This window comes from Hetaerina americana, unplaced genomic scaffold, assembly GCF_022747635.1.
Source record: "Hetaerina americana unplaced genomic scaffold, ioHetAmer1.1.p SCAF_7, whole genome shotgun sequence".
NCBI classification, from domain to species: domain Eukaryota; kingdom Metazoa; phylum Arthropoda; class Insecta; order Odonata; family Calopterygidae; genus Hetaerina; species Hetaerina americana.
Window position 1 is genome coordinate 51,240,911 of NW_027287316.1, and position 72,089 is coordinate 51,312,999.

Here is a 72,089-nt window from a genome sequence, read left to right on the forward strand (position 1 = left end):
TAGGCTGTGCTCAATTTACTTGAAACTATTAATACCTCCGCTGGATTCATTCAAACATCAGCTAGAGAGGGAGAAAAAAAATATTCAATAGGGATGGTAAATTTCGCTCTCATTTCCACTCGCGTTGGTTGCGAGTGACGAATAATATATGCTCGTGAAAAGTATTAAATAAGGGGAGCAAACGCCTTTATCAAAGAGGAATTCCCACTGCCTTTCATTAATTTTGTTTTATTTTTATTCATCTCAAAATATCATCCGTTTTTTCGTTATGCAAATGGATTTAAAACCGCAGAAAAACAACTTTCGTCAATCCACCATTCCCAAAGGATGGATATTTCTTTTTGATCCAGTGTGGGATAGAAAATTAATGGCTTTGGATTCGTTTAATAGTCTCGAATTCATGCATGTTTCATTCCAAAACGTTTTTACCACTCCTGAAGAGCGCGGACGTGATTTTTATGATGGCATGCGGTGCAAAACAATAACACCTCGCTCTGGAGGCGTTAAAAATTTTTTAGCTTGAGAGTTTTTTCTTGGATTCGTCGGCACGGCGTACTTAATCGCTCAACGGCATATGTTTTCAAGGGGGAAATAATCAGTATTTTCCCTAGATTTCAAGTGAGTACGGACAAATACGTGTTCCTGCGTGTGATTCCCAAGGTACGAGTAGATATTTCCCGTCTCAGGTTTGTTTTCAATCCCCAGTGAGGCTGAGCTACAGTCGTAACAATAAAACTCACACTCTTAAAAATTCGTTTAGTCCAGAGTCACTTTTAATTTTTGCCATATTCTTTTTAATCTCACGTGTATTTCATGTTAATCATTCACTTTCTCCATCCGAAAATAATTTCAGTGGTGTTTTATTTTGGAATGACGCAGCCATCATCACCTTGACTAATTAGTTAAAAATATTTTAGACATTTGATTTTTCCATTGGGTTTGCCTGTTAATTTCACTAAAATTAAATTGGGAAACTCATGATGACACACAAAAGCAGCTCTTGCCGACTTAAGTATTAATTAGTCTGTGGATCATTTGATTTCACTTACCGATACGTTTTTATCTGTAGTGTAATTTCTGAGATTGGTACTCTTATTAGGCTGAGTTTACGGTTAATTACCGGAGGACCAAGGATTCATTCTTAAAGAAAATTAACAATCCGTCCAGTTTAATCCTTACGGCTACCATATGTTTCTGTGAAACCGCAGGCAGCACATGGGAAGCAGTCCGTTACCTGAAACGTGCGGATTTCACACGCCAAAGGGCCTAGTACGAGTTGAGCTCTACTACCACTCATAACCAAATTTCGGGTTGATTACTGTGGTTTTTTTTACAGATTGTCCTGAAATCGCATTGAACGAATTGTGCCGAGTGTAAAAATTTATTTATCAAGGGACATTCGATTAAGAATCTCTCATTTAGGATGTAATCATATTGTATTATGACGGAATTACTAAGGGTACCTGGTTTTCTTGCACGGAGCTACTAGTGAGAATCAAAAAGACTAGTGAACTACACTACGTAGTTCAATAGTCTTTTTGATTCATGACCTGCCACCGCTAATAATGTATACTTTGAACTTTTACTACGCTTCGAAAAGGAAGGATTAACTTTGTAATTCCACACAAACTTTTATGACCTAGGTTTCGACGTTGGACGTAATAATTAGGTAGGTAAAGTTTGTGTGAAATTGCGAAGTTTACATCTTTCATTTCAATATGTTGAGTAAATATCATAAAGTTACACCTGAGGAAAAAAATTACTGCGAGCTCTTTTTGATTTTGTGTGAATGGAACTAGAATATTATTTATTTACGGTTTATTTATGAGTAAAAGTATGCATTTTGAATTTTCGTGAGGACAGTGTGAAATATGTGAGAGTTAATGAATGTAATTACTGATTGTGAAATTATGAATAGAAAAGTTTAATGAATGTAGTTTTTGTAGCATGCAATTTTCAATCACACCCTTCACTTAAAACAAATTATTATTATAGTGTACGGAAAATTTAGCTTTTTCTTAATAATGTGTCCATTCTAATTATTAAAGTACATGACGAGTACGTGTACTACCAAGAAACTTGACCTCAAAATTATTTGATCGTTATCCTCTGTGCTAAATTTTTAAAAAACCTCGCTACTGATAAATACCTGAAATTTAAGCGAAAAATTATTTTTATAATATGACATTTTATCAGAAAGGGGCTGGGTTTAAGGGGGAGAGGGAATAAGGGTTTTAAGATTATTTATACCTATTGACTACACCCCTATTTTAATTATGAGAACCATTTTAATAAACTCTGTAGCACTATTATTATCATTATTATTAATCTTTGACTTAACGCTTTTAAACAAAGAGTGATTTATATTCTTCACACATCATTATAATTAGCGTTCGGACCTTAATTAAAAAAGCAATGGAATAAAGATGCAGTGAAATTTAGCGCGGAATCCAATTACAGAAACATTCCATTAGCCTTCTTACATTCCCTCCCACTTATCGGGGATCTAATTTGGAAATGAAATGAGTCAGCTTTACCATGTAGGTGATGCATTTTAAATAGCTCTTTTGCGTATTCGGCAAGAAATTTTGTCGTCTTAGCACAATCCTGAGATCTTTTTAATAGGCTCCATTTTCAAATGGTATATTTATTATAAAGAGGAGGAAGTTGATGACAAAGACTTTGAGTAATGATGCATAGAAAAGATTTGCGAAAGCCTTGATGTGGAACGCAGTTTTATGTTACCGAATCTTGGTATTTTAGGCAAGGGGATAATCGTTGATTTAAATCATTTGAGATGTAGGTGTGAAGGAGAGTGGGTAAAATAAAATGGATTGAAAGTAAAACGCACGAAACACTATGAACTGTAGGGAAAAAGAGGAGGGTGTTTGGAGAAATTCGAAGAAGGCAGGAGAATTTGAGGCATATTGCGTGGCGTTGGATTTTTAAACACTGTGATAAGAGGAGAAAATGCTAAGTTATCGAGATAAATGGAAAATAGATTGGGTATTTTCGACGGAATGAAGGGAGGTGGACATTTTGTGGAGTTGAAAGAGGTATGGGAGCTTGTAATGTGGGGTATTACGACATTTATTGCCGTGCAGCTTAGGGCGTAGAAGATTATCAGTGCTTCTCTGGAAGAACCATCTGAAAACTACCTGGAAAGTAGACTACTGATAAAAAAATGGACATTTTTAGATTCATTTTGACTGTTAGCTGGTTTATATAAATGGAGGGTGAATAAATATTTTGCAACTCGAGAATTTCCCTGGCTGTAAAGTATTTGATTCTTTCAATTTTTTTAAATTTGTTAACTCAGTGTATTTGCATATTTTTCATAATTATTTCAATCGCCATCCAGACGCTTTGAAGATGCGATATATATGTACCCCGCCCCACCGTCTTTTTCATTCTCCTTAATTTCATGACGGGTAATCGTGAATTTACGAAATGGTGGGGATATGTTTTTCTATTTTACCGAAACGCTTCTTTTCCTCGCTCTCAGGAGGGCTTGTATTCGCAGACGAATTTTTGCCTTCTTGTTGCAGGCTCGAAGCAATGCCGCGGGATGAAGGTGGAGTGAGTTGGAACTTAAAATGGAAAGCGTCAATTGGTAACTTATAATCATGTGTATTTAATTAGAGATTATGAGGATGATCTTTTACAGAAGTCGTTTCTGCCCCGCCTCAAAAACGTTACCACGGCCATGCCGAAAAAGTTATTTTGGAAAAAAAATTATTAATGGTTCTCCCGATAATTGCGAAATGTGTGGAGCCTTAACGAGATACCGTCCTTAGAAAACGTTTCATGCCTCGTCGGGGAAATTCTGATATTTATCCTTAGGAGTTATAATAATCTCATTTCTATTTCAAGACCTCAGCAAGGTACCCGAACTATAAGGATTGCTATTAATGTCGTCAGGTGAATATTGAAAGAGCGGTAGGATATCGTTTTATGACTTTTTATAAAAACACCACTCTTCCCAGGGACGAAAGGTTTAAACGATTTTTTTCTATCGCAGCTCTTATCCGCGACGTTTATTTTTAATCTTCCTGTTTTCTTTTAGATGATTCTCGGGTACCACCACATCCTTGCCTTCTTTCGCCCTCTTTAATTGTCACCAGAGAGAAATAATAACGAGGAAAAATAAGGAAAATCTAAGACATAACGGTTGTGGGAGATGAGGACGCCGGAGGGGGTGGGGCTTGTGTACGCCCCGCGCACGCAGAATGCTTGTACTTCCTCCCCGTGTGCCCTCGATATCTTCTCACCAACATCCTTTCCCCCTCATTCCAACCCTCACTGCATTCACCCTCCAGTGACGAGATGGGAGGGGTCTCTTTTTTTCCCTCACCCCACGTTGCGTTTTGGTTTTCGCGGAAGTGGGAAGAGGAGGAAGAAGTGAGCGGGAGAGGACAGGAGGAGACGACGCCGGAAGCGAGGTAGGGTTCAACGAGGAGGGTTCAAGATAGGGTGTTAAAGGAAGTCGGGAGGGAAAGAGAGAGTGTGTAGCATGTGTGGGGTTTCTCTCTCTCTCACTTCGATGGAGAGAGAAACTTTAGTTGGTTTGGTTTCGTTATTACATTTTTGCCAAGGTTTGCGGTGTGTGGTATTAGAAAAATGTGGGAATTACCGGATTTATGTCTCTAAAATTTGAAGCGAGGAAACCAATTTAATGAGGGCCTAGTAGTCATTTTTGCATATTAGTGTTTGTGTATATTTCTTCGTTCCCTGCCAATGACACTTTGAGAAATACCATTCATTATCAATGGCAGGTCTCAGTTAAGGTAGGTTTTTGGCGGGACAACGTGGCTAACCGCTGCAACCATCGAACTTTAAACTGTACGCCAAAGGAACGGTATAAAATGAATGACAATATACGCACGGGTTAACAAGAGTTAGCCAAAAGAATATATTTTCATTTTAAGAATGCAATTTCTTCTTCACTTGATAAAATTCAGTATTCAGTTACGTTGGTTGTTAATATTTATGAATAAAGCTTGAAAAATGATAGAAGAATTCAAAGTGTCGCAGGTGATTCTTAAATCACGCGTAAAATATACATAAAGTAGGTATTTGATCCTCAGTAGGGAAAAGTTGGTTGAAGAAATTAGGTTTAATTGAAAAAACATTAGGCATGAGAAAATTGTTGCTAGAAGTATGCCTGGGACAGGGGAAATGTGAAGAGAGGGAAAAGGTGAACGGAGGGTATAATAAGCGGTGGTGGGATAGACGCGACAATATAGAATACGCTCGCAAAGTTTAATTGAAGGAAATGGTTTAGAAGTGCCCGGAAGAATGTTATTGGTTATCGGGGCCACACGGGATAAAAGTCTACCGAGTATAATTAACGAAATTGTTTCATTCACTTAGTTTCATTGTGTGCGGTCTTCTAAAATCATCGGCAGATGTGTCGTTTAGATTGAAAATACCTTCATTGTTTCAAGTTTTACTTAAAAAAAGGTTGCATTGTTTTTAATTTGCGGATGTTTTAAATAAAATAAGGTCTATTTCTAGTAAACTGTCTAGTTTTGTTGGTTTTATCTTGAAACGTGCAATTAGTCGCTGCCATCGCCATCGGTATTTCAATGCAATTTGCTTCCAGCAATTTTAGCATTTTTCTCCCTCGATGTTGTCGAAGCTTCTTCAAGTCCAAGGACGCCATATACAAATGACTCTTTGGCGTGGATCATTTGTTTTACCAGTATCCGTAGACGGACTATGTCGTTCCTCGTACTGTTCTCCCTGAATCCTAATTAAATCTCCAACATGCTGTCTTCTATTTTTCCCTCCATCCTTCGGCTTATTATCCGTGGTGGTGTTTGAACGCATGTGACAATAGATCCAACATTCACGTCCTCATTTTCTCCGGGATGGCAGTAATTACGCTCTTCTCAAATCCCTGAGGACATCCTTAATTTTTTGCAGCTGTCTTTGATTATCTATAGCATGGAGGCACTGCTTATATTTACTTCCTAGCGTCTTGATATTTTCTCCAAAGATATTGTCCAATCCGGGCATTATGCTTATTTAGTCCTTTCTCTGCTCTATCGCATTCATCTCTAATTATGCATGAGCAACATTTGTTTGATTCCATTTCACTTTTATCGTTCATTATCACGTCTTTCCGAAGTTCCGGTCTAGCAGTTCTTCGATGCCTTCCTTCCATCGGTTTCCTGTGCCTTCATCTTCATGTAGCATTTCCCCATTCACGTCTCTATTCTTTAAAGTAAATGTTTGTTCCTTAGTGAATTGATCGTGTATGTATTTTTAATTGGATCAACGAAGCGAGTGGCTTGAGGAAATATATCGAGTTTTTTAAGACAATCCTTGTTGGTAAGCCTCCTTTTCAATTTAAACACATAACTGGATTTGTTCTTGCAAAATGAAACGAACTATGCTTTATTTACATATGTATTCTTTTAATTAAATATAATTTTCATGTAATCTTACTGAAAACTGGTGTCTATATTTGTGTGTTTGGCTCATCACAAGTGAACTAGGGGGGACCCGCGCGTGAAAAGGTAATTCCTGTGCGTGCCTAGGGTAAAATCACAGGGTCCTGCCTACTACGCGTGATACACTCCTACCGCGCCTTCCTGTTTGCATCAAGAGCCACCACCATTATTCGCCAGGCTCGTGTCGGAGTCCCTCAGTCCTTCCGCCCTTCCCCCGATAGGTACGTCCCCCTTCCTCATACCGTACCGGTTTCATTCTCAGGGCACCACTTCTGTGTTTGTTCGGTCGGATAGGGGAGGATTATCATCGGGATGAAGTCGACCGTGGTTGAAGGGTTTGTTCGATTTTTATTTTATTTGGCAAAGAGATTGAAAGAGAGAGGGAGGGTGGGGAACGAGGGTACGTGGAAATTCGGATGGATTCTCTTCCGAGAGAGATGCGTGTGTGGCGTCTCGAAGGTTCTTCAGTTCTCTTCTCGACGTCATCCTATACGGTTCTGAAAACTTTCGTTTGGTTTCTAAGGTCCAATCGGAAATTGGTCCCTGGAACCAGAATTAAAGATCAAAGTTCACAAAGTCTTCATGTCCTCCTGAGTGGAAGACCACTTCGCACCGTTTCTTTTTTTCGAAAGATCGCTTCGAAATTGCCTCAGCCATTGTTCAATGGACGAGAATAAGATACGATAATCACATTTTAACACCTAGTTAAGCGGCTTTTTTAAAACTATTTTTGAGTGTTAACGATGGTGAAAGTAGGTGAAGGCCTTGGTTTTATTTTCCTATAGCTCTAATCCTCTCTCCTTTATTGCCTTCATTTCGCAACACTATGTTGCGGTAGATGATTCGGCGAGCCTACGCGTAGTCCATGTCGCAAACTTCGCTTTGATTTATATTCAGGCGCATTTACACGTGGTATTCATGAAAAATGTTCACAGAATGTTGTACACGATAACGCTCACTGGTTGAGTGAAACGTTCATTTATGGTGCAAATGAAGTTTGACTTTCCAGGGAACAACATCAAAGTCTCTCAATCCCAACAGATGCAGTAATTTTACGTGAATAGATGGTCGCTTTGCTCCAGGTCATTTAGGATTGACATTTTTATTCGTTTTCATATGATGATACGCAATACTTACCTCAACGAAAATTCAGAGCGTTTGTGAACGTCATTTTACGACGGGAATGCCTTTTCATTTATCATCCGATTCAAAATTATTAATGCTTTCATCTGTACTTTAACGTTTTAATGTACCTTAATCTTTTGTCTGCTTGGGTGCGTTTAACACATTTTACTCTGGCTTGTCTTTGAGATCATCAGCGCTGCTCACGCTTCCTCCTAATGGCCGCGCGGTGGCTTGTCAAGTACCCACTCCCGTCGTCTCTGCATTTAGTTCTCAACGTTTCGTTTCTGCACCTGCGGAAGCAATCCAAACGGAATGTAAATCCCTTTCTCGAGCATTTTTCGAATTAACATTTCCCGGAAGAGTCTTATTTTTCCACTCTAGTTTACCCCCGGCCATTTTCGTGTACGCGACGCTCGATCTTTGGCTCTTGCAGTCAGCCCGGGGCGAAAGTGAGAGCCGCTGATTTCGTCCCGTTTACCTCAGGTACACCGCCTATTCTTCGCACTTCGCACGAGGAAATTTTTCCTTGTTCCGCACGCTTTTCATATGATTGTGATATTTTTTAACATAGCTTCTATGCTCAAAAGTGTCCTCGTGATGCTGTGAATGGGACTTAAAAAGTGTCAATAGTACCGTGAGAAGCAGCGCTGAAAGAAACGGAATGGAGCGTGGAAATGCAATCCTGGGAGTAAAGTTGTTTCTCAAAGTAATGAAACACTCAAAGTAACCTCATTTCTGTTTTCCGTTAACGAGCTCTGGTATTCGCAATGGTTGCATGTTAGGAAACCATCATTCCTGAGAGGGAGAGAGCTGTAGTAAGAATTGATATCATTCGCCATTTCCGTTGTTCCTTACAAGGCTGTGTGCAGGTACAGGAGGTTGTAAGTATGTTTAAGTTTAGACTGTATATTTGACTATTCAGACATTTATAATTTCCTGCTCTCAGTAATAAATTTGCGCATGTCATAGAATATGGTTTTACACCACTCATGTCCAATTGCTGTTGATTTAGGAATGACGTGGAAATTAACGTAAAAGATCGTTCACGCATACAAATGCAGACCTGTGTTGTTTTGTCAGTCGGTTTGCTAAAGTTGATACCTTTTGAAGAATTGCGAGGCGCTACCTGTTCTCTATGCCAGGTTATGCTAGCCTTAAGTTAAGTGGCAAGAGTGCGTGTGGTAAATGTACCTACCCTATTCTGCGTTTCAAGGGAAGGTGCGTCGCGTGATCGTCCTTTGTGTTGCACCCATTGGATTTACTGTCGGGACGTGTGTAGAAATCGGAACGGCTTTTTGAAATCGTGAGCCAATGGCCCTCTCTCTCTCCACAAAAGTGGCGGGGGAAGGGGGGGGGTGATTTTTTTGTGATTGGATCGCCCGAATTTTTTGGAAAATTTCATTATTGGTTAATTTTTTTTTTCATTTTTAAATCTTTCGGATATCCATCCGTAATTTAACTCTCGCACAAATTCGTTGCCTCTCTTTTTGTTTTCCCTAAATTCTCCCCCGTAGTACGTTCTCCTTTCTCTTCCAGGTTTGTTTTTTTACTCTTCCTATTAATTGGTAACTGTTGGAAATGACGGGTGGGAGAGGAAGAAAGACGGAAAGGAAGAGTTGTCGAAATCGGGAGGATCCGACCTCTGCCTGCCGCGGCCAGTATTGGGTCTCGAGGAGCGAATAATTCGCGTCCTGCGTCATTACAAATAGACGTTCGATGCTGTGTGACGTTAATTGAGCGTTATGCAGTGATTCTTCTACGCTGTAATGCACCCTTCATTTCGCTAAAATTGACGAGATAGTTTTAATAAAGAAACTGTAAAGGCCTTTTCATTGTCCTCTTTAAAAGCACAATAAAATTTTCTTATTTGCATGAATTATCAAATCGAGGGTTAGTGTATAGTAAGGCGCGCCAATCTCGTAATGGAATGCAACATAACCACTTCTATCCTCCCCTATCACGTTCACTTGTCCGTACCTTTCCACTAAAATTCTTCCATTGCATGACTCCTTTATTCACTATTTTTAGCAAATGCTTACTCATCAGAATGTGCGTTATTATGATCCCCCTTCTTCTTGGCGCTGTCTTCCGTGGACCTCTTTTATTTTACCTCTCTGATAACGACTTCTTCACCTGGTCTCTACATTTGATTTCGTTTTTCTTTGTTACTACCTGGTTTCTCATTGCTGTTATCTTCTCATCTACCCTTGTGCCACTTCTTGTGAAGCCTAAGGGAACTAAACACCGTATGTGAACCCTTCAAAACTGTTTTATGATAACATTTGACAAGTTCCATTTGCACTTAGCTGTCTAGACCAATAGAAAAAGCTTTTTTCGAATGGGATATGTATTTGAGATACTTGGTAAGTGTTGATCTCTCTCGAATATGATGAAAAATACAGCATAGAAACTTCGATCATCGACTAAACTTTTATACTCTGTTGCTCACCCCTAGCGATCGCTGAGATCGAAGGGCATGGGGGGGGGGGAGAAGTTTCGATGAGAATAGAGGGGGTATGTCTGTTATGCTGGTGGAATTTCGTTCCTTTTAGGGGTACCATTGGCGCACTTTCTGTGTCCCTTGAACCGTTGAATATTTATGGTATGACGGAATTTAGAGTAGGGGGAGATACCGAGGAGAGATGGGAGAGGATAACCCCCCCCCCTGCTGTTAGAGGACTAGGTTTACTAATGGAGTTTCGATCGAATTTTAATGCTATGTCTCCTCCTGTATGAATATCTTACACTATTTTATGTCTGAAGGTGCCGGAAGGTGGCATAGGTACCATAGCAACTGCAGCAAGTACTTGGCGTTGGGATGCAACATGTATTTCCTCAGGATGATTCGACAAATTAGGAAAATATTCACGAATGGTGGTACATTAAAGTGGTTTCTAGTCTTCACTGAGGATGAATGTCCAACTGATACCGAAGAAAAGCATTTTAATAAATACTTTTTCCAATCTCATTTCAACGAGGGCCTCTCTTGATTTATATTTAATGGGGAGAAATTAAATGGATAACAAAATACATGTCTAGTGAAAATTTCCCGTGAAACAAAATAATAAACAAATATTGTTCCTGATAATGAGAGGCGAATATTTCTCCCGTCTTTCTCTATGTATTGATTTAACTCTCCAAAATGTTTTCGACGTTTATTTAAATTTATTCACTTTAATTGGGAGAGACAGAAGAGTATTCGTATAAATTAAGAATGAAAGCTATCAGCATGCTTGACGAAGCGCACGAGCCGATGTCTTTTGTTTTGTAAAGTATCCACGGCTTACTAAAATGCTATCTGCCCTTTTCATCTCCAGTTGCGATATAAAGGAAAGTATTGTTTTCGTGAAAACGAATGGACTGTGGCATTTTAATGGAAAATGACGTAAAAATCCAGGTTTTCAAATATTCTGGACACGTTTTGACCATTTTCTTGACGATGCCAGTCCAAGTGTGTATGTGTGTGTGTGTGTGTTGTGTCATTAAGTTTGTATGTATTTGGGATTTTGCAGGAACGGTAATTAAAATAATCTTTACGATTAATTTTCATCGTAACCAACCGGAAGTTTAGTTTGGTTAGTGAGGATAGACTCGCCTCTTACTAAACCCCTAGATGTGTGAAATTCGCACCCCAATGTTCAAGTCCAGCACTTTGTTGCTGCGGTTTTAAGGAAAAACCTTGGTTCGAAAGTCATGCAGTTTGGGGAAAGCTCCACAGAAAACATTACTAGGGCATTTACGAGACCTTCTGGGCGAAAGCCAAACTCTCTTTCTTCCATACGTTTCCAAGCCGTAGTTTGTGTAATAAACAATATACTTACACGATAAACATTATCTATCTTATATTTTTTGATGGTTTCAAAAGATTTTTGGCTAAATTATTTTCGATAGAATGACATGACTGAAGTTCGTTTTACGTCTTAACTGAGTGTCTTGGAAAAAGTTCAACGTTAGTGACATTATATTGTCCTAGAAATGGAACCGTTTGCGCTAGGGTAAGCTTGTTAAAAAACGATAGAACACAGAAAAAAATTAGGTGAGATCACTATCGATGACAACATAAATAGTTATTTAAGAACACGTTATTGTGGTTTCGCTTATGTAAACCATTCATTTCCTCACTTTTACTTCTGCCGGTAAAAACCTTTTTGAAAAGTATCCACGAAACTCTTCCCTGTGAAAAATGCATTTCATTTAAAGGGGTTCTTTAATCTGTTAGTTATTAATGCGTTTTAGTATTGCTTCATTCAAATGGCGGAGTGAGAGGCGTGTATTTTATGAATTTACAATGCTTTTAATTTTGATCACCCCATCGCAACAAAGTAAAATCAAATGAATCTGCGTTACGGCATGATGATATAGTCACCAGTCGATGATGTTTCCCTTAACTTAATTGATTCATACACTTTTAGGGTGATGTGATACCGCAGTACGAGGGCGTGCAGAGACGAATGAGATTTATTATTTATGCCTTTCGTATTATTTAAACCGCTAGACAGCGGTTATTTTTTCGTGTCATTGCGAAAAAGGCATTTTTCCGTGAATGTTTTTAATGACTCATTTTGCCCTTAAAATTAAGTCTGCTCCCTAATAATTTATACTTACTCTCTCATACCTTCTAGTAGCATTTTTGGAGTTTCTGTCGTTTTGAAGTATTCGTTCAGTTTTTCGTAATTCTTCATACCATGGCCACACGTCGAGATTATGACTCAGGATTGGGGCAAACGAAATGAAAACTTTCGCCTTCTCTCACCCACCCCCTCTTGGGAAGGGGAAGATTATACCATTCCCACCAATGCGGGAGGTTAGCGTTCACCTTGGCTTACGATGACTGGAGTGGGAAATATCTCCGTTTAACGGGTATTGCATTTTCATCTTTCATCTCCTTCCTCTTGCCTCTTCCCCAACCCTCCTCCGACCTATATTATCGAAAAATTAATGTGAGGCACTCCGAGAAACAACTCGTGATACCCAGAACTATCACTTTTCCTCCTCCATCCTGCTCCCGTTCTTAGTATTAAAGTATGATTAAGGATGTACCCGGAATGGCAGTATTAATATATAATCAAAGGAGGTCATACATATGGGTGTATGTATACATATATGTATGTGTGTGTGTATATATATATATATTTATATATTCATTCACATGGAAATACATATAAGGAAAAGGGATAGGAACAGGTATAGAGAACGAACACAGGAGAGGTGGGGAAGGCGGAATTGAGCAGATCATAAGGGCAAAAATCGGCCCGGTGAGTCGAAAGATCCGGTGTTCATGTCCCAGTCAAGGAAATATTTTTGCGCATGTGATCTGCTCGATTCCGCCTCCCCCATCTCTCCTGTTTTCGTTCTTTATATATGTTCCTGTACCTTTTCCTTATATCTATTTCCTTGTGAATGAACATATGAACATTTATTCGCCATATGGCGGGTTTTCGTGTTCGAATGTATGTTGTGTATATGCGCACGTACCCTATATATATATATATATATATATATATATATATATATATATATATAGGGTATATATAGGGTAACCCTATATATATATATATGTATACACACACACACACACACACACACATATATATATATATATATATATATATATATATATATATATGTGTGTGTGTGTGTGTGTGTGTGTGTATATATACATATATATATATATATATATATATATATATATATATATATATATATATATATATACATATATATATATATATATATATATATATATACTACACTCACACGTTATTTCTTGATATTTAGACGGAAACAATCCGTCTTCATCTGAAGATGTAGATGGCCAAAGATCACTCACCCGCTGTAATATTCTATCAGTCGCTTGCTCTATGTTACCTACAATATTTTTTCTACTTGTTTGTACAGTATTGAGGTAATCTCTTGCTGACTGTCATCACCTCCACTCTATATTACTCCATGACTATCACTCCAGCAATCCCCGCTATTCTACCGCCTTGTCTTGCACAACTCTAAAGCATCTATATTTCCTCTCTCCATCCCGTGCTATATATTTTATAATTTTTCTATCCTCAGCATCATCCTAACATTACATTCCCTATATCGTATTTATTGTATATCGTATCGAATGTATTTTCCAGGCGCTCTGAAATTACCATTTTTATTTTTTCTGCTTCATCACTTTCTGTCTCTTTCTTACCTTAAAGTTAATCCCTGTTTCTTTCGCACATTTCTTTCGCGTGATTATATTGCTTCTCATTTTTCACTCGGGTCTCTGTCTATCCTTTCAGCTAGCTTCGTTGTATTTTTTGTATACCTACCTTCATGGTTGTCCTTATTTTTGCATTCGTTTGTTAGCCATAACATTCTGCGGCACTTTTTCTTGCTACTGTATGATTTGATTGTGACGGTATACTATGCCTGTAATATATAGACAATGAGGGATGGCGAATCTCATAAGGAATCCTTTTTATGGACATGGATCATGGGAATATTAACCATTCGAATTTTATTATCTTAAAAGCATTCAGACGAGGCCATCTGGAGTTTATTCGGGTGCCATGTTGGTCTCCAAAAAATATTATTAAGAGCTCATTTCTGTTGAAAAGTTTATGTGTATCTCCCACAAACTTACCTCATATAAAAAAGTTGCGAGCAGTCTACTAAGAGTTACTGTGACCTCCACTTAAGATAGGTGATTTTGATGATATATGATTTAAGATAGCATTCCAGATAACTAGTGGAAGGCAGAAAAAAATGCAATTTTGCTAAAAAGTAATTTTGCGTAACACCGCTATCGCGTAAAGTTCTCTTGTTTAATGACTGTTTTCTATGGGTCATAAATCTTTCTCAGATGCAGAATATTTAGGCGAGCGACACTCCAGATTGTGTGAGCTTTAAAAAAAAGTTGATAAGCCCATGCAGATTTATAAATAAAGTTTCTTTTTGCGCATGAAATGTTATGGAAACTTGCATCCAAGTCCACGAAGCTGATGATTGCATTTTTCTATCGCTCTTGTCTTGGAATAACATCATTGTTCAAAAGTACTTGCGCATGGCCGTTAAAAATGTGAAATGGGTGTACTAGATAAGGTACGATGCGCTAGACTGTGGTTAAAATGTTGGCTGAACATTTTTCCGGCTTAACCACATATTTAAAATTTGAACCCAGAAAAAAATATTATTTTCCTGATATATGTACGAGGGTCATCCGGAAAGTAGTACCCGTTCGTGAAATAAAAAGACAAAAGTAAATATTAACAAACATAAAAAATTTTATTTGAAAGAGGATACTTTAAACTACTTCTCAACATAATCTCCAAGCAAATTAAGGCATTTGTCATAACGTGTGACAAGTTTCTGTATTCCTGCTGCATAGTCCTTCGCCGCCAGCTCATTGAGATACGCGAGGGACCCATCTTGCACAAATTTTTGCATAATGCAGATGGTGTTTAACAATTTCATGAACAATTGTTCGAGAAACATTGGGAAAATGCTCACAGATGTCATCAATTGTGACGCGCCGATCGTTCCTCACGAATTCGTCAACTGAGCTCACCAGTTGGTCTGTAATGACAGACGGTCTCTCCGAACGCTCATCGTCGTGTGTGTTCCCCCTCCCCATGTTGAAGTTGCGACACCACCGCCGAACAGACGACTCGTCCATTACATTGTCTCCATACACCTCCTTTAATTGGCGATGAATATCACATGGGCGAACGTTTCTTGCATTGAGGAATTTAATCACTGCCCTCACTTCACAACTGGCGGCGTTCTCAATTTTTTTAAACATTGTAAACAATCACAGAAACAACACAGGCAATGCTAGCGTCACGCAACTTGGCTCAGAGAAGGCAGACAAGCCACTGAAGCTATCTGACCTCGTCCAGCGGCTACTCGCGTCGTCAGCACTTCATGCGGCACGAACGGGTACTACTTTCCGGATGACCCTCGTATTAATACCACTGAAAAATTTATTTTTGACTCGAAGTTATAAAAATAAGAATTAGTTTTCCCAAAGGGATCTCGATGTGCGTCATGGTTATGAAAATTTGTTTAATTAATGCAATTGAATGTAAGTTCTACATAATATGCACTTTTTTCACTTACTTTACTTAACTTATTTACGCGACCTCTGTGAGGGGTTCAGACTGCGTTTACTCCGTTATAAATAGGCTTATTTTATTTTCAATATTCCCATAAGTGCATCGAGATGTGTTTTTACACAACATGCTCTGTCATGCTCAAAAATTAATGTTCGATGTTGAAGTTGCGTTTGACAATATTTGAATACATTTCTGAGGTCAATTTCCTAGAAGAGACTTTGAGAAGAAAAAATTAGTTAATATATTGGTAAATTTAACGAACATTCAACTATATTACTTAAATTTATTTAATTTAAAACGTTTAATTCCGGATACATTATTTAATACGATGTCTGCCATATTTTTTAGTTTTCCATTTGAAGCTAAAATTTGGTTTTATTTTGTACAATTCTTGTCATGCAAAAAATTGGGCATGGTGTGAAAGACAATGACTGAGGCTTGTAGGACAATGGGTACATGTAACCGAGTGTACGTTGTCTCGTTAATATGCATGCATATGAAGCATCTCAGCTCATATTCGAGCCATCCGCTTCTGGTCAAACGAAGAATATTTTAAGATTTTTTTTGTTGCTAGATATAAATTATTAAATCGCCGATTCATTTACAATTGAAATGCATTCCCCCGTAAGCATTTTCTATACTTCTTTCCGACAATTCCGTTGTATTGTTTCACCTACTGCTCTAACGAAAACAGCTTTCCCTTGCATTTTTAATTTCACCACCCTACCGCCATTTCTTCCGCATTTATTTCTATTTTTACTTCTAACCCCCTCTCAATCCTGACTCTTCGGGAGCAGTTTTAAGCTTTCTCGGGATGGAGTCGTTGGCCTGGAAAATTCGTTATTAATGCCTGTGGTAGCCATGATGCTAGGCGGAAGGTTGTCGGAACACTGCGATGGGGGAGATTGGGGGGAGGGGGGGCTGTGGGTCGAAAGGGAGGAATAGGGGCAGGGTGGTATGGTTGGGGAGTTGCCGGGGTTGATGGCGTCAGTGGTCGGGGTTACGACAGAGTTTGTGTGTGGGCGAGGAATCGGAGGACTAAGGAGATGGTGCTGTGAGGTTGGGGTTAGTGTGTAGTGGTTTGAGGGTGTAGGCTTGGGGGGGGAGGGGAGATTCGTTATATTTGATCTCCATCCGCCCCTCATCTCTATCACACACACATCCACTTACCCTTCCCCATCATCCGAACTTTGTCAAGGAATCCAGGCCGGTAAAATGTCCCACCTTCTTGCTGAGGGATACGTTCCTCCATTATGCATCGGAGCTTCAGGAACTTCCTCTCTGTCTGCTTCTCAGTCGACTAAGTCTGCCTTCTCCCTTGGTTTCATCCCAAAGCCATTAAAAGGTAGCTCATTATATACGGATAAACGAATAATGGAACGTCTACCCAATTCCATGAAGCGAACAAAAGGAATTGGCAGAGTCAAAATTTGAATGATATATCACTGTACATTTTGGAAAATTGTAAATATGTATGAGTAATATCTGCAGTTTTATACGCTGCTTGTCATTTATCTTCAACATTTATTTCCTGCCCTGTCACGTTCATGTTCATTATCGAAGAGCTTCACGACGAGCCTCGCAATTGATGCTTTAATTTTGAGGAGGATATATAATATTATTGCTCTTAATTTTATTCATATTGCCCTGATATCATTTGTTACGGAAATAAATTTGCATTTAAGCTTTGGCGGGGGAGACATGTGATTGGGGATTGTAATGTGGCGGCTGTAGAAAAACTGAGTGGAGAAAGTTGCACTAGTGAACTTGAACATTTGAAGGATAAGATATTCGATAGGTTATGTGTCAGGCGACATGAAGAAAGAAGGAAAAATCGGGAATCGAGATCGCTATGCTAAAAGAGAAGAAATGTAGTGCATTCATCAACCATGACTTTTTTGTTCGATTAAAATGAGTAGGGCCGTAAACCTGGCGCCCTTCTGAAGTTACACTTTGCAAGAATCCTTTCACCATCATCTCCTTAAGATCTAATTGCAGGCAAGTCTTCCTAGCGCAAAACATCCTTGGATCTTAACATTCCTTTCATCTCTTTCATTCGGGAACACTTCTTCGTATTTTCAATATTTTTATTAGAGTTTAAGTATATTATATGGATAAACTCAAGTTGTCAGTCTTCAGTAAATCACAACTTTTTAAGGAAGAGGCTTTGTGTCTTAGTTCTTTATAACGACGTAATATTATGTTTGCACTTGCTAGTCAGTTGAAATTGACGAACGGTTCTTGATTTCAGTTAATCTAGCAGTTTCAAGTAAATTGAAATAAATAAATAGATAAAAAAAGCTCTCACCTCTCGGAAGCGATTTTTTGCGAGGGGAGCCAAGATTTTTTTTTTGGCCAACGCGCTTTATTCTGAACTTGAAAGAAATTTTCCTCTCGGAACCGTTTAGAATAATGTGGGCAACGTAAACCTCCCGCGAAGTATCGGAACGCGCCTCGTTTAAATGTGGTGGTAGGTTTCGTGAGCAATCCCTTCCTCCCCTTAACCCACCTTCGGATCCCTTTGACTCCCCCCTATCACCTCTCTCCTCCCATCGTATTTTCCCTCTGCAGCTCTGTCGCGAGACAACACGCGAGACTATCGACACCCTTGCTGCATCCGCTTCGTTCGCTGGCGCCAGCTGACTTGTGGGCGTACCAGGAATAGTTTTAGTTGCTATGTACACATGCCCATCAACATTCTCGTGAACCACATAGGTGCATACGTGTCGGGAAACGCGTGGTAATTGCGCCGCGTCTTCTCCCGCATCTCCGTTACCCTGTGTGCATTCCCTTTTGTAAGACGGAATATGAGATCCCGTGATTGCTTTTCGAGGAGAGTTTCTGACGACGCCGCGTCTGTCGCAGGGGTGGGCGCATTCGTCGGCGTCGTATGCAACTCGTCTTCAGCGCATAGTTGGGCGGACGGAGAGTGATTGCAGTTTGGAGGCAAGGGAGGCAAGGGGATAGGGAGTGGAAGGGAGAGCGGTTTGGGGTGAGAGAGAATGGGACGAGTCATGAGGTTCCCTAACCATCAGGGTGACAGACGCACTTTTGACATCTCTCCTCAAGTCGTCGTGAGCCCTGCAGGAGACCACATATTGCTTGCATTGCAGCGAGAGGTTGTCACATGATCCTTGCATGATCTTGGTGAAGGGGTGAGAGAGAGAGAGAGACGTTTGCTTGAAGTTAACGAACGATTAACTCGGAATATGTTTTTCATTTTACCTAATTTCACCGCACCCCGATTAATCGTGCCAAGATACGGTCCCCCTCCGCACCATTTATTGGAGAGGAATATTTTTCTGGTGTAGAATGATATGCTTTAAATAGTAAAAAAAACTTGTTGGTCTCTGTAATTGAATTTTGAATTGAAGACAGAACAATTACATCAGAGAATATATTTTTCTTTTATCTTAATTTCGACTTTCCTTTGTTTATTGCGCTAGAACACTGTTCCCTATTAGTGCTATTATCGGAGAAAATAATTTTTATCGCGCGGGAAAAAATATTTTATTCTTAAGCATGAATATCACAGTATTATTCATTTCCTTCTATTGGAAACGGTTTCTGTAAAGAGTGATCTGGAAGTTGGTATGTCGTTTTTACCCTGGAAAGGTGATTGGCGAAAAAAAATTTTTTTTGACATGCTTGCTGAACTTTGATTCATTTGAAGGGAAATCCAAATTTGGAATATATATTGACCATTTGATAGTTTTTCTTTAAAGGTGCAATGTCGCCAAAAAGATGTGTTCCGACCAGTGTAAACCTAACCGCATGCTCGCTAGTTAAGCCAAAGAATAGATAAAATGTATTGCGTAGCGCGAAAATCTTAATATGCATGCTCTGTTTATATTACAAGTTAACGCACTATCCTCTGTTACGTTGCTTTTTTATACGTAAAATCGCATTTTTAGTCGATTTCAATCACTCATTTCCATTTTGTTAACATCTTGAAGGCATTGGTTCCTACATGAATGTGTAATAAAATTCAGAATTGTTATTATTTGCGTGAATATAAAGTGATAGGCGATCAAGTTTGATGGTCTGTTTGTTTATTTCTAACGTTTTGGTTATTTGAATATTTGAACTCATTGAACAAATGATAATTTTGCTATTAAGGCTGATTAAAAAGCACAAGTAACTCAGAGGCTCAATAGTCGTAAAAAAGGTCATTATCTGTCGTAAAGAGTCATTACCTGAAGGTCAGTGTTTTAGGTGAGGATAAGAGTTCACCTCAAACCAGTGCGTGTGAATTTCACACGCTTAGGAAAGGGAGAGGCGGTGAACTCTCTCGATGTCGTTTAGGGGCTCACAGAATGGTCATTAGCCAGAATATACTGTGAAACGGGGTGGACTTAACTTTGCGTGGCTACAGCCCATTTCCTGGATTTTAAATCGCGATCCCCTGCATAAGGATTCGAATACTCCGCCTTATGAGAAGCATGCTGCTCAAGTTGTTGGTTGCGATGATATTTTCTGAATGAATGAAAACAATCGAAGCATATAAATGAAATCCCATTTCAAGACACATCTGTTATCCATATGACAAAATCAATACAATGAATTTTGATATCATGGCTGGTTACATCATATTTTCTAGTGGAAGGAACTGCTCAGCTACTGTCTTTTCAAATTCTAATGTATAAAATGTTACGAGTGAACTTCCTTTTTAGCCGAAGTAATGGTTAAAAAAATTCTAGGTGGAAGGAATCCGAGGATAGGGTGAGAAAATCAGAGTGCAATAAGGGCGGGAAACATTCTATATTCGCTGAAAAGAGGAAGGCGAGAAGGGTTCTTCTTCTGTCACGTTTTGCACTTTTTTTGCGAGTGCGGTTTCTCGTGTTTTTCACGTTTTGCCCGAAAATGACTTCCACTGAGTTTGAATTGAGTTCCGCCATTTTTCTTTTTTTATTAAAAAAAACACGAAGCAATTACGATCCCGCAGAAAAGTCAAATCCTGTGGCCTCATTAGTGCCGTCCCACGTTTTCGTATTCTCATATTTCCATGAGCGGTCTGTGATTGGAGAGATGAGATGGAGACGATGGAAGATAGAGTGAGATGAGAGAGAAAGGGGAGTCTTTTAGACGTTAGCTCCCGTGAAAATAAAAAACGTTTCGCGAAACTGGGCTGTGGCTGGATCTCATTTAAAGTCTCATTTAGTGCGGGCTGCGGCAAACGTAAAGCCAGTGTCGTACGTACATTTTTTTAGAGTATTTCTTTATAAAGTTTAGATCCATGAAACCAGTATATTGAATTCCGCGTGTCATGCAAAAAGGAAATATTCAAGAATTTTGCGGATAGCCGACGTATCAATACGGTCACGGTCGCTTACAGTTGAACGCATCGAATTTCAGTGATAAACTCTGAAAATTTAAGTTATAAGTATTTATTAGCATCCCAATGATCAAAGCAGGTTTTAAATGGATACATACTGGACAGCGATACATTTGTTTGCAACTTCTAACAAAAAGTTATCTGACAGCCGACAGTACAATGAACACCTTTTTAATTCCGTGGACTTCCTCCCTTCATTCTGTCAAACCTGCCTATTATTTTCTTATCCCTTTCTCGCTTGCATATTTTTTTAATAGCTAATTAGGGTCTTCAATATCCCATCACCAATGAAAATGTTTTGCATCCACCTATCTGGCTTCTTTTGATTTTTCCCAACAATCCCCTTTCCTTCCCCCACCATGCCTTGCAGTTCAACGTTTTTTTTACCTTTCTGTCCATCTCTTCTTATTCATCCTTCTGCACACATTTCATTTGCCATCAATCGTCGCCTATCATCCTGCTTCAATGACCATTTTTCCACGCCCTACAAAATCAAACTCCATATCAAAACGATCCTTTTCTTGACATTCTTACTCAACGTCACTGTAGTCAGTTTCCTCCTCCTTTGCATTGCGTAATTTTTCTTCTTACGTCCCTAGTACCACTACTATGACTATTTTAGTCTAAAACACTGCCAAGATAGGTAAAATGCTCATCCCATTTTTTTTTCTATCAGTAAGGCTTTCAAATTATCCAGCTTTAGTTAGCCAACCAACCAAAGGATTACAAGAATTGCAGAGTGCGGTAGAAAATCAGTGAGATGGCATGAAAATTAATGTAAACATAACCAAGGTAATCAGGTTCCAAGGTAAATTTTAAACGTAGAAAATATGCCCTCCTTTTTGAAAGATTGGAAGATTTTTAACGCCAGGATTGTCAGAGCGTGTCTTTGCTATTGATTAGGGCGTTTAAATTCGATGGAAAGGGTTCTAAGTTATGCAGGATTTACGGCACTTTGATCATGGTGTACGTGTTTAATGCCCAAGTTTAGTCCCTTGAAATATATTCATGTGAGTTATATTAAGAGAGAGAAGTGCAATGTAAGACTCGGGAGGGATTGTTTTATAAGAAGTTCCGTTGAAAAGTAATTTTCACGGATTCTCGCGTTGTCGAGTAGGTGGGCTCTTTTTTCTGCTCATCAGGGAAACGAAGGTGTCATAGATCCTCTAAGAGATGAAGGTGGAAGTGTAGGTGTTGTTTCGAAATACAACGCTGGAATGCCTCTGGTTGTCACTGCGTGCGAAGGGCACTTAGGACACCTTAGGCCTCATGTAAGTATGTAGTATGGCCCATGTTATCACCCATAACCTGCGATATTAATTATGTCCTGGAGACAAATTTTGGCGTAAAAATTTGGATTTCATTAGCATGTACATTTAACCTTCTAGGGGATATTATGATGGCATTTTAGGTCGTTTTCGGAACGAGTACATCAGATTTTCGTCGATAAATATTTTAAAAATCCTATTAAGTATGTTTCATTATATGTAAGCCATCATTGACAATTGTTTAATGCTTGCACCATGGCTAGTAATAACGACCATGACTAGTAATGTGGACCGTGACGCATAATGAATGATTAAATATATTCAGGCTATTATGTGCTATGAAAAAGACAAGAAAATATATAAAACCAACCCAGTCATATTCAAGAGAGTGAAATTTCCTACTGAGTTATTTTATTAAGCATGATGACTAGGTACTCATAACGCATACCTACATATATTTCTCGCTTTGAAACGTATACGTTCTTGTATTGGGAAATAACATTCGTCATTAATAAAGTAAATATCTTACACGTTACTTTAGGTTCCCTATATCATGTTTTGGTATTTTATTAAGAGAGTCTTTTTTATGAAAATATAACTAATCACTGGGAGAATCCGTCAGAATATCTACTCCGGGAAATGCAGATGACGAGTTGGACAGATGAATAAATGGAGACTTTAAGCAGGGCTAGAATGGAAATTCATCTGCTATCACACGAAAAAATGGAATTTGGATGACAGTTTTTAGAGGGGCGTACAATATACAGGTGGCGGTTATTTTTCTCGTCACATATGTATGCGCGGCTTGAAACTGTTAAAATTGCTACCATCATTCTCAAGAATAAGTTGAATTAGATACCTACTCCGCCATCGAAGTTCTGTTCCATATGGAAATCGATATCGAAGCCTTCTTTTTACATCGTTCCTAACTTCGTTGCGATAGTTTGCTCCACCAATCTTCACTCGTAGATTGCGGAGTAGTTGACCTAGGGCTCCCCCCACGGTCAACGCAAAACGTGACGGTCTGCGGCCACACAGAACTCCGATTCTGAGAGAGAGAGAGAGAGGAAGGGGCTTTCTTTTGTCTCTAAAAGTATGTTCTCTTAATCTACCCCATGGCGAGAGGGTTAAAGACCAAAATTAACCTTTAAGTAAATATTTTGCCGGCCTGTCGTTAACCAACCTTTGGTCCAATACGAGTAGCTGTTAAAATGGCTCATCCTTCGTCGTAATTTATGTTGCTTCCGCTTGCTGTCGCATGAACGTCACGAAAGTGTTAACAATTGAATGAATCAACCTGCAGCTCAATTTTGTATAATTTACGTTAGCATCTGTAATGTCTTGAAATGAAATGAAATTATTGACTTTGTAATTCCACACACTTAATTTAAATACACGACCCAGGTTTCGACGTTGAACGCCATCAGGTCAGGTCTACCCGATGATGACGTTTAACGTCGAAACCTATGTCATGTTTTTCAATAAAGTGTGTGGAATTACAAAGTAAATAATTTCATTTTATTTCAATATGTTATGTCATTTCCATAAAGTTACGCCGGAGACAACAAATCTGTAATACCATTTGTTAATTTCATGCCAGTATTTCATTAAGGAAATGGGAATTATTGCTATGCTTTGAAACGTTTAGCGACTAATTTATGAACTAAAACAAATTAGTTTTCCTTTTCTTGTTCATTAGTAAAAAAAACCTTATTTCTACATATTATCCTTTAACTAGACATTAGATGAGGTAATACACTTAAAGTTCTCTTTTATCATAACAAATTAGTATTAGTGTGCATTAATCTAGTGTAGTATAATCGGTATTATAATGATTTAGGGATGTGTCAATATGGATAAATGGTGCATAGGTTCACTCAATTGATTGTATAGCATGGAGTCCTGGTCAATGATAATTTCAATTCTGATTCACAATACGACCGCCTTAGTTGTCGCGAATCGTGATAGGAAAAAATTTTAATCGACTCTCCATTCTTTAACAGAAGCGTCCCAAAAGATAAATTTGGATCAAAATGCGAGAATCCCTGCATTGCGAGTGTTCCCTCGGACGGTTCACCATTTTGTAAATCATCTCGCAGCCATTTTGATATTCTGATTCGGCGACTGTACTATGACCTAACACTTCATCAGTAGAGTTCCCATTAGATCTTCGGACTGTAATCCGATTGACACCGAGATGATTTCGTCATCGAGTTTGCTGCTCGCTTTGAAGCCGCGGACCTCAGACGTTGTCACTCATCACCTTCAGCGACTAAACAAATGAAAAAGGCGAACCTTTGGTAGTCCATTGGGGGGGGGGGGAGGCGGTGGGCGGGCGAATTATTGAATAAACTCGTGTCCTCCGTTCACCTCCATCGTCGAAAGCCCACTCAAGCCCCTTTTCCGAAGGAGGGCTGGGCTTCCTCAAATTTTCCACCCTACCGATGGACCGCCCTTGTTTCCTCCCCATCCTTATAATAAATTGACTTCCCTCCCCGCCCGTTTGAATTCACCCACTTTAGCTCCGGGGAAGGGCGGCGAATTTCGTGTCATTTATAAATGGGGGAGATTGAGTTCGAATGGATGTCCCGACGTGCAGCGAAGTGATGTTTACGTGAAGAACGAAGTCCCGAGTCTGGATGTTCGCAAAAGGAGAGAGAACGTCGTGTGAGTGTTATTTTCCTTCGGCGGATTGTGAGAGAGAGGAGCGCCGCCGTAATGGAAATGCGAAAGAAAGGGAATGAGGGAACGTCGTATCAGTCTCTGCTCGTCAATCTTGTTACTTATTATATATGAATTTAAACAACAAACTTATAAACCATTTGATACGCACATACATGGCCAGCATTTATTTATTTGTAATGGAGCAAGCTATGTTGTGTTTATTGCCTTGTTTTAACCTTATCCAAATAAACCCATTAAGGAGGGTTCTATCGTAGAGTACCCGGCTGCTCTACTCCGTCTTCTTGTTTGGCACAGTTCGCTACCAAGACAGTGTAAGTCATTAAGACATAAAAATGTAAGGGAAGCCAAAACGATAAAAATCACTAAGCACCACCACCGCAAATCATACCATATTCGAGTGAGTTAGTAGCCTAAAGTGAGAAATCCTTTAAAAAATACTAAAATCAGATATTTTTATCGCCATAGTATCCAAAAATAAAAAATGCTCTGCAATCCCAACCAAATTGTGCACAAAATAATACCATCGAAAGTCATCCAGTTCTTTCTCAGATGTGGGTGGCTATAAGATATCCGAAAATGTGACTGAGCTTGCTAGTATATCTCTGAATTCTTTCGCAATACATTTGATGATTTCAAGTTTTGAAACCGTGTTGGTATGGACCTTTTATGTGTGGGGTGGTGGCTACGAAGGCAAAAAAATTCATTAAGAGAGGAAGAGAGAGAAAGAGTAATTTTGGATAAATTTCGCCATCTCTTGAATTTGCGCTGAGAGTGGGAGAAGAATATTACGCTGTTTGATTAATTCAACCCATTTTCCGCAACGAGGGAGACAACAGAACACACATACAAAACACACGCATCCGCCGTCTTCCATTAAGTTTTGGGAATTGCATCGTCGGGGAATATTCTCACAAAGTTTCTCTCTCATCTCCCTGTCTATTCATCTCTCCCTCCTCTTCTCTCTCTTTCTCTCTATCTTCTTCTTTCTCCTCCCTCTTTCCATCCCGAGCCATCCTGAGCCGGAGTGTGCGCGAGAGTGCAGATTCGATAATGCAAATCAAAACGTGCATATTTTAGAGTGGGGCGATAGGGGAAGGGGTGGTATTCGTAGGAGGAGGAGAGGAGGGGAGGTCTTGGGGGAGAGTTGGGTGCTGGGATTTCGATTCTGTTCGTGCTTCAATTTCGAAGCGGGAGAAGGGCGACAAGCAATGCGTTGGGGTTTGGGGGGGGAGGATAAAGGGGTGAATGGGGGATACCGCCCAGTGTGTGTCAGAGAGATGAGACTGCGTGTGGTATTAGGTTAGGTGTGTAGTTATTTTCCTCCTCCTCTCTTTCTGGCATATCTCCTGCGCGGAGACGCGGGAGATATCGGGTAGTGTCGAATAATTTTATTATTCCCTGTTTGATCTATCCACGCATTCCCGTTTCTCCTTCGAGGACGTTTTCCCAAAATTTTGCATTTGAAAAAAAACAAGGAACGAGTGGAAAATTGGGAACTCATTTCCATTCCATCGATCTGTTTACTTTTTACATTTGTTTGTTGATTCTTTTTTTTATTTGGTCGACACATTTATTTCCATTCTCATCCTAGGGATACTCACTCACTCCTCCAGACACCATAGGATTTGAATAAAAGATCGCTTGGATGAGAGAAGCGTTTTGAAATTTATAAATTGGGGGTTTGAAATAGATCGTCCCAAAAAGTCCTCATGGAAATGAGGAGAAATCCAAATCTCTAAAACAAAGTTCTTCGAAACGATCCTTCGCAATATGAAAGTCGGTTAACCTTGTATTATTTTAATGTGGGATATTTTTAAATTTAGGATTGTGACGGGAGTTTTTTTCTATATAGGACCACAGAAAATTTCGAATCCAGAATTTCATATATAAGGACCAACGGGTTCCTTCGCAAATATTCGTGAACATTCTGTCTAGAGAGTGGGAATATGGGAATATCTTTCAGCATCACGAAAAAATGGAACCTAGGCAGGATTGACTTTACGGCGTAAAATTCGAAACGTTGGCGTATCCTGGTCGATTCGGTTTTTTTATTTGCATTTACAAAAATTTCTCAATATTTCCAAGCTTCGAATATCGAAAAAACTGCATTCTCGGGGAAGAAAATTGAATGGCATCCACTGCTATCTTTTCCAGTTTCTTTCTACGAATGGCGCTAGCTGAGTTAGCATGGGAGAAGCCCTGCAGGTTATTCATAAAGCGGGAGATTATTTTTTCGTCATGCAGTTGAAATGCATTTGCAATTAATTTAATGAAGTCTAGACCAATAAACTTTATTAGTATCAGGCGTGTGCTCATCGATTTTACGAATGGCTATGATTTAAATTGCGCAGTAGTTTCCACAAATTTCATTGGGGTGACAATAAGGCGTTTTGCGATAATCACGTGCTAACATGTACAATAATTATTTACAGGTGATAATGCCACTGAGTATTTTACGAATTGGGTCGTGTTTGTGACCAATTAAAGTTGTGGAGACTGCGATGTTATCATTTTAATTATAGTTTAACCTAGAACAGACCATGGTTTTGACATTATTTGTCGAATCTTACTAAACAGAAACTTAAGCTGCCTTTTTACAAACCAAATTAGTAGTTTTTTCAATTAAATCAATAGGAGGAAGATCTACTGATTTCCTGGCGTATTAGCTGTACAAACTTTTCTGGTCTTCCACCAGTTCAGACGTACGTTTCTTTCTGGTCGACGTTTCGACACTGGACTGAAGCATCGTCGACACGCATCTGGCCGGAGGAGAATGCTCGTTTCGAGTGTCGAAACGTCGGCCAGAATATAACCCCACGATTGGGTAAAGACCCAAGAAGCCTTCGTGCTCCATGAATCGAAAGAAAACTCAGAGGGACGTCTTATTTTATATTTGTAGTAGTTTGAATCATCGAACGTGGGAAGCTGAAATAGAGGGAATAATCATAGCTATTACAATTGTAGGCGTGGGGTTAGAACACCAAGCGAAATAGTGTATGAACAAAATCTGGTAAAATGGTTATTGTAATAGGTTCACTTCAGGATTTTCAGCACATTTAAGTTCCCGTGGTTTTTTCCGCAGTCCCCTTGAGTGTGAGGAAGTGAAATTGGACTAAGTGAGAGCAGAGTTGAATGCTTTATGCTTGGTCGGGGATGTTCGAATGATCTGAATGCACTTGTGAAACATATATTGTGCGAAAGTTAGTTTATTGCGAATTGTCGATAATGTTCGGTAGAATAGCCAAAGGAAAGTTATGAAAAGGCAATGAAAGAAAATTGAGTGAATGAGAGGCTTTTGGATGCTATAAAAATGTCAAGGCAAGTTTAAGAGTGATTTGGCTGTCTTAACTTGCCACTTTTCCTTGGGATTCGTAGTAGTACCTAGGTCTTTCTGAGTCCGTATGAGTAAATATAGAGATGGTTTCGATGATCAGGTAGTTGTAAAGATTGGAGATGTAAATGCACCTTCTACGTACGTCCGACGATGATGCAGTATTGCTTGATGAGGAACCACATTGTCTGTATAGTATCGTGGATAGCTCTAAGGAGGTAACATAGAGAGTAGAATTCCTTGTGTGTCTTAAACGAAAAGAGTTTTTCTTATGAGATTTGGAGAATGATTGCTTAATCATGGCTAGCTGAGAAATTATACAACTTGCGGTGAGGAGTGTTCGCAGTAAAAAGCGAAAGGATGAGGGGTGAGTACTTCTTGAAAAAGTATGGATTGGATTCATCCCAAATAGACGATGGAGGTTCATGCTAAGCGAATAACGGTATGTTGAAAAAATAGTTGGTTCACGTAGTTGAATCACCATACAGTAAAAGAGAGTTCAATGATTTGAGAGGAAGGATAGGTGAAGTAGGGTGTAATAAACTTTCAAGACCAGAAATACAGGTACCTGTAGTTTTAAGGCAAAAGAGCATAATCAAACACTGATTTGACTGAGGGGAAAAAGTGTTCAAAGAAAGGGTGAAATTATTAAACAGGATTGGAGATAAAATTATTAAACGGGAATATGTTTCCGATATTAATTAAAATCAAACTTTGATGATTTTTCCAACTATGAAAGGGAATAATTTGAAGAGTGTATATCGTACTCCTGCTTTGGCTCTTCGAGCGGGACAAATTTGAGGAAGTATACCGAGCCTCGGTGGGTAACTTTTTCTCTCTGATCATTCTGAGCTCTCTTCATGATGGAGATTCCAAAGTTGCGCTTGGAGTCACTCTCAGTTAACATGAGCGCACATAACTTTGAGCGAGCCAATGGGTCTCCTGCATTTAAGGATTTGTGATCCTTTGCTTCTGTCTTGAAGGACACGTATTGAAAAGCACGAGTCAATGAACTCGATTATTCATTCTCTTGAGAAAATATTTGAGACCGGGTCGTTCTGAATGCTTTTAATTAACCGCTGGACGAACTTTTCCCATCTTATTTGGCCAAGACGTTTATATTCTTCTTGGTGAGTTGCCAAAGGCTTGGCTCGTCAACATTGCGATCGTTTCGGTGATAATTCGGGTACGTGTTTCAGCCACCTGATAGACCCCAATCAGCAGGACAAAGGGCTAGGCTTCGGGGGGGAACTCTTCCTGTCCAAAAGAGTGTTTTCCATCCCGAGGATCGAGGAAAGAAAAGGCGGTGGGCGGAATCGGTCCGAGCTGGGAAGGGAGAGAACGGCGCATCTTTCCTTTCCGCCCTCAGTTTCCTTCACTTCGCCGAAGAAGAATCAAAACGAAAGGCGGAAGCGTGAAATGCTTCCCTTTTCGCAATTTCCCTCAGGACAGTAGAATCGGTTATCTTTCGCTCCCTTAAACACGCTCTTCCTCTCTCTTAGTCCTCCTTTGCTATTCTAGCCACGCTTTTTCCTTTACCTAAGCTTTATATTGTCGATCCCAGTCTTGTTTTTCTGTTATCTTCCCCCCTAATGTCTTCCACACCCTCTCTTTCGGGTAATGTTTAATTCCTTGGTGATTCCACTGCTCGTGCTTATTTTGCGAGACACAAACAAGAATTCACGTCATGGCTGCTTTCAGTCGGGTATGAAATTGTATTAAGCTATCGAATCCTTGCGTTTTTCTTCGCTTAAAATGCCAAACTACTACATTGCATGAAAACCTAACTTTGCCCTCCAAAACCAATAGATATAATCCAAACAATCCTCATCGTTTCTATTGGTAGACTGAGCTCTAAAATAATGTGGATTTCATAATTATGCACCGTCCATTTTTTCTTGTTATCTTTATGTTAGGGGAACAGGTTAAAAGTGCCTTCTTACGTCGCGTCGAGTTTGTTCTTAAACCGAAAATCAACTGAATGCTTCCAATCCATTTTCTTTCTGGCAGATATTTATCAGTCATGCAGTAATAAATGGAACCTTACTTCAGTTTTTTAAATTAATTTTAATTCTGTATACAATTACTCAATGCTATCTCATATGCGTTTTTCATAAATCATCATCCCAGTATAAAATTTATATCTTCATGAATTCAGTGCGCATTCCTTCAGCGAAAAACTCTCAAGAATGGTCTCATTATAAATGAAGATACTTTTCAAGAGGCGAGGTGCATTAGAACTGGTGTGCTCTTACTCTTGCTTGTGTTTTGGACAAATTCGATAATAAATGAGACTAGGAATCGTGTTTTAATTAATCGCGTCTCTAAGTCGTTACCTTTTTACTCTTAGGGGGTTATGTGGTGAAGAAGGTTTCAGATAAGCGGAATTTCAAAATTATATTTTTTTGACACACTTTCAGTAAAAATCCGCAGTTAACAATTTTTAAATATTCACAACGGCGCTGTTTGTCCTAATATGCCACATTTTCCGTAGGCTTACTTTTGTCTGGATATTTTATTTTCAGGAGGGGTTTTTTCCTCTGTAGTCACTTTAAGTTGAATGGATTCAAATGGGACCCATTTGTATGCATGACGATCGCGTACCATTATCGTTGTTGAATATGATTTGGCGTTAGTAGTAGTAATGTTTCCTCATTCTCAAAAGTTGTACTTTATCGCTATTCATCGAAATAATTTCACCAAACGAGTCTTTGCAGACTTTATCCATTCCTGGAAAAGTCCTCCTAGATTTTATCTTTAAATGCGTTTAAATTTTTACATCTGCATTCTCTCAGCATCCACAGGATACGATCTGATTCTCCTTCGTTTTTCATACCCATTTTTATGTTTTCTGTGTTCCACATAGACAGTGAGCATCAAAGTAAACAGCTCGGAGATTTTTCCATGATTAAAAGTGAAAGCTTTCCTGAACTGAAAAGTTGGGCCATATCTTCTTTAACTATTTGATTAAGCCATTGATATGCAGATCACTCACTCATCTCCCAATTTTATCCCTCTTTTTATAACAGTAATATCAGCATTAATTTTGGAGTGCGGTCGAATTTTAAGCAACGTGGGTGAATGTTTTTCTCTTCTGCTCTCTGAATGGATTTTTCATCAATCGACCTCCCAGAGAATGGCCAAAATTCGTTATTTTTCCACATAACACTCTATATTTTTTCTCATTTGGTTGGTAACCCTCCTTAAATGAGCTCCATTCGTATATCGCGCCTATCTACAATATCACAAATCTTTTTATGAATAAAAGTTTTCATGGAGATAGAATTGGCATTTTTGGTGGATTTAATGGAGACATAAAGTATGAGGAGCTAAAGAATGTGTTTTTGTAATATGCAGCATCGGGTTTAAGAATATTTTGTATAATTTTAATTTAGGGCCTAGTAGTATAGTAGCTGGTAGCACCAGGGTCCATCAGGAACCTACCCTAATGCAGCAGACTACTGCTAATGACTAAATTCAGGGAGTGGACAATGGTAGTGCATATTGTGTGCGAGGAGGTGGGTTTGAAGGATCGGAACTAGAATTTTATATCACGGTAGGAAATAGAATTAAAAATAATAAGTTTTAGAATTAAAGAGAAAGGAGTTTGGTTGAAAGGAAACCATAACGGAGGTTAAAATTACGTGTGTATAAGAACGATTGGCTTTCCTGATTACTTTTAAAACTGATGGAAGTACGATTTTGCCATTAGAGTTTCTGTGATTCATAGGAATGGATTCCTTTGCCAACCCCAGTGGCAATGGTATTAACCTGTTACCCCAGAGGTCGCTGGTTCGATTTCCGCTTAGGTTAGTTTTCCTCCACAACCACAAGCACCAGAGTTCTATAGCTCGATTGCTTGAGTTTGATCATGTTGTTATCTCATGTATATATATATATATATATATTTATATATATATATATATATATGATTCAACCGAAAAGGCCAAAACTTGACTGTTTTCGAATGAGAACTAAAAAAACAGTTGAATAATTTTCGTTAGACCGTCATCTGTAACGCTCTATCAATATTAGAAACTTTCGTTATATTTATTACAGATACTCATGATCTTTGATTTTGCGAGTAAGTGAGTTTTGCGTCGTTGAGTATTACGCAGCGCAGTGCAGTAGGTTTCATATAGTGGATATTGCTAATTTTATGATTTCCTAATAAATTTGAGTTTACTTTGCTGTAGCTATGCATATTTGCTCTGCATTTATGTATATGGAAAAAGTAACTCGGCGAATTTTTGTTATGCCCGATGAAAATATACTATTGTCCATTGTCCATTTCAAAAAGGATGGTTATGACACCACTTCATTCCAAAAAAATGAACACATAACTTGCACGATGTATTTTCCATAATGGTATGCAATACGTTTCTTAGCATAGAAAGATTGAATCATTTTTTTAGCGGACTTGCCAGGGCAATACAAAATATTGGTATCAAAACTTATGCCATCACACGTGTCTATATTTACTTTATTTAGTGGAAGTGTTTTGGTTAGTATAGCCGTATTAATATTACTAAGTTGTTTAATATGCTTGGAAAATTCCAGTCTTGCACATGTTTCCTGAGTTAAGCAGCCGATACAATATTTTATTCCCACCAGTGATTGTTGGTCGAAGTAGTAACTTTTCTCTTTGGCTTCTAACACTCTTTACCCCTATTTTCATCAGGTTCCCTATTTTTATCAATTAAATTCAATTTTGTTCCATAGTCTTTTGGAAGAAAAGGAAGAGTAACGCAATTCATCCCTTTGTGAGAGGACCTCGATGATGGTTCCGCAACTCATTGTTTCAATTGAATGGATTTAACTGATATACATTCACAGATTGTCATCAGTTCGTGATTATGGAATCAAAGGATGGAAGATCCATGCAATTATGCGATAATTTTGCGATTGCATAGTTTATTATTTCTATTTACTTAGTGATGGAAGTATTTACTTTGAAGGATATGTCGTCCTTGGTATATTGAAATTATCAAATCCCGACAACATTTTCCTGAGCCTCGCTCGTTTTCCGTTGTAATTTTTTCGTTCGCACTTGCTGCGAAAATTGATTCTTCTTCCCCCTTAAATCTGCCTTGACCCATTACTTTTTTCTTCGGCTGAACGGGGTGTGATGTGGGTCCAAATGAGCCACGAGAAAAATAAACGGCAGATTTGCGTTTCATCTGCGTTCCAGATGGATTCTCGTGCCGAAGAACGTTCTCCATCTTCCGCTGTGTGCGTGCTTTCGACGGCGATGCCAACGGTACATCCTCACCTTAGATATCTCGGCGTGACGTCTTCCTCGCCCGTCCAATCGAATTTCGATAATGCCCGCTGCATGCGCTTTTCATTTTCTCTCGCCGACCGAAAAAAGTTCCGAAAAAAAAAGAAAGTCGACGCCACAACTACATGAGCGCGCAGCTGTCACTTAGGATACTTCCCTGTTTCATTCACTCCCCTCCACACTCCCTTTCATTCTTCTCCGTCCATCAAAACTTTTTCTGCGGCTCTGGGGGTAAATTTGCTGTCGGGAACACTTCCATCTCCTTCCCTTTCGATGTTTTCGTTTCTTTTTTAATCCAGTGACTTAACTGGGCCGTGTTCTCGGCATCTGTTTCACGCGGAAAAGTTATCAAATCTTTGGCCTTGATCTTGATCTAGGATTTATTCCCTCTCTTACGCGATTAAAATCCATTTGGCCAATTTTAGGTCTATCATTCCGGCGACTGTGAGGTTTTAATTTAGGATTGATCCACGGTGAGTGATTTGAACTCTCACTCTGTTTTTTTTCCACAGTCTCAACGTTGTTCATGGAAATTGCAAATGAAGGGTATTACAAGCATCAGGCATAGTATATAATTTTATTCAGGGAAAGATATCATAGCTCTCAGATCGAATCTCGTGTAAACTGCTTCGGTAATCTTAAAACAATAATATATTGCCTTACATGTATCCCGAACAGAGTATGAAAGTTATGAACTTGAAGTTTAGGGAAGGTGTCTGTTTGATATTTTAGGGGATCAGATTGCTTCAACATGTTTCATTCTATTTAAACAATTTTTATAAAATTGTAATTAAGGAAGTGCACGTTTCGAGGTGGCATTGTCCACTCGGAAATTTCTAGAGACCAACATTTCCACATTATCGTGCTGAGAGATGTTCCAGATTCAATGTGATGAACAAGGAATCGGTCTTGTTTGAAAGAAGTTTGCGGATATCGTCATTTATTATATCTGTATTTGATACTTCTGAAGAACAAAATACCTTAAATTACAATGTACGAGTAAAGGAATTACAATCTCGTATATTCTGCTCATGGATGCTTGTATTTAAAAGTTTTATACATTCAAAAATGTCTATTATGTCATTTTTCTTGTGTTGCCTAGCATTTATCGTTGGTTTAAGCTGTCGTCAGACTAGTAAAAGACCATGATTTACTACTTTTCTAAATATCTTTTTCTTTTAGCTAAACTGGTCGCTTGGTAATACATATTTATTTAAACAGAGTAATGGAATCCTATTTTAACGATATATACCCATGCCTCGTAAATGCATGCTCACAAATAAGTCCTTGAAAGCGTTGTTTTTTAACGTTTTCCTCAAATTAGATAATCACAAAATTGACCGGTTCGATGGAGAATCATGGATATTTTTCAATCCGTCCCACTTTCAGAATTCCTAATTTTATTGACAATGATATTCACGTAGCTTCTTCCATTCAATCGAATGAAAATGAGAGCCAGAGACATCGCGTCTTCCACGTCAGGATTTGAATGAAACCAAAATTTATCTCTCAGGATGTTGTATCCCTCCTCTCCGATGACCTCTCGGGCTCTTTTGGCTTTCTCTGATCTCATTTAATCTTCCGTTTGCATTTGCCTTCGACTTATCGGCTTCTTATATACAGGCTGCTCTGCGACCACCCTCCCAACCTATCGGTAAAAAGGTCATCTCCGGTTACGATTTTGAGGAGCACGACGGCCCGCTAGAGGTGATGGGGAAGCGGAGGGACGTCTTCGAGGAGGAGGATAAAGCGATGGGGGGCGAAGAGAGTTGGGATGGGATAGGCAGCCATCTCTTCGGATCCCGAAGTCTCTCCGATGGATTTATGGGAACGGGGGCACCGATGATTTCGTCTTTTGTGTGCGGGTGGACTTGGGGGAGGAGCTTATCGTGTCACTCCGTCCCAATTTAAAGAGCATCGACTTCACGATGGGCGAGGTAAAGAGGGTAATGAACCTCTCATCTCTCCCTCTCTCTCTGTGTATTCTAGTATGCCTGACTCTTTATTTATTTCTCTCATTTCTCGTTATCTCCTCTCTCTTTATCCTCGGGAGTGCTTGATCCCTTAAAATTGAGGGAAGGGCGTGTGTGGGAGAGATGTCTTGAAGTTTCTTTTTCACTCCCGGGCCGATTTCGATTTGAATTCACGGTCGGGTGAATGGCGATGTTGATGATGATGACTACGGCGACAGCGATCCGAGAGCCACTCACTCACTCATCTGGCTGGATCGTTCCACCAGACTTAATCTTCATCAAAAACGTCTTCCATGCACATCGCCGATTCCAGTCTACAACTTCCATCCCCTCAACCAATAAGCACACCGACGACGCCTTCTCATTAAGTATCCCGACCTTGTTCGTACTACAACCGTGCGTTTTCATAATTGTTTTTTTTTCTATGGAGCCCCTCATCGCGTTTCCTTGAACCTTCGGACGCGAGTGCAGCAATTATTGCTCATGTTCCGGAACTTTAAAAATTTTCAAATGACAATATTGATTTTTATGCGCTCTGTGCAACGAATGTTTACGTCCTGAATCCATTTGGGAATTTGACGGAAATTAATTCAATCTTCTTAGTCTACTAATTAGTGTTAAGGAAAAATGCAGCTGTGATTGTAAGGCACGCATTAGAGATTGTGCACCCAATCAAGTGAAACCGTTGCGTGGGAATATTTAGAAAGCGTAATCAAAAGGCAATTTGAATTTAGAATTGACTTTTTACGGGTAAACGATTGACAGTGCTACCTTTTATATTTTCTGATCAAATTCTGGTGTTATAATAATATTCCCTGTTTTTACAAGAGGGAGAAAGATTTTAATTATTCTATTATGTCGTGCGACTACATTGTTTGCACTCTCTTATAAAACTCCAATATTCAATGATTAAAATCATTTACTTTTATGGGACAGTGATCGTGCATAATTTTTTTCCCATACCCGAATCTTCTTGTGATTTTATCCCTCGACTCAGTTTCTTTGTGCTTCCAACGATGTGGAAGAAGGTGGCGTCTGATTAAATTTTAAACTTTTTCTTATTTTCCAACGTATTGCCCGGTTGAATAAATTCTCTAAGAAATCATTCTGTCCTTAGCGGAAGGGAAGTAACATGGCCGACCGCCTTGCCCGAAGAAATTCCTTCTTCCGCCCAAGTTGCTTTTTAGAAAGGTTGAGCCCATTCGGAGGGCCGTAGGGCTTGTTAGTAAAGCATTTTTATTTCACTACATCGTCGTGGGAGCACCATTAAATTTCCCTCAATTCTATCCCGTGCATACAACCTGCAAGGAAGTCGTATACCTCTTCCCAAGCTGAGCGTCCACTATAGCTGGAAAGTTCTTGAATTGGCCTGAATCCTAACCAGAGAGGGCCAACGCTGCGTCGAAATTGGATAGACCTTATTCACTCAACTATAACATATCGTCGGTATAACTCAAAATTCATGCTGTATTTTTTTTGGGGTTCGTTAACCCTTATATCTATTCAAAGGGAGAAATTTTCATAGGTCAGTTTTTCATCTAGGTTACTCAAGCTGTCTGGAGAACCGCGGTATATTCTTGTGTCATATTATGAGATGCACCTAACATTTAAATTAAAAATGATGAGAGATTCTTTTATTTGGAACACTACCGGTACAAAATGTAATGCTAAATTTCATAAGGGTTACTTTAGGTACGTTAGCATGTCATTAGACCTCGTGAATTATTTTATCGCCAAACTTTGAGTGAAATAGATGTTGAAAATTACACGTACTCAATGATTTAAATCATGCTGTTGGATTTTTTAATTGATTCGCTGAACAGGAGATACATGAGGAACTTGAATCGCCTCGACTGTTTTGGCGCTTGGGTATAATCGACTGAAACTAGGGTTGATTCAAGCTTTCAGTTCCCCGGTGCTGTTTCCGAATTAATGTTAAAACCGACCGCGGTGATATCTAGCAAATATAAATGGGGTATGCCTGGCAGATGGTATGTTCGACCCTGGGCCAAGAGGGCACGAGAATTAATTCCATTGCACTTATTTGTGGTGTTTTAACCTACATTTTCATCAGTAATGATTTGTATTTACCCCAACAGTTTCACTAAAACTATAATCTCACTGCAAAACGCAGTCCAAAGTTTTTCTCGGATTTCAGTAACACGGCGATTTAGTGTCCCATCAGCTTTCCTATCGCCATTCCATGAAAATCCGAATTTGTCATTTTAGAGCAAGAAGATAGTCGATTTTGGTGGCGACGAGAAAATTCGCGATGGTAGGCGAACAATATCGCATTGAGCTACGAGGCGCCGGCGCCGGTGGGTATTGTCCGAGTCACTCCGTTGAGTTCCATGTGATAAACAAATTTATTATGTTAAAATGTTTTATCCCTCCTAAAAAATTGTTCTTAATATTTTAGAATTCATTGGAATTTTTTCGCAGTGAATGGTTTTTAGCGGTTACGAATTTTTCGTACTCTGACTGTAAGTGTGATATTTGGTGTTTAGTAGAGGTGGAAGGGTAATTTTGGTATTTGGAATTAATATACAGGGGACTACATAAATGTATTAAGGCATGAAGCATTAGAGATTGATCAGTTCAATGGAAAATTGGAGGTTATATTTGTCTCTGAAGTGTGATTTGTGAATTTACTATAATTCTCTAAAATCCATCGAAGGAAGAGTTAATTTATGTCTGAGGTAAATATTTAGTCATCATAAATTTTTTAACATGCTCACATCATACACACTAGAAATGCCAAAATATATCATGATAAAATTAAGTACCATTTGGCTTCTGAGAAACGTAAATGAAACCCTCTTCAGTTAGAATAAGAACAAACGAAAACAATTCTTATGAAAAGACACCAAACTTCGAATTTAACCAATCCCTGCGACACACCCTATCGGTCGCTTGCAGAATTATATGTATGTCGACGTTGAAAAAGTCAATACACATTGATTTATTTGTTTAAACGAGATTCGTTACCGATGAAACCATTAGGACATAATACGCGGAATACTTTTTTTGCGAATAGATTTCAGTTATCATTTTGGCCTTGCACTGCAAATTGGAGAGGTCGTCGCCTGAAAAAAGAGACTCATGAAGTTTCTTATTTGAAGGTATTTCCGGCATGTACGACTTTTTACTTTTTGCAACATTTCATAAAACCAAATTCTAATATTCTTCAATTTACTGAAAAACCACTGGTCCCTAACTTCTCCTTCCTCGCGCCTAGATGGCCGCTCGTAGGGTACGAGGCTCATGTCATATATGTCACAAACGGCCAATAATTTTCCCTGATTCATGTTATGCATGCTGCTTCCGTAATGCCTAAACTGATAATTTTGATGCAGGCCGTCTTCTTCATATCTTGAACTCATTTTGTCCGATGGCCTCCCAGATTCCAGCGAAAACAGCGAGACTACTCACTACCGGCCAGTGTAAATTAAACATTCGAGTTTTGGAATATCAGAGCTTTATTTAAGCTCTGTTAATCTGCATTTAATTTGATGTGTATCGAGGCCACAGTAAGCTGCTTGGTTCCCCTAAATCCGAAGATAAAGCTATTCGTGTTGGAATGAAGCTAATTTGAAAATTTCGCTCCGAATTGTCACATGGGGTTTTTTGTCAACCATATTTATACCGTAGTTGAATACCATTAGTCATTGCGAGTAATGAAATGGAGGTAAATGAAACGGGCATTAATTACCAGCTGCGTATTACACACCTGGAATAGTTTCATAGATGATTAATGCTTTGAAAAACGTGCTTATACTGTAGTTTATGTTCAGTGAAACATAGTATGGGAGTAAAGAACAAATTATGAGAATATTTACGAGCAATGGGTAACTGACGACATTTTTTGCTTGTTGATAAATCATTTATTCGTGTTTCTCTTTGTCCAGTGGCTTCAAATTTTAACGACAATGGTATACCCTGTGTTCTTTTTATAATAACACTCTTTTTTCTCAAAGTTACGTAAAATAAATCAGCATTAGATGGGAAAGAGTGGAGAGCTGCTGTCAACTCATCTTCTAATTGAAAAAACTAATGAATGAAAATATTTTCAAACTTTCCCTAAAACGTTGTCCTACGCATCTCCTCATCAATTCTACTCCAATTCTTTGTGTATGCTGAAATCCATCTATCCGCGGCTCACTTCTCTCTTTTTCCATTGCAACCCTCCTCCTTCGTCCTATCCATTTCCTATTTTTAACCCTTTTCTATTTTTGCGCCACACTCCGGTCCCTTCAGGGAATACCCTACAGCCCACCTCCCCCATGCCATACTTTATCCGAACCCTGGTGACCCCGGCGACTCTTTGAGAGTTGAGGGTGAAAAACTGTCGAAATGAGATGGTGAAAAAATGTATCTTAAGCTTCGCATCTTCGATTTTTCATCTTTTCCTCTCCTTCCCATACTTCTATCTTGTATAAGCCATCCCCCGATTAAGTCGGCTTCTTTTCTCCCTCGTATCTTTCCTTCCACTCCTCTCTTCCTTGTTGAATGTTTTTATTCAATATATTTTTTCTTTCGCCCCCAAGTTATCCCTGTTATTGGAATGAATCGTGTGGGTATTATTAACAATTGATTTGGTAAGGTGCTCCGACGATTTAAGGTTACTTCCCTAAGATTAATCAACCACATAAAGTTCTCTGTGTTAAAAATAGCATCCACAGACGGGACGGGGCTCGAACACGGGTGCCTAGGATGAATGGCGAGCTAGTTAACCGGCGTAAAATAATGCGTACTGAGCCATGGGCGCGGGTACGACCTCTGCAGACCTGCTTCGGTTCTTGGAGATGGCATTACTAACAATAACCAACAGTAGGACAATTAGGACAAGATTATTCTTAAAACAAGATTAGTTGGGGTTTTATGTTTTGGAATGGGCCAATTCATCCTTAAACACTTAATTAATTTGTTCTCTCTTTTGAAGTTTGGTCCTTTTAGTCCTCTTTTAATGATTTATACTCCAATATCACAGGGCACATGGACCTGGTTGCCCCAGTCTGTGCACCGAATAACCCAAATGTGACCTTTTCCAATCTTATTTTCAGCAAGAATTCGCTCCTATCACGTAAGGGACTTTTCATTGTCGAGTTAACAGTGTGTCGGCCCATTATTCGGCGCAACTTAAGAAACCGGAGAACTCAGAGAACGAACCACTCACCCAGCCGAATACTAATGTGTGGGAGAAAACACAATTGCTCAATTGTACATAACGAATGCGAAGCTGACAGGTCGTTTTCCTTTCTATCAGTTGTGATTTTCCCCCGCCCATTGGCAAGCTGCCATTTTGATTTTCTAACTGCAGGGTGGCAAATTGCAATTTTTGAGCGCCATCAATTGTGCCAAGAAAGCCAAAGTTTTCTTGCGACTCGGAGGAAATTATTATGACACCAAAATATATCGGTAGATTAAAACACCGGGATTAAATAAAACACATGGACACCGTCACAGACTGATTCAAGCACTCGCTCTTCCTTCACGTGATGTGAAATCATAACAAAGTCGAACAAAAGGGACCGAAAAATTAAATTAGTTAATGTACTAAAATTTTAATGAAAAAGTCAAGCACATTAGAAAAAAATTAATTGAATATGTCTAATTAATTCAATAAAACTATAGTGACTAGTAGTATAATTAATATGCAATATGCATAATTAATATAACTAATATGCATATTTATGTGTGCGATAGTTTATCCGCATGAGATAACCTGTATACAAATGTATGTATAAACTTTCTGCGTTTATACATGTGCTGCATGTCTGGCTGATGTCCTAACAACCCCTGCCACACGCCCTAGCCGTAGCCGTTGCGTGGTATTTTTTAAATGTAGGCGTACCCAAGCCCATATTTTTGGTGCCATGCGATCTACAATCCATGCTATGAAAACAAAACTGCAGACACTCGATGCGTCTAACTAAGATCATCAAGACGTTTTTAAATTTATTAGGAAGTATGTTGGAAATAAAAACCTATTAAAATCAAAAGAGATTGATTGGCGTGTAGAGCATTAATGGAACAAATTCAGTGGGTGTAGGAAGGGTAAGAAGAGAGGGACTATGAATAGGAACAGCCAAGGACCAATGAAAATCATTACCTCCGGGATTATTGAGATATCAAGATAAAACAGCGAAAGGCAGCGAAATATCATTATATTGATCATAAAAAGTAATCATGATGGCATTTAATATTGACCAATAAAGTATTAAACAAAATGAAAAACCCTTCAAGAAAGTGGAGATGCATTACGATCTCCATATTATGTGTTAGTTAGGAAGTGCATATGTATGATCAAAGTATGTGTGCTACATTGGCATTTTCTTCTGTCGTTTCTTCATTCTGTTGTGCTCGGATTACCAGACGGAGGTATAATGCAATCTTAATACAGGTGTGTAGGAATTGGGTCATCTATTCTTATTTCATTTTTATCCGCAGATATTTTAATGGACTGTAAAGTAAAAAAAATACGTTTCCTCCAAAGCCAACCGTCTGCTCATAATGCTGAATGGTTATTGCCCAAAAGGGGGCATCTGATATTACGTGATGATAGATAAAGATATTCTTGAGCGGCATCTTCGACGTAGGTGAGAGGGAAAATGGAAATGGTGAGGAGTACGTACTTTTTCATGGGTAAAGTTCGGCGCAGTGAGATCATCCCTTCGTCGGAGCGATGCGATGAAATACCTGTAAGCTTATGACCTAATAATCATCTATCCTCTCCTTTCATTTAAATGTTTATGCGGTCTGGTCTCTTTTCGCTCCCTTTAACTTGGTAATCGGGTGGCAGATCGAAGACGGGAAATTGTTGGCAGTTGTCATTTTTGAGCGCCATCAAATGGGGAAGTAGAAAGGGTGGCCATTCAGCAAAATTTTAAATTCAGGGAGTTATTTTGGGAAATTTTTAATTAGAGTACGTAGCACTTATTGTTACAAAAGCTATATAATGAGTTGATTGTAATACATACATGTAGTTTGGGGTTTAAAGGGTTTTTGTGTCGTATTAGTTAGGTATTATGAATACTCCAGTGTTAAGTTCCATCAAAACCTACCCTATTTCGGTAGATTACGGCAAACAATAATACGCAAGTGTTATAATTCTATTTAAAAATAAAGTAATGGAAAATTTTCACGGTACTACGCCAATAGTTATCCAGTCGGCCTATGTAAACGGCCTATGTATGCTGTTTATAAATATTCATCTGTTCTTGCGTTCACGATTGAAATTTTCAATGACCATTCATCGGAAAAATTTATCCTTCGGAATAGGGAAAATAGTCTGTAATTATAAAGTTCGCGTACTTTTTTGAACCTGAACACTTCCTCAACGACTTTAAAATGTGTACTCCCTTCCTCTCTTTGGCTCCTTTCATTTCATAACCATTTCACTTCACCTCGAGGCCACCGACTCGTCTCCCAGACAAAGCCAAACCCGCATCCCTCTCCCAACCCCCTACGCTCACCTCCACGCAAACCCCTTTTTCTCTATTTCCTCCCCCCAATCTTTCAGAAAACCGTGTCAATCGCATTTCAAAGAATCTCCCGGCGTCTTTCCATTCTTCTTTCTCCCTGCCAGGCTGCGTGGTCCCGGGGCCATCCAGAGATTACTTTTTTCTTCTTCTTCCACCCCCTTTCCCCCCTTCGATTGTTACGTCCGTCATTTTCTCATCCCCTCTCATCGAACCACTGTTTTTTTTGCTTCCTCTCGTCCCTGAATTTTTTTCGGAATAAGGGATACCGGAGAGAGAGAAGTAGCATCAAGGAGGAGGTGGCATTAAAAAAATATTTCTAACGGTTTTAATGGCGTGTGTTGGAGAGGTTGGGCTTTCCGCGATATCGAGTGATGAGGATTTTTCCCGAGGGGATTGGGAAACAGAATGCGTGGGGAGAGAGAAGATTCTTACAATAGGTATAAGTTTCAGTCAAGATTGTAGTCACTTGTCAAACTGCTCACTTAGTCGGTACTAGTCTTGACGTGCTGGCTGAGTCAGGGTTCCAGAGTAGTCAAGTATTCACCCCCGTCATTTATCGTACTTGTAAAATTGCAAAGGCTTGATGTATTCAAGGGAAGAGTACTTTTAAACTGCAAACTGCCCTTGAGGAAGGTATGAAAGGAATTGTCAGTCATGAGAGTCATGAGCATAGGAAAGCAATCGGAATTAGGAAGAAAATAAACCAAGGCGTAGGGAAAACTAATAAAAATGTGAAATATGGTAAAACCAGGTGTTAAGGAAAGAGCTCGAAACAAGAAAACTTGAGGGATCGTTAATAATTCCTCGGATTTATAGTTAAAAATCGATTACAAAACAATACATATCTGCGGAGATTTCCATTAATATTATACATTTTTTTGGAACTGATTCTGATTCCTAGGTTTTAACCTTTTTAAAGGTTATTGACGGGCCTCGTAAAATCAAGTCAAAGAGCTAAATATATGGCAGTAAACGAATCAAAGGGCCTGATAAAACAAAAGTAAAGATAAACACATGAATAATTCCGAAAAATGGAGCCAGATGTGAACTAGACTACATCCTTGGAAGATAAACATGTTAGAAATAAGCGAAGCAAAACCAGCGCTATCCTGACTCAGATGTAAATAGCCACCGCAACATCCCATAAAGAATAAGCAAGAGGGATTAAATATGGGATTCAGTTGTGGCCGGAGAACTCTGGAGGAAATAACCAAGAGAGAAATATTCACCATAATCACTAGTGAGAATCTGTAGATTTGGAATAAGGAGGAGCGCCGAACGAAAGTGGAAAATTACTTTAAGAAGAGATGGTATTACAGCGAATATAGCTTTAGAGAGAAGAAACAGGAATTTGTTAGAACCCATGAAACAATCCCAAAGCTGGTGTGAACCAAAGTAGAGAACGAATATATTGAAATACGCTGTGAAAAAATCGATGCAAACACGAAAGAATGAAAAGTTCTCGAGAGAGGACAAGAGATAAATACGTAGGTCAAAGAAGAGGAGAGGAATATAATAGAAGAGCCATCAGGGTGTGAGAGGGCATTCGATTTGGATGGGGAAGAATTGGAGGGTTGCAGGCAGGCAATCGTCTGATGGAAAAAATCACGATGAAGTTGCAAAGATTATTTTTAGTACATTTTCCCAGTGACGTCGGAATTCTCTTTTTCGCTATACATCAATGCGGTACGTGGATACTTCTGGGTTTTAGAGCCGCTCGGAGTTGAGAAGTTGGTAGAATAGAAACAAAAACATTCAATGCATTTAACTTTAGTGAAGTGAGTAAAGATGCGAAGATTGTGTCTGTTGTTGGGCGTTAATGACATGAAGATGTTCTATCATTTTATAATATTAAGGGGGCTCATAATCCGTTATTCTATTTCTGCCTTCTGTCATTTCATATTTTTTTATACTCGAACTTCGTATTTTTTAAATTTTAAATGCACTGCTCCACCTTTGATGCATCTGGAACATTATTTCGAATTATTTAAAATTTACCTCAGCCTTGATTTAATTTCTGTGTGTATGCTGTTAATAATGTATTTAAGAGTGCGTTGGACGTGTGAAACCGACAGCACTGCTTTCTTGCGTAATCGGTGAATGTTAGGCCGTTCAGGGTTATTTGTCCGAAATATTTTACATTAATACTGAACTTATTTATTGGTTAAGGGTTTTCAAATTTATAGATATAGGTGATGGATTAAAAACGTATTATATGGTCGTGCGGTAATGTAACCAAGGATAGTTTCGGTTGTTCGCAGTATCTGCGCAATAATACCATCTTCATTGCCCGCCGCCTCTCCCGTGGTATTGAAAGACACATGGGCACTGAAATATTGTCAGAGATAGATGAGAATTCGACTTCTCTATATTTTTTCATTTGAATAAATACTTGTAAAATGGTTAATTTAAGTGCAATATCGTCATATTTATTAATTCTCCGCGAAACATTTCCATTTAAATTCGCACCAAGCTTTTAACGCCTTTTGATGAGAGAGAAGTTTATTTATTTTATAGACAAATATAATTTGGTAACACGTTTGAATTTCATCAAAACCAGGATAAAAGTGCGAAACGATAAACTTCGCTAAGGGAAACCGCAGAATTTTGAAGGCTATCCTCGCACAATGCAGAATATATTCGGTAAGGGAACTCCACGAACCAGGAGGAAATCCAGTGGCAAATCACGCCTTTGTATATTTTTTCCGTCTTGCCTTCTCTGGCATGGTTAGGTGGCATCGGATCGGAGATGAGGAGGCGAAGGTCGGGGGATGAGGTAAAAGGATGAGTGGGAGAGGGGCGAAAGAAGTCGAAGATTGATTGCGTTTGCATCCCAAATGAGACTCTTCAGCTCTTCTTGAAGACGGCGACGCCGTTCCTGCTTCGCGAACCTCAACTCGATATGTCTTTATTTTTCAAAAGGAATGCTCGTGGATTAGGAAAAATGCCGCCCTTTCCATTTTATTATTTTCCTCGTAAAAAAATCGCCTTTCCTTCATGGAAGGAACCTCAGAAGAAACCTCTCGCGGTAAGTTACTTCGCTCAAGGGAAACGGGGCGAACCTTGAGCGCTGAATATTATGCCGCACGGTATCGCGAGGCATTTGCATCACAGCCCTTCCAGAAATTTCTTGCGTTCCACTTGTATGGATGACGGCTAAAGGCTCTCTTCCGTCAAAATTCTCCTAGATCCATGGAAGCAAAATAAATACTTATCCGTTAGAAATGATTACGATACACTTTTATGTTCCTGAGTCATCGTCGGTTCGGTGTGTTCATTTCGAAGTCGAGGGAAGTGTTCATAGACTGAATTCAAGGGAAATCACGGATGAATTTTTTTAATTATCCGTTGATGCTACTGACTATTTGCATATTTTATCATTTTTGTAAATCCTTCTGTTGGTCATATTTGAATTCATATATTTATGGTGTCCCAAGGTTTGCGGACGCGATATACTATATGTAGAAGTATTCTCGAGTTCTGAGATCGTGATACTATCTTTAGAAAAAAATGCTGAAATACGCTTATCCATTAAGGAAGTTCTGTTATTTTAAATTGCAATTAAATCTGTGAATTCCATCCATCATGAGGTGAAAAAGACTAGAAGAAATGTAGGAAAAAAATGTGCCAACGTTGTTATTGAAATTCTTTGGTCCCTTTATCCAACTCTTTCTGGTATGCAAAGGATGATATTCGCAACTCTGTTGTTTTTATTGTACCGTACAACATTTTGTTACAAATAATGGTAAAAAATTGAACAGGCAAACAAACAGCAGCATAAAAATGAATTAATACATTCATTTCAAAATAGAAATAATTCAAATCAGCAGATTATTCTCTCTCTCCATTGGTTTGCGATGAAATGAACGACAACCTGAAAGCTGAGCCGTTTGTTCGTAAATTATTTAAATATTTATACGTTTATAAAATACTTATAAATTATGCTTATGCTGTGGAATTGAATTGCTCAAATACCTCTTAAGCGTCACGGCATAGTTTTGGTATAACACTGTATTAATATGTTTTCAAAATATAATTCCTATCGTTATACTTTTAGGCAGAATTATAAGTGACGAGCATTTGATTAGGATAAGTGATTCTTGTGAATTTGGGATCCTAACCTATGGGTTTTGGTGTATGAAATATCTTCAATTGTGTTAGTCTATTTCTCGTAGTACATCATGAAGGCTATTACTTTTAATATCAAACCTTAACTTCCGTTACTTTTAGGTAAAATCGTGTCATTTTTTTCTTTTTTATTCTTTTGATTCTATTTTGTTTTTGTCTGTTTTTATCCCTCGTTATCCATCCGGGAAAGATTTTTACTCAATTCGATATTTCCTTTGAAAATCGGACCGTGGTGTGCCTTTAGTGGTCCTACCAATCCCACAGGGTAGCGAGAGAAACACGTCGACTTCAGGCATCGAACGCCGATATTATGATTTCTTTTTCTTCCCCTCAGCAGAAAAATCTTTATCTCAAAAGGAAAGAAAAAAAGGATAACTCCCGTCCATTTTTTTACCACTTCGCCATTCTCTCCTTCCCAACTCGTCCCTGGTCGAGCGATTGGCATCGGAAGATTATAAAAAGGGATCGCAGTTGTCCTATAGCGAAAGCACGCGAATTTTATACACATGTATGCGTAGAGGAGTGTGTGTATACGTATATGGATTCACAAAAAATGTTCATAGAAGTGAATATAAGGGCAGCGACAAGAGTAGCGATGGCGCATAAAACATAAAAATGTGAAAAAAAGCCTCTCACAATTTTGTTTGTTGAATATTTCAGTGGTATAACTAACTTTTTCAACGGAAGGAAGAACTTCCCTATGGAAAAAGGTTGTTGTGCTACCGAAATAGTTTCTTTTCTTTTTTGTGTGTTTCCGTGTTTTTGTTCACTAGTGTTCTATATGTATATGTATGTATGTGTGTGTGTATATATATATACGTATATATATATATTTATATATACATATATATATAAATATAAATATATATATATATATATATACTATATATATATGTATATACATACATATATACATATAACACTTTTTGAAAGTCTCACGGACGTGAATAATAATCTATAACACTTAGCACTAGTGGACACAGACAAAAACGCACAAAAAAGAGACACTATTTTTCGAATTTTCGGTGGTCTTGACCACCTTTATCAAGGAAAATTAAAAAAAATGAGTTATATCCCTCTCTTCCTTGATAAAGGTGGTCACGACCACCGAAAATTCGAAAAATAGTGTCTCTTTCTTGTGTTTCTGTGTGTTTTTGTCTGTGTCCACTAGTGCTAAGTGTTATACATTATGTATATATATGCATTTTTATGTATATATATATATATATATATATATATATATATATATATATATATATATATATATATTTTTTTTTTTTCAGACGCACAATATGGAGGATATGTGTGCGGTTGTGAGATTAAATGATGTTTTTTAAAGCTGAATTTATTTTCTTCACTCTTCCACCGTCTAACATAGTTGTGGAGATACAGGGAAGAAGATGGGAGGAATCGGATTATTTTATTTTTATCGCCATTACTTCAGAGGAGATAAGGGGTGGAGAAACATCGCGTTTAATAGTATATCTTTTATACTTACCCCCTCGCCTGTTCCTAGTCTCTTCGGTAAATGGAAACGCTCTTCTCCCACCCCATCACATCCTCATCCTCCTTCGCTCCTCGTTCTTTCGCAAAGAGGGAAGAACACCTCTCTTCCTTAAGAAAATAATAGGTTTTTCCGGTTTAACCCTCGCGAGCAGTCCGACGCCTGAATCGTTTCCCGATCCTCCTCAATGCGGTGAAGTGGGTTTTAGGAGGGGAGGTGGGTGGGTAAGGGGGCGTATTGCGGAGGGATGGCGTACGGAAAGGGTTGGCAACGCAATTAAAATCTTCCCCACCCTTTTCATAGAATTGCGGACAAGATTATTTCTCCCTCTTAGCGCGAGAGAAATAGCGACTATCGCCGAAGATAATACCGCGAACCATCTTGAAAGGTGGAGGCAGATGGATTTGGCTCCACTCAGTCATATCGCGCAAAGAGGTTTGATGGCCTTTGAGTGAAAATTTATGTTTTTTCTCTTGTTGGGCATAAAGGAATTCTTGGTGAAATCCGTTTAATCCTTCGCGAGGAATAAAATAACATGCGGGAACGACAGGGAGGCTTTCATGATGAAACGTGTTAAAACGTTGCATAATAGAGGTGCAATTACAAGAATTTAATGGAATCTTTTAAGAATAAGGGTTTAGGCTACTCTCTGGGAGGACAAAACGAATCCTAAAAAATATGTATTTCAGAATGAAACGGGAGGGAAATAGGTCAAGAGGAAACACTTTTGAATTTGCCTTTGAAATTAGATGATTCATATTTAGCCGCAAAAGATAAATCATTATAAACGGGATTGTGAAAACTATGTAAAGAGCAGAACGAATATTAACAGGGTGGCATGCAGTTAATTACATCTTTGCAACAATTGTTTCGATGCATTGTTGCACCGGGTGCAACCAAATGGGTAAATGATATAATATTCGGGTTGCTATTTTTTAAATAGTGTATATAATTTAATGTATTTGGATTTGTATTATCTTAAATTTTCATTTGTAATACCTGTATTTTTCTTTTTCCTGCAGGTGAGTTCAGAGCAGTGTTCTTTTATAATGATTGGACCTCGGGTTTATTCCATCAATTCTTGTGAGTAGATTCTTCTGCTATTCTTGGTTACAAGCATTTTCCTTGAAAATAACGAGTATCTAAATTTATTTAGAGTGGTGAATTTTTTTCCGAATTTTGTTTCATACCTGTACATATATATATAAACTATTACGCCTATAGATAGATACTGAATTGTGAGTACCGAAACTTTTTATGTTAATGAATGATAATCATCATAACAGTACGCAATATGTCGTAATATAACGTGAAATAGCCAATTATGTGCCTTAGGAAAAAAATATATTAATTCATTCACATATCTCTGAATAGTTCTTGGGTTTTCACTGTGTACTTTGGGTTTAATAACAACTGTTTCGCCAGTAATTCAGTTGACGTCTTCAGGTAGAAGGTCTGAATGTTCTATTCAAGCCAACGGTGGTGGTGAAAACCGGAGAAATATGCAGATCTCAACGAATTCACGCCGCAGAAATCTTCGAATAAATATGTGATATTTTATGATGTGTCTATTATGGGACGTCATTCTGGTAATTTTGTCTCTATTTTCACTTGAGGCTCGTCGAATTTCTTTTGTAAAGGTAACTATATGCGTAGAATAATCTAGGCTGCTCGGTTACTACAGAGTATCACTGACTAAATTTTAACTGGTTAGTCATTATTCAATTACTCCGTCTGAATCAAAATTAATGTAGCCTCGTGTTTGATCCATGTCTTACGGAGAATTTTAGCTCTATATCATCGACTTGTATCAGCAGTACATTGTTTTTTTTATTTAAACAACTGTACATACCTACATTTCCATTTGGTGGTTATTATTTCTTTCGTATGCGCCTTATTTTTGTATTACGCCGTCTTCCAGTATGCCTGGAAGAGTCAGTTTTACTTACCATTCCGATGATTTTAATGAACTCAGCGTTTATGCATTTTAATTACACTAGGTTAAATATATGTAATATTCTGGGCCTATTCAGGTGACTAAGATCTCAAGCTGATCCAAATATCACGAGGACTATTTTTATACATCTACAAGCACCAATTCTTTTTGGTAGAGTTTACTGTGCAACATTTCAGTCTCCTTTCGATCTTCTCCCAAGTACATTTTGTACGTTATCATACCTAAACGCTTATGTATCTAGATCTCTGCATTTGAAAGTCCCACCTCTCCGGTTGTCAATGGTGTCTGTTGCCCGGTAAGTGCATGGGACGTGAGGGAGTACGACTTTGACATGCATGCAGGCGAGGTCAAATCCGTTTATTCATTCATCTTTGTTTGCCCTCTTCCTTTTTTCTTATCCTTTCGGCTCTTCTCTTCCTCATCTTATAGGCCCATGATCCTTTTCAAAGTTCCCCAATACTGCATCTCCAGAAATCCACAGAATGGAAAGTCCAAAATGAAAAACAATGCGATTCTTTCCCTATTGCGAAATGGAGAATTTTCATACTACCCTGTAGTTTTTTTTTGCTTGCATGGTATTGGCTTTATCATTCCTTCGTCCTCTTCGTCGTCAAATGCTTTAGTCGAAAGGTTAGATTCCGAGGTCACCCCAACATTGAGCCATATTGTGCTGCTCTTAAAATTTTATTTCCGATTCATAGCGTTATAAATTTTATTTCTATCGACCGTTGGGTGTTCAAGCGCTATTTTTCCGCCACTTTGCCCATCCTCGGTAACAACACACTCGTACACCCTTGCTTACGAAGCCACCGCATTGTTCAATAGTTTGAACTATACACTTCGTGGGGATGCACCTGGTGGAAATTGGAACGGTTTCGGTGGCACGACAACTACAGCCAATCGACCAGTGTTCGCGTGTATAAACTTCACTTAGCTAGGTATTTCTTTTCTGTGGTAGTTAGCAGTCTTTTTGTAATTGTGAAAAAGTTTTTTTATTACGAACTTGAAAGAGAGCTTGCCTATGTCGATTTAATTTGTTTGCTCAGACCTAGCCTTCCTCGAACCTCAAGCAAGCTTCAGGTTCCGGCACTGTAATACCGTCCGGAGATTCATTACATTTTGGTAATCTCATTCAACTCCACCTTAGGGATCGTGAGCTCTGAGTAGTTGCTCAAGGACTGAGGCCTCCTGTTTTCGTCCTGTGAGTACATCCGCTTTTGTACTGCTTCCAGTGGTGAATTGTCCCAATCAGTGAGCCTTTAACTCTATGGAGCAATCCTACGTCGAATACATTTAGCCTTTTGGCGTAGTCAAGGAATATTGCCCTTGGTCCGAATAGAATGCCTTGATCTATGGTCCGTTTCTCCGTCGCCTTCACATCCAAGATCGTTTTGGGCGGAGCTATGAACTCGAGAAGTAAGCCTAGCAAGCAGGAGTCGGCCTAAGAGAAGGATATATCAGGCTCTGTCGCTGTCGTTATAGTGGCTTTGTAGTGGAAATTGATTAGTGGGCTATTGTTAGCGGAGAATGCATCCTTAATGTCAATTCATTGGCTGAAATGGGTGGTCGCGCAGTATGGGTGAGGGGGAAATGGTTGTATGCCTGAATATTCTTAAACAAACAATGGAATGTATCATCGTAATGCGCCCCTTCATGATTTTAATTAGTTTCCTTTCTTGAAGATAACTCTTGAAAAAATTAATTAAAGGTTGAACTTTTAAAACGAATGGCGCCTCATTTTATGTAGTGAAGTGCAATTTGTCGAAGAATCTTCTAAAAACCTTCATCCTGAATATTAAATTTAAATTATCACTAGTCGCTTAATCTAGAGCAGATGAATGAGAAAGATAAACCGTCATCAAGAGTTTTCGTGAAACATTATTGAGACTAAAAAAGCAGTTTTGACTGTTCAGTGGCATGACTGTGCGGAGCACAACCGAATTGTTGGTATTCCTCATGAGTTTCCACCATTAGGGAAGTATACCTGGTGTTTTCAAAGGATTGGATCGCGTGTGATATCTTCGGAAACTTTATTTACATCCGGATATTTACAGGAATAAGTGACGTTTTTATAAAATTTGTTGTCTCAGGCGTAACTTTGTGGAATTTGCATAACATATTGAAATGTAATGAAATAATTGACTTTGTAATTCCACACACTTTATTTAAAAACACACGACCCAGGTTTCGACGTTGAACGTCATCATCAGGTGGTCCTCATAGAAGCACGCTGGCTATATATACCTTCTGATCATAGGAGGGGGGGGTTGGTCAGAGAGGGAGGTCGGAGGGGTAAAAAGGTTACAATGTAGCTGGGAAGAAAAGAGAATCAAAAATGTAATTCTCTTTTCTTCCCAGCTACATTGTAACCTTTTTACCCCTCCGACCTCCCTCTCTGACCAACCCCCCCCCTCCTATGATCAGAAGGTATATATAGCCAGCGTGCTTCTATGAGGACCACCTGATGATGACGTTCAACGTCGAAACCTGGGTCGTGTGTTTTTAAATAAAGTGTGTGGAATTACAAAGTCAATTATTTCATTACATTTCAAAATGACGTTTTTATGTTGAGGAAATCAGTGACTCTTATATGTATAACTATATTTCATGGTTTTAGGAAATGCTTTTAAAACAAGTGTTGACATTTTAACATAACTTCAAAACAACTATTAACTTTAAAATTTGCCTATTTTTCTTTACCAGACAAGCACATTAACGGAAAATAAACGGCATTTCCGTTCATTAACATTCATGCTTCTGAGGAATGCATCATCGGAATCTCATAGAACTCATCGAACTATGCAAAATAATTATATTGTCCAGAGTTAGCAATGCGTGAGCTAATTTGGGTTGTAAATTTGATCTCTTGATTACGTCACCTGCGTCTGGGGGGCTGTCCATCATCATGAAGTCTTTGTTTATTTTATCTTCGAATCAAAACACTGTACGAGTGTATTTTAATTAGCTATAAACGCTCTGGAACAGAAGTTCCCACGTCCTGGGGAGTGACATTTCATCTTGGCTCAGTGGATTTATGATCTGGCATGTACTCTCGGAATTTATTTCATTTTAATCATTATGGATTTTAGTTAGTTATTACGTATTGTTGGATTCATAGGAGTCTGCGTAATTGAAGTGGGATATGATTTTGACCTCCCACTCTCAAATTGTTAAAGATATCCTTTTTTTTACCTTCATTTTCCAGCGAGCGAAAGTGAAATCGTTGAAGGGATTAATTTTGAGTGCCTAGAAATATTTTTTTCAAGCTTTTGTCGTACATTATCCTTCGTGACAAAGCATTGAAATTTCCCTTCAAAAATAACAATGAACGAGAATTTTGATACTGATGTCTATGAAATCTGTAGTATTCGGTTATTAAATTTCTGGAGCGGATAGGAAATAAAAAAATGATGATTTTTTTTACAGCTGTCTCTTCGTAGATTTATTCCAGTTTCATTTGTCCGTCGCACTGGAATGTGCTTCTGCATTCAAAATTCCATCATTACTGAGAACTTTCGTGCAGGTTGTCATTGAGCTGTTATCTCCTATTCATTTTCCTGCCTATAAGCTCAGTTATTATTTTGGAGTAATTCCTCTCGACTGAACTGTGAAGTCGTAATAAAAACGTATAATTTTCATTTGCTTTTTGTGGTGGAAACGTACGGTAAATTCAGTTTTATGAGATTTTTATAGATACTCTTCGGGTTTAAAACATAACCTGTATTTGGGGTATAACTGAATTTATACCAGGTAGGTACATGAGTTTTACCCCCTGTTCGACCCATCAAAATTGATTTACGAGTTGGCTGCGAAATAGATTTGAACGTGATTCGCCCTGGATGCTGAAAAAATATATAAAACATGCACATAGCGTGAGTTATTGAGTTTTTATTGTATTGGCGGTATGATTCGAAAATTATGTATTAATTATGCGTGTATATTTTTATGCTTAAACTCTCATAAGCTTTTTTTATCCACATTTTTTGTGGAAACAAATCGAGACTCATTTTGTTCATGTTTCTGGAAATACATTTATTAAATGAGGTAGGTATAAAAATAGTGTACCGCGTTTATGCAGTGCAAATATTTGCTTATTGAAGTATCCACATAGTTTGTATGAATTTATATTTTACTGCTGATTTGGAGATTTTTGTTTTAATACGCGCTCTACCTTTTGAGTCCATCTCATGTACAAAGCGTTTATGAGGGTTTTAATACATTGTATATCTTTGCTATTATGGAACAGTTCCACCACATCACATCTGTAATTTATATGAAATACATATTTTCTCCGAAAATGATTTACGGTTTTTTGCTGAAGAAAATTAATGAAAGTTATAATTTTTCATCTGATATTAAATTAAATTTTATCCAGGTAGTAGTAATTAGTAATATATACTATATTAAATGGTAACGGGGTTACAGGTTAGAGGTGGGCGTTTCCGTTGAGGCCAAATTTGATGCGTCAAAAATAAACGACATTTCTGTGAATTTTGATGGATTATGTTTTAATTTATGTATTTCCTGTGAAAATCAATGGTAAAAACGGCTGGAAGAAATCAAATTGGTACAAAATGTCCATCTTTTATGTTCATTCAATAAGCTGTGAAATAAAGGCGTTAAAAAACTATAAGTATATGTACTGCATCCGTATTATTGACCTAAATCAGTCTGTTTAGTACTCGTCTAACATTCCCAAGGGATGTGAATGTTTTTATCTCTCTCTAAATCACCTTGAAATTAAAAAAAAGTTACGGTCATTTTAGGTATCATATTCATGCGTAATTACTAATTCGGCAAGGGAATTTAAAGCAACAAAGAGGCCTCCTCAAAGAATTAAGGGGAGGTTTGCCTAAAATCTGTGAGTCAGCTGAAGGGAATATGATGTCCTTCGAAATTGTCCTTTGAAACCTTCACCTTTTCTAAATTCTACTCTGGTGCAAGTGATAATAGGAAATTTCTCTGAAAAGGTCGAATAAATGTAGCGAATATGGTCCAATTAGAAGACAAGCAAATCTTAAATAGCGTCGAAAATTTACTCTTAATTTATAGCCACCAGCGGAGGCATTAAGAATTTTTCCGTAAAATAAAAGTCTTAGAACCCATTTTCTCAGAGTACTCGCATATTTGCATGTACTCGTAGCTACGTCCATCGAGAAATTTACTTCACGGTGGAAATAAGATCTTTATTACCACGTGGGGGTATCCAGATAACCGCCGGGAAGAATTTATTGATGCATGAGCAATACATTTAGTCGTCCAAGCACGGGTCCCAGTCGGTACCTACACCAGATGGAAATGGAAAACAGGAAAACTATCTGCGGAGAGGGCGAGAGAATGGACGACTTATCATGAATCACGAGAGAGAGAAGGGTTGGAATGGCGGTGGGGTGACGGAGATAGGAAAAAGTAGGAGGGGGGTTGGAAATAAAGGCCCGAGTCACTCGTTCGTCGGTGAATTGTCCGGCTGGTTACTTCACTATAGGAGTAGGAATGCGTAGTGAGATGGGAAGGAGTAGGTATACGACGAACGCAAACCATCCTCTTGGCAGGGACACAGCAGGGAATTGGTGATCCATTGTGTTTCTGCCTTCCGATTTTCCTAATAACCTCCTCGCCTTGCGCGACTTTCGCCTCCCCCCTTTTCCGTTGGTATTCACTACACCATTCACGGGTTTCGTGGAATCACTGAAAGAAGTTTGGATCCAGTCGAGATTCTTTCGCTTCGGGCGTCACCGTTTCAATCGACGCATTCCCAGGCATAAATGTGTAGCGAAATATCACAGACACGCAGTCACAGCGGACTACGTGATCTTTTCTGGAATAGCAGGTTTGTCACCGCAGAGAGTTTTTTTAAATGGACACATATTTTGATCAACAGTAACATGTCAAAGTTTTAAGAATTAAATTTTCCCCCAAAATTCTTTGGTTACGAGTTCAAATAAAGAAGAAAACAATTTGAAGGAATAGGTGGCATTTTAAATGAAATACCAGTGGTTTTTAAACATTAAGCAATTCCAATAGCGAACATAAGTGTTGTTCAATATTTTTTCGTGTGATACTTAGTTTACTTCTTTTTAAGGGGCAAGTAAAACTTATTAAAGCAAGAAATGTTACGCAGAATGCTTTCCTCTACCTGTTCCGTCTTTCAAAGAGGCTTATGTGTGAATTAAGCTGTCATTACGCATTGCTAATGTGATATCTCATTATTTATATATATATATGTGTGGGTCGCGGTAGTCCAGTGGGTAGAGCGTTGGACTGCTGACCGGTTCAATTCCCGGGCAAGGCACTCTGGGCACCTGCAGTTCCACCCAAGCTAAGTGATTTTTCGGGTACAAGATCTTCCTGGGAAACCATAACCGGCACAGGGAAAGGAAGTATATATATATATATATATATATATATATATATATATATATATATACTATAGTATATATAAAGGAAGTATATATATATATATATACACTTCCTTTATATATATATATATATATACGCGGAAACGTGGTCATTGAAGCAGGAGGATAGACGTAGACTGGGGTCTTTTGAAATGTGGGTTTGGAGAAGAATGGAGGTGAAATGGACAGAGAAGAAAACAAATGAGGAAGTACTTGGTATGGTGGGCGAAGAGAGGGGTTTGTTGGGAGAAATCCTATGGAGGCAGGAAAAGTGGATGAAGGGGGTATTGACCGGCAGTGGGATTTTGAAGACTATAATTGAGGGGAGTATGTTAGGCAAACGAGGAAAGGGAAGGAACAGGATAGGGATGTTGGACGGGATGAAGGGAGGAAGAAAGTACTCAGAGCTGAAGAGGGACCTGATGTAGAGTAGCATGTTGTGTTTTTCTAGGGGTCACAAATTATTTTAATTATTAATTATGTCCATCCAAAAACCTACCTTAGCCGGTAGATTTCCTAAAAATAATAATATATACACACACACACACACATACATATACATATACATACACACACACACATACATACATATACATACACACACACACACAAAAACTCTCCGGCGCGTTTTTTTCTTCTTCTTCTAACCGCTGGAGACTATTCTTTTACGCACTCACATGACCCCCGTCGTACCTTCTCTCGACGTTGGGAAGAAGGGACGAAGAAAAAATGTGGCGGCGCCATACAAAAGGGATTGGAAACGAATGGCATTGCAGGGAATCATGGGCTTCCTTCCCCATTCCGCTCCGGCATGCATGAGATGCATAATGCCCTCCTCCGCGCTCCCGTTAAAGGAGAGAAAAAAGATGACGATGGGGGAATAAATTTCCTCTCTTTCGGTGGCCAACGTGTGAGACACCCTAGGGCTCGAGAACTGGAGGGTGTCGAAAAAATCTCCGTCCTTCCTCTTCCCTCCTTTCGCCTCTGGGACCAATCTTGGAAATCCTTAACCTACTCCACTGGTCTTATTCATCGGCATGAACAAGGGAGGAATGAATACACTGGCGGGAATGAACTATAAGAAATTTATTTTTCAATGTCGACCGTCGATGTAAAATAAACTTCGAGGTGGCGAGCAAATATCGTCGTGACAATTTCTATTGATTGATAAATTTCAACAATATCATTAAGTATTATGTATCGAAATTTTTGGTTGGAAAAAGGATAGGAACACATATAAAAGACAAGCACAGGAGAGGTGGGGAAGGTGGAATTGAGAAATTTTGTGTTCCTATACCTTTTTCTTGTATCGTATCTATATCCATGCGAATGAATATTTGTTCACCAAATGGCAGGTTTTTCGTGTCTGAATGTGCATTTATATACACACACGCACACATCGCACAAAACTGCACTGACGATCATTAATCTCCTCAAAATACGAGCAGTTATTTCCGCGGTTTTACGTGATAGATTCTCTCTCGGGACTTGACCAATGGGACGCATACTTTATTATTCAATTCTATGCTTTATCGTGCTAACCTTTCATTTCGAGAGGGCATTAGCATTAAGAAATATTTGTAAAAGTTTTCCTATTGGGTTGTAATCTTAATCGATCGATCGATGATCTGTCACAATCATCCTAGAAATTTCCCTAGCCCTTCGTTTTTACCATCTCGTATTTCCTCTTCTCGATATCTTCAGGGTAATTATTAAAAGAAAAGGGAAATAAAGCTAAAATTTTCAAGTATAGAAAATAGTTAGGAGAAACCGAGGGAGGGCTAATTGCTTATCATTAGAGCAGTTACACTTGATTCCGGGCTCGGTAATTGCAAAATTTATTTTTTTTTACACCCAATAACGAGAATCGCGTTGAGGAGTGGATGTATTCATCTCGTAATTGTGTTTTTTTTCCAAATTGCTGTGTGATTACCGTTGCATTTAATTAAGAGCTGGATTGGCAGTGTGAAAACGTTTTCACTGAGAGAAATGATAACACCGGCGACAAGAATAAAATAAATGAATCACCATCACCAGTGTCAAGAGTTTTTTAAGAGTACTTTCAGCGAAAAAAAATCCCTACGCATGAATATGAGGTTAAGAGAACACCGGTATAATTAATGTGAATGTGTGAGATATATAAGAAAACAGTGGCTAGAATTATTATTTAGGGGATTTGTTATGAACATATTTCCCCCATTTATTTTTTTAAGGAAACTACCTTAGTGATATTTTCTAAATTTCAATTGTGGGTTGAAAACGTTTGAGACAATACCACTCAACTCCAGTTTTATTACTGGACTTAAAATAGAGTATTTATCTTTCTTATATTGTTAATCAATCATTCTGAGATATTATGAATGAAACTCACCATGAAAATTGGACTTCCTTTTTTATGATAGTTGTTTGTTTAATGCAATTGTCAACATTTCAGCGAGCTTTGTATTGAAAAAATTGAGTGAATTTATTAGTGTCTGAGCTATATGGATTTTATTCCAAATGTTTCATATACTGTGTTTAAACTGATGTAATTTAAACTAAGGCTTATCAGTAATAACTTAATTACGCTTTCGGCTCTGTAAATTCCAAAATGTAACTTTGAAGATTATAGAACTTAACTCCATAAAGGTTCACCGTTATTTTCGGGTATGCAAGAAAATGCATTTCTACTAAAAAAACGTAGGAGATTGATGGATCGGGGAACACGTTAAAAATAAGTAAAGAATTAATTATGTTGGTTTTTGGTGTTTTTAGGTCGATTTTTCATTTGTTTCTTGGAAACGTGGATGCCCAAAGAGTTTTATATCGGCTGAACTCTAATGATGAATTTACCCATGCATCTATTCTATTTATTTAAGGGAAGAATGTGAATTAAACCGTGAACCTTAATGCCGGTGTAGACTACTCTTCCACATTCTTCTTTGTGGATCTATCAGTTATTTGAGTGCCCTCACTATTTGAGGCGTTCTGCTAAGGTTTGGAGAAAAATCTGACCTCCAAAAAGGGTTTAGGTTGGGAGAAGTCTTGGAGAAAAAGCATTTGTTTGGTTTTGAGAAACGAAGACGAAGTATTGAGAGCTGGATATTAGGGGATTGGTGCCACATATGACATGTTGCCCGTTATAAAATGTTTAGGGGTGTTCCTCGTAGAATTAATGGCTGCGAATACAAGTACATGAGTCCGAAATTTAGAGGGCGATTACCTTTAAAAAATAATGCTGGAAAAATATAGGAAAGTAATACGTTTTCGAGACAAATTCCTCGGCCATGCTTATTTTACCTTTCAATACCTGCGATTCATCGCCAAAATCTCATCCCGGAATCGAGGGTTACCTAAATGAATGGTGCGAGGTTAAATAAATCGATAGCAAAATACAGGAGTAATACGTATGATAGCTGGAACGACGGAAATGTAGTACTTCATACCCTGTGCATGATTGTCTCGTAATCATAACGATGATTTTGCGTTTGATGACCCTAATACAAACATTCTGATAGGGTCCATGGTTCTAATCAGGGCATTTACTTGTGTGCTACTCATAACGTATTTTTCGGTTGAAGTAGGAATTTTCCGCTTGCATATACAGGTATACATGGCCTTTTTTTTTCGAAACAGTGAGTTCATATTTTATCGGAAAGAGGAATGATAATTGTTCGAGTTCTCGTTCATGACACTTCCTGCAAACCCCATGGCCGTTAACATTTGATCCTAAAGTTTTATTTGCTATTCGATTTCATCTCCGTTGGAATCAGATGTTAAAATATTATCCAGATGTGCTCATCATAGCGTGCGGCGTATATGATTTTTTATATTTTTTTAAATTTCTTCATATTCTCTATCAGCGCTCTTAAATGTACAGTATTCTAATTGCCTACATGAGACCAGTAATAACATTATCTCTGTGATACCTCCCATTCTTTCCTTTCTGCACCCGTGTTTCATTTCGCGTACGTGAATAATCTGTCATCATGTTTTATGGCACACCTTCCGATGGGCGTCACCATGAATTCGATGTCCTACTAATTCATTCCCTCCACCATAGTTCCCATTCACTATTCCCTCTGTACTCTTCTTGTTTGTGCCCATGCCCCTAATCCCCTTTCGACGCTTGCGTCCTCCTACATCCATTCTTCCTCTTCACTCTCTCTCTTTGTCCTTTCGTCATTCCTCGTAATCCTCCGCCCTCCCATCCCACTGACGGGTTCACTTGCCGTTTTCTTCTGGGATCCCATTTCACCTCCTCTCCTTCCTTCCCTCCTCATCTCCCTCCCTCTCTCCCCTGCCCTTTGGCTCAATTCCCCTCGACCGACCGGCAGTCTTTTGTTCTACCCTTTCATCGGCGATTTGTTCAATTCACCAGATTCAATTCCGGGCGCGCGGTCGTTTTTCGTCCTCCCGAAGAAAGAATCCCTTTTCCGCTCAACCCCCCCTCCTTCCCAACGCTACCAACACTATTACTATATCCCATTTCCCTTCCCTGAGACCTCTCTCCCTTTGCCCAGGAACACTACTCCTCTTACTCCCACCTCTTTTGAGATATCCACCGCCAACGACGGGATGCATGGCCACGGGTATCTCCCCTTTCTCCCTTCTTCCACCCTTTTCAGCCTATCCATCCCCTTGCCGTCTCTTTTTCCCCATCTCTTCCAGCTCTCTTTTGCAAATCTCTCTCTCTCCTTCGCCCCCATCATGGCTACCTCTCAAATATCACCCACAACTGGACTAGAAGTCTCGTGGATTTTACGCGAACCTTTTCTCCCCTCCATGAATGTGATAGCTGTCACCTACATATCATGCTTTTCCCGCGCCGATATATAACATGGGCATGGACGTATGCACAAAGAAAACGTTTAGAGATCAATTTAAGAAATACGGTCATATTCCTCGATGGATATCAAGACGTTCTATTTCACTGAGATTATTTGATCTTTACATCGATGGGTGAACATTTGTCGGCTTTATCGGTGAGAATCCGCATTTTTTTTGCTAGACTTTAAACAATTTTTAACAATTATTAGTCGTAGCTGTAAGGTGAAAGGACGATGGCTGAGGCCTATTGCACCGTTGCCGATGGGTGGGCAACTTGGGGGTAGGTAGGATGTTAGGCATTGGACGGAGTTAGGGTTCTGGTTACTTTTGTAGTTTTACTTCACCTATGATTTTATTTTTTCGGGGCGTGGCGACGATATTGTGAGGCTATTATGATGCGTTTCACGATTGCTGCGCAGGTCAAAATCAGCAGCTCTCGATTTGCCTCACTTTTCTGTTGTTAAGCTCTTGTCATGAATAAGGTGAATCTTCAGAAGGTGTTTTTATCGTAGCTTGCAGCAGTCGTCGTCAAAGGACGTTTTCCTCTGAGGTACAATTTTCCTAGTCCGTGGTCACCTCGGTAACTTAGGGAAAAGAATTCCATCGTAATAGTTTGAGGAGGTTGGTCATCGTATAGAGAAAAATGTGATGTATTGTCCAGAAGCATTAGACATGGGGCATGGTGCGGAAACATGATAGTTGAAGCACGATGATAAGCGTGGACTGGAGATTTTTGAGGCTTGAAGAAAGATGGGAAAGGTGAAATGGATGAAGAGGAAAACCAGCGATGAAGTGTTAGGCATGGTGAGGGAGGAGAGAGGGTTGTTGGGATAAATCCAAAGGAGGCAGGAAATGTAGAAACTGAATATTGGTATTGGGGATCGAATACTGAGGATTCTGGTGTACAAGATACACAATATATACAATACTCTTATGTACGTGATAACGTTAAGGAGGAAGGGGTAAGAAAATGTTAGGCAGGGTGGACGGAATGAAGGGAGATTAAAATTATCCGGAATTGAAGAACAGTTTTAGGCATTGCTATGTTATGTTGCTATGTGTCATGCGGTGTCTTCCTATTGGAAGCTAGCAAATGCAACAGTGACCAATCTGTGTCCATTCTAAGTACATGGGTGCTCATCGGATTCACTCTGACAGGAAATTGAATTTGGATTTACGAATGCGGACCTGAAAAAAACTTCATCAAAAGTGTATTTCTTCTAAATTCTAAAATGAACGGTTATATACCTAGATGTTGGTCATGACTTACTCGGAGCGATCAGTTAGGCGTCATCTGGGATTTTTCCCAAATATTTGGGTGTACTCGTAAGACGACTCGCTTTTAGGAAAAGGCTCCACGACGACGTGGCGTGTCGATGAAAGATTTTTATGTTGCAGTATTTACCCCCGCTCCGAACAGTTGCCCGGATGTTTCGCTGCCTATAGATCTGAAACTAGGTGAGAACGGAAAAAGCACGAGTTCGTTTTATTTATTTAGCTATATGGAAAACAATGATAGAAAAAGCAGTGAAATGGCCCATTCTCTCGTTTATCGTCCTCTTCGCCTTCCTATCTTCCTTTCAGGTAGTCCCCTCCCTTTCCACTTCGATTTCCTCTCTCCCTTTCATCAGGGCCCTCTACAGCAGCTCTCATGTGCTCCCCACCCGGCCAGAGAACACCATCGCCCCGTACCCCCGTGTCTTTCCCCCCAGCCCCGGACCTTCAATCCGCCTTCGTTCCTTCCTCATCCCCCCGTAGACCCTCCCTCTGCTCCTTCCAATACTCGATCACTTCTAGGATCGCAGAGGGCGAAGGGGAGAACTGGGGGAAGGCCGACCCCTTTGGCCGATTGGTCAGGTGAAGGGGCTCTCTACAGGGACTGGTGGGGGAAGGGGGAGAGTGGGTTCAGAGGGTGAACAGGAATCGGCAGTGGGGATAGGTGGGGTGTGATGGGGGTGGATTGGTTTAGGCAAGAGTTAAGAGGGGGAGTGACTGAACGGGGAAGTGAGGAAGGGTGAGAAATCTCGGGGGCGTTGTGAGTTTTCCTTCCGACAAGGTCCTTCTCCCACCCACCCTTCGGCTGCGAGGGTGGACCCTTGTGAATGGGGGGAGGGGTGATGGCGGACGATGTGTGTGTTCCTTTGGTGAAAGGCTGAAGGGATCCGGGGATGGGAAACATGCTGTGTGAGAGAGAGGGAGAAGGACTGAAAGGGTGGAACGCGTGGGAGGTAAGGTAAGAATGAACGCTTGTTTTTCAGAAGTGGTATCCATAGAAAGAAAGCAGCTTTTGTATTTATCATCTGCCATTTTTAAGCAGCCTGCACAGAAAATGATTTTTTATGTTCTTCAAATGGCTTGCGGCTTAAATTTATTTGAAGGCAAAAGAGTCAAAACACAAAACCCGACTTATATTGGAATTTTTAGTGGTGAATACTAGAAATTCAAAAGTTATTTGAAAAAAACATTTTTAATCGTACATTCTGGCAAAGAAAAACAAATAAATTACAAATACATGTTAGATTTGGTAGATTTAGGCGTGAAGTTGTGATATTATTCCGCATTTAGATTCAATTGGATGAAAAGTTCTTTTCCACATTTCAATATTTCTATATTGTAAACGAAAAGAGAAATCATTTTCGGCTCTTTTTTCTCTTAACCGCCACACTGAACAAAAATCCAGGCAATCCTTAAGTCCCTATCCTTAGGGCGAGAAAATCCACCCGTGCGGAAATCGAACCCAAGATGTCTGGATTAGGTGACGAGGTCCTAACTCCACCCTCACATTGGTCAGCAACTATACAATTTAAATGATTTATATCCTTTTGTCGTTTAGTTTCCACCTCGGAAGTTTTCATTTATACATCGCGTTGTACCTACCGCTCAGAATGAGGTTTATCCAATTCGGTTTTGGAGTTGAGAGGGAGGGTAAGAATTTTTTCAAAACCGTACATTACCCACGCTCTTTGAATCCATGTTGACGCTAGTGCACAAGAAATCTTCATCAGAGGATGGATACGACACAAGCCCATTTTATTAATCATGTGCACCTGCTTTATTTCACTTTCCCATCAAAACACCGCAGGGCATGAGGCCGCTCACACTTTTTGATATCTCGTTTTTTTCTTCAAGGTTTGTACTGTTCCACTGTTCACATTTTATGAAAAAAAGCGTGAAATCTACCTAGCGTACAGAAACTCTTTATTAGATTCAAACTTCACAAAATGGCATTGCTTTGAAGAATATTTTTTTGATATCACTTTTATATTGAAGTAAATATACTTACACTATTGAAAAACTTCAGGAGCTCACGGTCATATCATATTCACGCAACTGTTAGCCAGAAATATCCAATTTACATATTAATGTTACTGTTAAAATTTCACTTTTGATGACGGGTCATTGCTAACTTCATTTAATTGTGCTGTAGTAACATTTTTCTTTAGTATTTCTTACATCTGTATTATTAATCAGTAATTTTATTTTAATTAATTGTTCTCATTTTTACGTGTATATCAGTTCTACTTTTGTTTCTTCTCTTATTTTCCATATGTAGATTAATTTTTTATTTATTTATCAATTGTTTAATTTAATAAATATAACATTAGCATTATCTATCTGTTGGCTTTCGGAGGTTTTTCACCCTCCACTTCATGTGTGGGTGTTTTCTTGCAGTGGATTTTTTCATCAAGGATAAAAACCTTATTCCTTACGTTTTTTCCTCAGTTTTGTATATTTTTCTACATTCGTTACTCGTGCATATTAATTGTAAATCGAATAAAATAAAATTTCATCATCTAGTTGTTTTTCATATTATTTAGCACGCAAATGTAATGATATTTTCATTGAATGTATCTGACGATGGTTTAGATGAAAGAAGGGTTTGCCATAGTCTTAATCTCACCCGAATAAAGCCAAAATATTGGAAAATTGTTTTGCCTCAGTCTGAACAATGACGTAGAAAGCCAGGGTATCGCATATAATTTTAATTTTTTACATCAAGGAATGTTTTACATGGGTACGGTTGCTATTATTATATTCATTGAATTAAGTTTCCGCGCTTTGGTCACGTATTGCCATACGCCAACGTTTTGTTTTTTATTTGACACCCTTTGGTATTTTAACGTTTCATTTTCACGATATTTCACGCCGGTTTTATGATAGTGTATTTAAAGAAAAATTTAAGTTAAGTTAAAATGGATTGTATTGATTCGTCATTTACCTTTTACATTTCCATTCTTAAAATGGTAATCTAGAACATTAAACCTTCTCCATTTCAAAAAGATTAAATCCTTACGCTTGAGTTGCAGTCGCTGTAGTGCACCAGGTATCAAGAAAAAGGCGCTCTAAAATGTTATCTTTTGTTTGAAAAGCTATCTAACTCGGGCGCGGCCCTAGCAGAGGCAGAGATAAAGGCATACTGCACAATTTCGTGACTGTTTGCAAAGGGGGTGGAATTAGAGATTAATGGAGTAAATATGTATTTTATAGAGTTTCTTGAAAAGCAAAATCCGCAAGGCCAATGGTAGTCTATTTTGATTATTGCAAATTGTAAATGGGTACTATATCAGCACATGGTGAATTTTCGGATGATGTCCTCGGCACCACTGCACCTACGTCTTTTTTGACTGTTTAAAGGTAAATCTTTCTGTGATTATATCATAATAGTCTAGCTTTTACTTGACTATTCGTATTAAAAGGAATCCCACTCGAGTTTTGATGCACAATTGTTTGTTTTTAATCCTAATTCTTTCGTTATTTACTCATACAAATAAGAACATGTAAGTCGAATGAAAACATTCTGTGGGTCTGAGGGTTCATTAGCTCAACACATGGAGGATGAAAACCCTGACTACTTTGGATCCTTTGTTTAAAGTATCTCTTTCTTTTCAACTTTGAAACTAATGGCTGAGCATACATTTGCCCTCGTCGTTTCTAGAATCCTGTGTCCTTCCTATCCTTTCTTTTTTTCCCGTATGCTTGTTCATCGTTCGATAAGCTTTTATCCATGGGAGAGTTCATGGCCTTTCCTTTATTTTTGAGGATAATTCCCTGGGATGCTACTAGGGATGTTTATATTTATTCATTTTAATTTATTCATTTTATTTTGAAATCAACAGCATGACGATGAGGTACTTAATCTGTATTGCCGATCATATTTTGTCTGATGAAGTCATAATATTACGTAATGGAACGATTATACGGTATGCTGCTTGCTGAAAGAATGCGAAGCAACTTGCTTTGTGAAATAGAGGAAAATCAGTTTTATTAATTAAATTTTAAGGTTGATTTTTAAGCTCGTAACAGGTAAGAAATTACCGATATATTTTTTGCGGATGTAAATTGGCTTGATATTAGCTGGCATCTTTCTGCCTGTGTAGAGTTATGAGTTTTACCATATGGACTAAAGTATACAATGTGATCGTGGTGGATTCGTTGGACTTCAAAAGACACCGGAACTCGTTAGAATCACTCGTCTCTGCATTGAATCCAAATAACGCCAGCAAGTTCGGCACGGTGAATGTTGCTGTTATTTACCATGGCTTCATCACGAAGTCAAAAAAATAGGAACAATGCATTTGGTACGTGCACGTGTTGACATTTACGTAACTTCCAAGCATTCCCGGATAGAAAATTATGAACGGGAAATGGCTTTGCGTCGGGAATGGAGTGGACTTCCGTTTTATCCTAACCCATACCTTCATCCACGAGTTCGTTCCGTTAATTCGCTTCCTCGCTTTATATATGTGTCCCTTTTCTCTGCTCTCAGAGTCAACACAGGTTTGAAATTTACTCAGGGGGAGGTGGGAAATGCAGTTTCCGAAATCCCTAATATCCTTTCCCCACTCGCTTAATCACTTTCGAGGGCTTATTGCTGCCGAAGGTTTAATGTGGTGGGTGTTAGGGTAAGAGCAGGGATGGACTCAAAATTTAGTTTTGTACGCCTGCACTATTCTAGCTTATTCCCATTCACACGGTATAAAAATACAAGGCTTGGGATAGTCAATAAATGACGTTATATTTCACTGCACAGTGCATCAATTCAAAACAGGGATACGTGACCAATGAATCCTTGATTGTACCTGCTAGAGTTAATTCAAAGTTCACAGGTTCGAATTCCACTTACGTCGTGGATGTTATACGTTAACATGGACATTTCTACTCAAGCAAATGAGACGATACGATCCAGGATGTCGGAGCGCATAGAGTCAACGGTAAAATTATTTTCGGAGGGAATATTAATTTTTTTGGTCACTTTAATACCGATAGTATGTTGATGCAGATGGTATTTCAAAATTGAAAATTGTTATTTATTAAAATTTGACTTTATAAAGTTCTTTTTTGATATATTGACGGAATATTTTATACTTTCCTTTTGAAGGAAAGGAGTGGATTTAAGGGGTATCACAATTTTATTGAAAATTGTTTTGCCGTAAGCAAAATTTGTTAAGCAATGACGTAGAGAGCCAGGGTATCGCATATTATTTTAATTTTTTACATCTAGGAATGTTTTAGATGAGTACGGTTGCATTCGACTGTGAAGGTAAATGCTTTTAATGGTCAGATCAGTAGATTTGGTGTTAATTCCCATACCTCCTGATAGCTTCTCGGTTTTACGCCCTTCTTAATATTTCCCATCCACTTGTCTTTTGGTCTTCTTCGCGAGTTCTTCCCTTCAATATTCCTTTCTATATTGTTTCTAACTAATCTCTTGTGCTTCTATGTGTGTCCAGTCCATCTAGCTCTTCTTTGACATAGAGTTCTACAAATTATCCTTCACGCTTCTGCTCTTCTTTATACTTTATCGGTCCCCACCTTTTTTTCTGCCCATTTAATCTTCAGAATTATCCTCTAACATCATGTTGAAATGACCTCATTCTTCAATAGTTCTTCACTGGTCCACTTTGCCCATGTTTTATTTCACTGATCCGTAGAGTGCCATGCTTCATACGAAAGTTTTGACGAATTGCTTCCTTGTTTTGAACCTTAAGTTCTTTGAAGATAGTGATCCTTCTAGGTGAACGACTTCTTAGCTATTGGGCTATTCCCTCCTCGATGTCGGTCGAACTTCTTCCATGCACAGTTGCACTGTTTCTCAGATAGATAACGAGGAATCCGCTAGCTATGCTCCTCGAATGTTGTTAATATCCACTCGCATTTCCTAAGCAAATCGTTCGGTAGATTAATCAGTGAAGTTCCACAAAGAAACCGATCTTTGGAATAAAAACATCTAGAACTTACTAAGCCTTTGTTCATCATGTAGTTCCACAAAGTTGAGCCTTTATTGAATTCAGATTGATCATTAATATAAGTTTACCGTAAGTGGCAAAGCTTGTGATCATTTAGAAGGAGCGCCCGATCGGAATAGATTTTTCGTGACTGTCATTTTCGAAGACCCAGGGTACACAGTGCCCCAATTATTCGGCCAAAATTCAATATATCCTTGATTAGACGTAATTTGGTGATATAGTGCTTCATTCCTGATAAGAATCCGTCATTTTTTCATTCTCTGAAATAACTACAAATAATGAATTTCGGTTTACCCTTAGGAGTCCAAGAGAGCGCTTATTCATTCATGCGTAGCAGCATAATGCGGAGTTTTTAAAATCATAGAAATTGGAAAACTGTTAAAATGGGATTTTTCTTGCTTTTTCAGATAATCGCTTTGGAATATTTCCTAATTTTTATCCTTTTAAAATATTATTAATATAGTAAAGCACAGCAAAAGAATCAAAAACTTTGATTCTTTTTCCGTGCTTTCCAAATAGATTTCCACAAAGTACCGGCCTCAACCCTCTCTCAAATATTGTTAATATGATTAACATGAGCAAAATATTGTGTATAGGGAAGCACTACTAGAGGGAGAATTGCCAACTTCGGAATGAGGCTAAAAAGATTTCTTTTTAAATTAGTCTGTCAGTAGGCTGTTAAAATGATCTGCGTATTTGAAATAATATCTGCAAAGTACTTTTACAAAATATAGTATTAATACTCAAATTGATTGATTATCTAATTATGCATCTTGTTTTTTAAATTTTTATGTGTTTTGTGTATTTTTGTGCAGTAGGTTGTATGGCATGTATTGAGTGTTAAATATTGAGCGTCATTCGTAAAACAGAGGTAATTCAGAAAGGCAAGCTGGTTAGATGATCTCATAAGAAAAACCCTAATCGCGTTCCACTGTTTTGATAAAAGAAAATATGAGATATTTAGGTTAACTTCGTGGTAATCTTTAGGGATAATATTTGCTAGCCTTGCCTCGTTGAGCCAGTTTCACTCCATGCGAAAGAGTTTAACTCCATTACAAAAGAGACACCGTTGGGACATAAGGACCATATTTTCATTTCGCATAAATTAGTGTTAGCAATAAGGAAAGTTAGTGGGAAAGAACAACATAAGCTAATTCTAAAAAATGATTATTGTCTGTTTAGAAAAGAAAAGGGATAGCGCGGACCTATTGCATCAACTTAAACATTAATGAAAAGCATACACCAGCTTGGGAATATCTTTCTTTGCTTCGTCGAAGGCTTTCGACAGAGTGAAGCGGACAAAGTTCATGGAAATATGAAAGAATATTGGAATGGACAAGAGAATTAGGTTTCAGCATAGTTGAGACTACAAAGCACGTTAAGTGGATGAAGAATCTGATTGAGTGGGCGGTGCTCGAGAAGTTAAACTGCGTGGACCTCCGTTGTTACTACTCGTATTTTTGATTCTTGCCGGGAGGAATTGATTAGGCAGGCATGACTAGGTCTGGATGTCTAAGTGAAAATAAATCTGATCAGGGAATCTGCCAGTAAAAGTGCTATTTACAAGGAGGAGGGGATCAATGACACGGACTCTTAGAAGAGACTTGGACAAGAAAGAATTAAACAAGAAAATGATATGCTTGGAACGTGGCGTTGCATGTTCCAGAAAATTGGATTTGAGAATTAGAGCGATTAACGTGGGCGGAGGGTTTTGAGTAGTGGTGATCGAGAGGGACGAATAAAATAAGAGTAGAATATGGGGGAAGACGGACGAATGAGTGCAAATTGGGGTGGGGAAGGAAAGGAGGTCATTGGAGGAAATCCGTAGATGACTAGGAAATGGTGAATGACGGAGATAGTGATACGTTGCGAAAGGGAAGAATTAAAAAGAAGGCTGACTGAAAATGGTGAAGGAAAAAATGAAGAGAAAGTAAGGTGGATTGAGCTTACGGGGGAATAAATAAAGGGAGATGAATACCACTGAAATTGGGGCGAAAGGAAAGAAGGGTTAGCGGACGGCTACGCTACGCTCCCCGAGAATCATCACTTTGGCACGAAACCTCTCCTTCCCATTTCTCTGTGACCTTTCTGCAATCCTTTCTACTTCCTCTGCGCGCATTTAAAACTTTAAAACGACTTTTCGGCGGTTAATCAATTCCCCGAATCCTCTTCCTGCTGAATTTGGGTCTCTCCCCGCATGGGCTCTTTTGTCCTCCTTTGGCTTATCTATTCCTCCCTCTCTCTTTCCCTCATTCAAGAATCGTTTTCCGCCATATTTTTTTCGCCATGTTAATCTAATGTTCGCCTTAATTCTCGAAGTACCGTGCCGATCCTCTCATTACTTCCCTTGTGAACCTGGTCAAGTACATCTCTCTCCTTTCCCCATTAACCGCCGGAAATTTCACTTAGTTTCTTCTTTAACTCTCGGTATTCCAGTCCTACCAGAAGTTATCCATGCCATCCGATATCAAGGCCGCTGCCGTTCTAGTTTTCGACTACGACGAGTCAAATGATACGGTTTGACTTGCAACATCCACAGAGAGAATATTTATGATACTTCTGTTTAAGGGTCATAAACCACTTGCTCGACTTTACTCTGTAAAAATAACCTCTAAAATAAATGATTTATTTTAGAATTTGCATAGGACGCCATCTGTGACACCAAGAAGTCACATTTTTTAAATTAGAGTCTAATTTTTCTTGCTTTAAATGTGAACACAGCGATTCGTATATTGATAACCTAACATTTTAGGCACATATTTTCTACACAATCAGTTCACGTGTTTAGGGTCAATTTCTGTCTTCTGTACTGCAGCTTTTAAAAATCGTCGTCCATGACATTTTTAATGCGAAATTTGGGGTATTATTTTCAGCAATGACGACTACAGATCACTCTTGTTATAACACAATTTGACATTGGATGGTAATGTTTAATCATTGCTCCCGGCTCGGAAAGTGAATGCTAGCATTAGTGCTCTTAACGCTTCTGACGCGTGGAATATTGAGCAAG